Raw genomic sequence first — 72,089 nt, 5'->3', positions numbered from 1 at the left:
GATGTGTATTTTTTTTAGCATAAATGAACTTGAATGAAGGTTTCTACTTAGTGAGGCGTTCGTACAAAAGTATTTCAATAATTAATAAATACAGAAAAGCAAATAATATACATGTATACTACTACTACTACTATCACGTCTTTTTTAGTAGGGGTAGGTAAATAGGTGAGAACTCCACTCTCGTCTGCCCTGACATACACTTATAGCTTCCTTCACATCCATACATCAAGTCATACATCCCCTCGAAGACTTTACAGAACCAGATTTTAGGTTCTGACTGATCTTATTGTGCCAAATCTTTTCTTGGCCATCCTCAGGACGGGACTCCTGACTTTTATATCTATATCCCATGTGGAGTGTATGAAGTCCAAAAACTGCCTCCAGGCTCTTTTATCGGCTGCCAGCTCTCTTGCATCTTCCCAAGTCAATTCGATGTCCAGAAGTTCAGACGAGAACTGTCGATAGATTTTCAGCAGTAGGTATACGTTCTATGGAAGCGGGATCTGATGCCTTGTAAAAGAGGCAAGCTTGATGGCGGCTATCGGGATGTTTGCTCAGTAGGTCCATGGCGTAGTCAACTGAATCGCTTTTTCTTGGCGACAGTTGTGACCCTTTTCCCATGCATTTCTCACCATCTGCAAATACCTTATATTAACGGTGTTTGAAAATGATGCGGGGTGTATCGAAACACACCTCACAATGAATTTTCCGAATTGGTGGTATTTAGGTATCAAGAAAAATTTTAGTTAAATATGGACAGATTACCACAAAAATGACTACCGAATTAATCAATAAAACGAAAACAGTGGAAGACCGAGGAAAACTTAGCATGATCAATTATTTCAAATTCTTGGCCATGCCAAATTCTATTGTAATTTTTATTCATTAAGAACGGTGTGTTGGGATGGATGTGAAACGAATGAGTGAAAAGAAGATTAAAGGAAATTTATTAGACGAATGTAGCTAGAAACAGAACCAGAGAAAGACCGAAGAAAACTTGACAAAATTAAGTATTTTAAATACTTGGGCGTGGTCGGGACAGGAGTCGAAAATATTGGCGGATATTTATGGGGAAATCGTGTTATTATGCATGAATGTCGAAGAGATGAAGATTGGATGAAAATAATTAAAAGAAAAAAATGTATAATAGAGTAAGATTATTTAGTAAGAGCTTAGTAAAGGTTATTATTATATTATTGGTAAATAAAAAGTTTACGAATCTTAAGAAGAAGAAGAAATAAATATATTGTTTCAAAATTCTTTACCATTGTTTTCCATTTTTCCTTTGTTTTCAAACTCCGTCCCTTGACTAACCCCTTCCCCTTACTTTCCCCTCTCCTTATTTATAGAACAATTTTATATTTTATATTTTAGTTACTATACAGACCTGAATGATGGAAGTTTAACTTCTGAAACATGTAGTCTATAATAAAACTCAAGTGGTAAAAACGAAGTGTTTTCTTTAATCATTGTAAGAAGAAATAATGTAACGCAAACAATAACAAGTCTTCTTCCTTGCTCCGTTCCAACTTATCGACTAAGTAGACCTTTAGGATCAGCTCTCCTCGTCCTCAGGTTGTAAATCCTTCTATCATATACAACGTCACCCAGGAATCATGTTATCTTTCTGTAGCATCCATGAAATTTTTGAAGTTACTCTAGATGTCTTTCGAAGAAGATCCACGGCGATCGCCTGGTTTACAATATGTTCAGGTTATCTACGCCCTATGTGCCCATACCGTCTCAATTGTCCTTCCTTACTGTTGATATCAGTCTACCACGAATACGTGAACTCTTATTCTCTTGAACATTATTTTATATTATTTTTGACATCTCACCAAAGATGAAGAAGAATAAGGAAGTCTGGGCATTTACGGGGCTTATGACCGTCATAGGCTGGTTTAAGTGATCACTTTACACACGTGTAACATTCAGTAATTCTACCCATTATTGACAACCACACTACTCAAATTTCTATATATATGAACCAATTTTGAAACATTATTCTTGAATCACTAAGAACTTCACTAGAGACATCTATTTGTGAGATGAAAAGAAGCTTTTTTTTTAGCAAAAACTCTTTTATTGGTATGTGAGGTCCATACCTGGATTATAATCACACACACATGAGAAACGCCAGAAAATATAATTTTCATTTTTATCATTTAAGCTTATAATTTGACCAGATAATTTATTTATTACATTTTGAGTGTGTCCAAATACTTGTTAACAAAATCTGGATTATCTCCAATTACAGGAGTTTTTTTCAAATTATTTTTTGACATCTCTTCAAAGATGAAGAAGAATATGGAAGCCTGGGCATTTACGGGGCTGACGACCATCATAGTCTGGTTTAAGTGATCACTTTACACACTTTGATCTTTATTTTAATCTCTAAGGGATATTCCAGCTTTCCATATAAACATTTGCATTTCAGCAGTTTCTAGTTGCCTAGAGTAGGTGTTTTACCTACATCGTCCAGCTTTTGGAGCCATGTAGACATTTCCCTTAAGCTTGGGTGGCTTTTTTTGGTCACAAAAATGACAAATACTCCCCAATATTCATCACTTTATGACTTCACACAAAACCATGATACGTAAGAAAGAAAAAAGTTCCACCATACCGACTACCCAATATCACCACTTAGCCAACATTTACCCTACGGCCAGTATTAAAAATTCGCTTTTACCCTTAGAAAGTAGCATTAATTACTTTAAGTATGAAAGTGAATGATGGCGCCCTTCACTGATAAGAATTTTTAAATCCAATTGGTTGGAAAGATCATTATTTATTATTATCGTTATATTGCATGACCAAAATGGGCATAATCCCACTACACACGACCAGCACAAACTTACAAACCTTTCTGCTACATTAACATATGGTAACCGTACAAAACGTTATCAAATTACTATGGAAAATGAAAAAAATCGTTGGGAATTCACTTGGTTTGGTTGCTGTATTTTCAGCCTCAATTTATATTATGTTTTAAAGAGAAAAGAGGCGAATTTGTAAAAAGTGTATTATATGGTTTTTATGAACTAAATGAAAGTTACAACAATTTTTATATCGTGGGTAGGTACTTATACTGGCAAAAAACCTTAACTCTAAAATCCTTACTTGAATAATCCCTGTTATTTAAAGCTTTTAGCCTGAATAAAATACCCACTTTACTTTTAAAACCACATAAATATGACATTTCTAACTACTTATAACTACTTATAACTAACTTACTTCTATTGTAACTACGTATTTTTCCACGTTTAAAACTTTATAATACTGCATTATAAGTCAAAATTGCATATTTTCGCGTTAAACCTACTTACTTACCAAACCTAAAAGTACCTAGATACATATCGCTCACTCTTTTCAAGATCGTCATAAATCAAAATACTTGATTTTTCAGGAGAACGTTTTTAAAGTTTAAACATATAATACAATGTATTAAAAATAAATATCAAGCCACTTATTGAACTTTTACTGTGCAACAGATCTTTTTAGGTAAAACCTGAAGGTTTTTTCTCCATTTGAAAAATATTTATTATATTTAAAAAAATAATGAACAATACCTTTTCTTCAAAATGCAAAAACAACACTTTCTGCCCTGTAGCGGGTAAATATTAAGTTAAAAATTAAACCGCTTTTGCTGGGATAAAGTACATTTTCTGGGCATTCCAAAAATATGCAGAGCTGAAAATTGACGAATTTTGATTTATGACGTTCTTGAAAGGAGTGAGCGATATGTTGACCGAGTAAAACTTGTCAGTATTTTAAATACTTTGGTGGTCAAGTCAGGAGTCCGAATAGTCCGCGGGTAGGTATGTATGACGAGATGCATGAATGTCGAAAAGGCGAAGGTTGTTTGCGAAGACTTATTGATGTGGCGTTCCATTCTCTCTGCCTACCCCTGCGGAGAAGCAGCGTTATAGTTAGTAAGTTAGTTAGTTTATGCGATCTCTCAGAAGAATGTGCGACAAAACGATGTATGATAGATAGTGAAATAAGGAAGGAATGCAAAGCTGAGATAAGCATTATCGATAAAATTAAGAAAGGTATGTAGAGATGGTTTGGACATGTGGAACGAATGAGTGAGGAAAGAACGGTAAAACAAATTTATGAGGCGAATGTAATTGGAAAAAGGAGCAGAGGAAGACCGAGAAAAACATGGCACAATCAGGTATGCCAAATACTTGAAAGTGGTCAGGTTAGAAGTCGTAATAATCGGCGGGTATGTATGAGAAGATGCATGAACGTGGAAGAGGCGAAGAACGTTTGCAAAGACAGAGTAGTGTGGCGCTCTATTCTCTCTGCCTACCCCTGCGGGGAAGCGGCGTGATGGTTAGTTAGTTTTTTTTAAAGAATTTTGAAGATTATCAGTTTCATTTCAACAAAATGCCAGCTTTTAAAAGCCATCATTTGCCCGAGGCATTTTTGTCCATTAAGGAAGAAGCTATTTGCGAGGACAATGACATACCAACGTCAAGTGCAACACCATGATGCATATACAATACTGTGTGCATATTCTTATTTATAAATAATGCATTATAATAAATTCATATTACAAACATTATTTATAGGGACCTCTCGATAAAGGCACTTATATTAAATCACTTATATACCTATATAGTACCTTAAAAGGTACCAATACACGTTTATAGGTCATAAATTTATTCGATTTCACTATAGAAGATAGGTGCTATTACATATCGCTCACTCCTTTCAACAAAGTCTTATATATATAAAAAAAAATCGTGAATTTTCAGTTGTGCATGTTTTTAGAATGCTCAGAAAATGTACTGTATCCCAGCAAAGTTTTTTGATTTATGACGTTCTTGAAAGGAGTGAGCGTTATGTATACCTGCATGTTAATCAAAGAAAAAACACAAAAATAAAAAAGAACAATTAAAAATAAATATTATACCATCCACAAATACAACCATAAGCGTAAGTCCCTCTCCAAGCACAAGAGCCTATCCTCTTTATTGGAGAGAACTGCGAAAGATTGTAAAAGAAGAAATGTCTACAAAATGAATTAAAATTATTTAAAAAAAAACTTTTGTAACCATATTTAATAATAAAAAAATAAAAAAAACTAACTAACCATTACGCCGCTTCCCCGCAGGGGTAGGCAGAGAGAATAGAGCGCCACACCACTCTGTCCTTGCAAACATTCTTCGCCTCTTCCACGTTCATGCATCTCCTCATACATACCCGCCGACTCCTAACCTGACCACTTTCAAGTATTTGGCATACCTGATCGCAAAAGAAGGATGAAAGTAGACTGAATGCAGTCGAAATGCGATCTCTCAGAAGAATGTGCGACAAAACGATGTGTGATAGATGTGCGAATAGTGAAATAAGGAAGAAATGCAAAGCTGAGATAAGCATTATCGATAAAATTAAGAAAGGTGTGTTGAGATGGTTTGGACATGTAGAACGAATGAGTGAGGAAAGAACGGTAAAACAAATTTATGAGGCGAATGTTATTGGGAAAAGAAGCAGAGAAAGACCGAGAAAAACATGGCACGATGAAAAATAATAAAAACGATAATATTGTAATTAATTATAACTTCTATATAATAGACCTAATAATACGATAATCGGATGTATTATAAAATATTCCTGCCTCCCAAACCCAAAAAAATCGATGCCATCATCGAGCAACATTTTTCGTGAACAGGTTATATGGCCAAAACGGAAAATTTCACAAAAAAAACTTTTTTTATATCCATGTTGGCGCCTGCGCAGGACATCAAGTTCAGGTAAGGATCCACTGAGTAAGATATTTATGATTGTTTTAAGTTCCTACCTGCTGGCTTGTGAATGAATCCTCGCCTTATCTTACCCATCAGATCTCTACCGATTGGTCTTCATTTGTTTTGGACTTCTTTTTTTTTCTAGTCACCTCAGTGGATTAGTGGCAGTCAACAATTTCAAAATTAACAGAATGTATAAATATTTTGTATTTTAAATGCCTTGTTAACTTTGTGGTATGGTAATATAACACTCTCCTTATCATTCATCGTTCACTGTGTGTAATACCGCTTTGAAAAAACACTATTTCGTGACTACCGGTGTCGGAATAATCATTCCATCATCAGGTCAAATGTACACTGAATTAAAATATTGTAGTTACGGTCTGACATTTATACAAATTTATTTATATTTCCCAATGTGATTCATTTGTCTTCTCTCTCTCTTTCGAATTTTAGTTTCGTATAAATGTCAGACCGTAACAATTCCACTTAAGTCTACATTTGACCTGATGATGGAATGATTAATATATTTATAATATATATATATATATATATATATATATATATATATATATATATATATATATATATATATATATATATATATATATATATATATATATATATATATATATATATATATATATATATATATATATATATATATATATATATATATATATATATATATATATATATATATATATATATATATATATATATATATATATATATATATACATATATATATATATATATATATTATATATATATATATATATATATATATATATATATATATATATATATATATATGAATATATATATATATATATATATATATATATATATATATATATATATATATATATATATATATATATATATATATACATATACATATATATATATATATATATATATATATATATATATATATATATATTATATATATATATATATATATATATATATATATATATATATATATATATATATATATATATATATATATATATATATATATATATTTATAAAAATATATATATATATATATATATTTATAAACCTATATGTATTGGTGATTTGGTTGACGACCCCTGGAATTTAACACATGAATGAAAACTCGGAGTAGTAAAAGTTAATGCTCATAGCGTTGCAGCGGGCCTGTGTAAAGTTTGAACGTAAATATTAAATTCCACGTTTATAGCAAATAGTCAAATAAAAATAAAGGGATGATTCCACTTATACTTTAGATATTAATATCAAATACTGATATTAGTCTTCTAAGTTAGGTATTATATTTTTAAATTCATTTCTTTATTTTTTTAGCATTTTAATGACTTCATTTTTTATATCTGTAGGAAGATTATTATTATTTAATTAGTTCGCCTAGTTGGGACATTATCAAACTTCTGTCCTAAAAAAGCGAATCAATTGTAACGAATTTTTGTTTTTTTTAAATGTTTTTTTCTTATAAAATAAAGAATTTTGTAGATACATATCAGTGTTTGATTTTAATATTTAAAAAAAATATTTCTACAAATTGAACGCCAAATCAATAAATAGTATCTACGTTAAATTTATAAAATAGTGGAAGAAGTTTGTTTGACTGGTGGGTATGTAACTCCGAGTGACCCAGCTGTTACTGCTATTCGCTTATTTGTTTTCTTAATTAAAAGAGTAAAAAATACATACTGATATAAATAGGAAACTAAATGAAAGAAGAGCAGTTATTAATATAAAAACTTACTCAATATCTTTCAAAATTTAGATTTGTATAAATGTCAGATTGTAATAATTTCACTTTAGTCTACATTTGAGCTGATAATGGAATGATTATTCCGAAACCGATAGTCATGGAGTAGTGTTTTTTAAGGATGAATTATAAAGGGAGTGTTATATTACCCTACCACAAAGTTAACAAGGCATTTAATACACAAAATATTTATAAATTTTAAGAAACGTCTGAGACATTACTATTAATCATTAGAATCCTAACTGTTCATCAAACCTCATCCTTTAGTTTTTCCCTCTACCTCCTTCCCTAATCTCCATTTTTCCTTTGCCTTCCTTATTATCATCAATTTGTAATTTATGTTATTTTTAAATGTTAAATTACTATCTATCCTCTAAAAGCAAACAGCTAAATATGGATCAAACGTTTTGACCAATATCACTAGTCTGTTTTTGGTTGGTTGGAAGATATTGCTTTTGAGCAATAAGCTCGCCAATGTAGGTACCTACTTCTTTTCGGTACATGAAGTTTAAATAAATAAATATATCAATTTGAAATTTTTATTTTATTTGCAAACGTTGCTGTTAATAATTTAAGAGATTATTTCATTCATTGGGCGTAGGTTTAAGGTTATTTATATACTAAGTACTGTAACAATACCTGTGTATGTATGTATGTATATATTGTTAAAATAATTATTATGCACGGCTTCGCCAAATAACATTATGTGAAGGAACTACGTTTATAGTTCATTCAACCTATAATGACGTAACGTCTTATAAATTGTATGAAATTTTATGGCTGTTTTATTAACACTTATACAATATACTCCTGAATAAATAAATTACTCAAAATTCAAGATTGTGAATTCCAAAAAAAATTAATTTTATCAACAATTTATCATTATTTATTCTCTTAAGCCCTGGGTGCTAAGAATTATATTTTCTTTCATATAAAAATAACCATAGATGTTTCATATCTGGAGTTTAAACTATAAAAAGAACTATAGATGTTTCATTCCATAGAGTTTTAACTTTAAAAAGAACGTAGTTAGGTGGACGCTCGACTGCGAAACAGGTGTCTTGGGTTCGATCCCCGTCAATTGGAAAATAAATTCAAGAAATGTTAATTTTTAATTGGTCTGGGTGTTTGTTTTGTTACATATTAACTTTCCCTGCAAAAACCTCTAAGATAGATAAATAAGCTTTTCTTTTGAAAAAAAATATTTAAAAAAAAAAAAATTAGAAACGAAACACAATAAATCCCGAGTTGGGACACCTGTATTACTTTTTTCCTTAATTTATTTATTTTATTCATTAACATAGTATATAGACATATTTCAAAAATGTATTTTGGCTCATTTGGCATAGCCTGCCTAGAGCTAAAAAACTTCCGTAACAATTTTAATACAATACCATTTTTTACGAAAAAAATATTTTTATCCGGATAGAATAAAAAATAAAATCTCTTAATAAGAATAAAAGTCGTTCTCTACCCATCTTTAAAAATAGTTTTACTGGTTTTCATAAATAAAAGTAGTTATTTGGTATTTCTAATATTATTGGTCTGTGAGTCCACTTACCCCATAACCGGTTAAATTAGACCAGAAAAAAAAACAAATAAAAATACGTCGCGCACTTTAAAACACAACGAACTATACTTAATAGGCATGCATACCAATCGATCGATACCCTTCGTATTCACAGTCGATAAGGAAATTTTCAGGGGGGGCCTTACAATGTACAAGAAAGTACAGTAAGTCCTCTCCCTCCGCGAATAATTCGTTCCAAAAGTCGAAAAAATATTTTTGTGATTTTTTAAAAATATATCCTTTGTAATAATAAGCGCTAGTTTCAAAGGACATAAGTACAAACGTGACGCCTACTTTCAAAATTCACCAGATCCATTTTTTAAAGATTTTAAAATAAATACTCTATCGGAATGCCAGCTGTGGGTTTTATTGAAAATATTTATACACTTGAAAACACTGCTAAAAAAATACTTAAAAATAGCGTTGTATTTCTAATTCGGCTATATTCATGGAACTTGCTTTCTCATCCGGATCGGTCAATCACATAGTGGGGATAGGTCTAAAATTAAGATGACGTCATTATCGGTTTGTGTCTAGTGCCGTTTCTCTCTTTCTCGTCCCATCAACAAAGTTTTCATTTTAAATCGTGTAAGTACGAATTCACGTAAGTCGAAATCGCGTAACTAAAGAACTTACTGTATGTCAAATCGATAGTGGTAGGCGCAGGTAGGGGTCAGATGAACCGCTACGCTTGTGGCGGAAGAGTGTCGTCTTCGAATAGCGAGGAAAGAGGTTTGTGACATGTGGACATGTCGTATCTCCGCGGGGGGGAGTGGAGGGGGTAATGCATAAAGGGGAAGGGGTGATGTGTGTGAGATAGTGGGGGAACGTGGAATGTCAAACTGTGAGGTGGTAAATTATATTTTTTTTAGTTAAGCACATACTCGTAGCTGCATACTGACTTACTACATATTTAAAAAAAAAAATATATATATATATATATTCAAATTATTACATTTATTAACTAGATTTCTTTATTATTTCTACTTATTAAATATATATTAGTCTAGCATAGCTGAGCCTCTCAAAAAAACAGACTAAGATCTTGTACTTGAAGAGGCACAAACACTGAATATTTATTATTTTTACTAATTAAAAAAGGTGTATTGAGATGGTTTGAAAACGTGGAACGATTGGCTGAAGAAATAATAGTAAATTAAACATAAGAAAATAAATGTGAAGGATGAAAGACTGAATGCAATCAATCTCTCAGACGAATGTATAATAGATGTTCAAATTGTGAAATAAGGTTAATGTAAACATTATCAATAAAATTAAGAAAGCTGTGAAAATGGATTGGACACGTGGATAGAATGATTGAAGAAGGAATGGTAAATCGAATTTAAAAGGCAAATGTAGTTAGAAACCAAACCAGAGGAAAACCGAGACAAACTTTAAATACTTGAAAGTAGTCAGCTGACTAGTCGGAATAATCGGTAGGAATGTATGAGGAGATGCGTGAATGTGGAAGCGGCGAAGATTATGGTCAGGGGTGGGGTTCGAGAATAAAGGAATAATGGAAAGCCAAAGAGAATAATTTTTAAATAATATATTATTTATTAATTTTTTATTGAAAATAATACCTTATACCCTGTACTATGACTATTTATTTTGTATACCCACACACAGGCCACGCCTTTGTGGGATCTTTTTTTGTTTTCATTTTTATATTTTATTAATATTTTTTGCATTTTAATTTATGCTGTGTAATGCAAAAGAATTTAAAATAAAGACAAAAAAATCTTTATAATTAAATAAGCATAACTGTAGTGGTACAAAACGAGTGTTTACCTTTACAATTTTATCATGTCTTACCACAAAGTGAATGCGGAAACAATAAATAAATTGTATTGTAAGTATTCTTTAGTTTTTTTTAGGTATCAGTTTTTAGTAAGGGAATGTAATTAATTATGAGTATTTTAATGTTTTAGAATTTAATAAACCCTCGTGCCGACAAGGTTCTTGTTGAAACCGGTAGGTTAAAGTGTATTAATAATAAAAAAAGTTTCATTAATTGATTCGGCAGTCACTTTGTGGTAAAATCTATCCATTTTTAATTAATGTTTTACTTAGTAAATACGGTGTTTAAAAATGATGCGGAATGCATCGAAACACGTGTCACAGTAGATTTTAAGAAATAGTGGTATTTACTAAGTAAAACATTAATTAAAAACAAAAAAAGTGGTTAAAACAAAGTTGTTTAATTTTATAAAGTTCATAAAATGTGCCACAAAGTATTTTCGAAAAACATTTAAAAAAAGTATTATTTTTTTAAGATAAAATAATGTGGTAAGTTTGAGAATGCTGCGATTAAAAAAGGAATCCTTCAACAAGACGGTGGCGCTAGGCGGCCCCTTTTGTCCCCAGATCATTAGCGGTCTCCAACACTGATCATTCCCCGGTCCTACCCTTTCCACTCACTACCAACCTAATTAATTCGTTATTTAAATCTCGTAAATTTGTAAAACGGCCCGCCACAAAGAAATTTTATTCAAAATCTAAATAAAATAAAAACGTTGCAGAATTTAACGTTTAGGATGAAAAAATCTATGTGTTGTGATTTTTTTTAAATTCATTTAATATATTTACATTTTTATTTATAACATAATACATTTGAATCATTTATACATATGGAGAACATTTATATTTCGATTCGCTGTGCCTCTCCATAAAAGAGACTGTGCTCTTGTGCTTGGAGAGGGACTTACACTCGTGGTTCAATGTTATATAATAAAAGATATAATAGTATTTTTTTTGTATATTTTTTCAAGATTTAAATGTATAGAGCTTTAATTTTTGTTTCATCTATTTTTTATTTCTTAAGGGAGTTTATTGAAATGTTTGATTGCCAAATATTTGAAGTTTTGCTGAAATTGCTTGGTGTTGCATTTTGTAGTAGAAAAATCGTTAGAGAATCTCGATGATAATTTTTTTTTTCAAAATAACTTTAATTATGGTTTTCTGTACTATATCTATAATATATTTTAAATTTATTACTCTCCATACCTTTGGTGTGTTTAGATACCCATAATGAATTTTACTTCATTACTCTCTGAACCTTTTTTAAGTTTAGATACCTATGTTACCTATAATTACTTGATTACTTTCTATACCTATGTGTTCTATACATATGTCTTTGGGTACCTACAATGTAATTTAATAATTACTCTCTTTATACTTTTGGTATGTTTAGATACTTATAATGAAATTTATTTCATTACTCTCTATACCTTTGGTGTATTTGGGTACCCAAAATATAATTCAAAACATTATTATCTATACCTTAAGATTGTACCTATGTATGATTTATATTTTTTTATTACTCTCTATATCTTTTTTCATTACTTTCTATACCTCTGATGTGTTTAAGTATCTATGGTGTAATTTAATTCATTACTCTCTATACTTTTGGTGTGTTTAGATACTTATAATGAAAATTACTACATTACTCTCTATACCTTTGGTACGTTTAGGTACCCATAAGGAAATTTACCTCATTATTTTCTATACCTTTAGTGTGTTTAGGTAGGTACCTATAATGAATTTAAGTCATTATTTTCTATACCTAAGATGTCTTCAACCTTTTACGAATTAAATTCTGTATATGATGGTCGCTCTCATTTTAATATAGAAAACACTTGTATTATATAAAATTAATATTTAAATCATTTGTATAATACGATATGAACAATGTTACGATGTATGAATACTACATATATTACATATATAATAAACTATATGTACATATATGTACAAATTAGAGAACTGATGAAATAAGTAAGGTCTAGAATTATGGACTGTATCCTCACCGATAAATACCTCAATACGAATAACGCAAAGAAAGACCACACATTCTGTATATTTAATACTTTACTCTATATAAAATTGGTATGTTGTGATACCTATAATGTTATTTACATCATTACTTTCTATAACTAAGCTGTGTTCAAGTAGTAACTATAATATAATTACATAAATTTATTAACGTCTTGCCTTTCGTGTGTTTTTGGATCCATTATGCAATTTAATTACTAGCTTTATTTAACTTCGATGTTTTTATGTAACTTTTATACGAGTATAATGTAATTTAATTAATTCATTTTATTTTTAATTAATGTTTTACTTAGTAAATACCACTATTTCTTATAAGAAATAGTGGTATTAACTAAGTAAAACATTAATTAAAATTGGATAGATTTTACCACAAAGTGACTGCCGAATCAATTAATGAAATAATTCATTTTATTTTGTTTGAAAATTTATAATATTTTGTCAAACACTAATTTTTTGAGTCTACTAAATTGTATTTTATTGTTGAAAAAAAAAACAAAAAAGTTTGCTATGGCATTTTCAAAATCAGTGTTTGTTTTTAACATTTAATATAGGGTCCGCCATCTAAAGTTTTTTTTTTCAACTAGTGCTTATTTCGTGAATGGTAACACTTAGCTCATGTCTGATTTGACAGATAATTAGTTTTATCCTTCCGCTGAGCAAATATGGTTGTGTATACGCTTGAACAACGCTGGGAAATATTGCGACATTACTTTGAAAATCATGGTAATGTTGCAGAATGTGTGCGAAAATTGCGTACGGTTTTTGGAAGAAGAGAAGCACCGTCAGCTCCGTATGTTCGTTATCTTGTGAAAAAAGTTAAAGAAACTGGCATCCTCATCGATAAACCAAAGCGTGAAAAGCCAAAAACAGTGCGTACACCCGAGAATATCGATGTTGTGGCAGAAAGTGTGCGTGAAGCGCCATCAACATCAATTCACCGTCGTTCTCAACAATTGAACATTTCGGAGACATCATTGAGACGAATTTTGCATAAAGACCTTGGTATGACGCCATACAAAGTCCAATTGGTTCAGGAGTTGAAGCCAACTGACCATCCAATGCGTTTTCGCTTCGCTGAGTGGGCCTGCGATCGACTTACAGAAGATGCCGATTTTGCCAAAAAAATCATCTTTTCGGATGAAGCTCATTTTGATCTTGGCGGGTATGTAAACAAGCAAAATTGTCGTATTTGGGGCACAGAAAACCCGCACGCATACATTGAAAAGCCGGTACACCCAAAACGAGTCACTGTTTGGTGCGGATTTTGGTCCAGAGGCATAATTGGGCCATTTTTCTTTGAAAATGAGCAAGGAGTGGCCGTTACAGTCAATGGCGATCGTTATCGGGCCACGTTGAACGGATTTTTGTTCACAAAAATTGAAGAGGAGGATATTGGCAACATTTGGTTTCAACAGGACGGCGCTACGTGCCACACAGCCGAAGCTACACTCGATGTTTTGCGCCCTGTTTTTGAAAAAAAAAAGTTATTTGGCGGACCCTTTATATAAAACAAATATACGTGGTTTGGCGTATTTTATAATAACTTTTGTTCATAAATTACTATCAAGCCTTATAAACAATAATAATAACGTATGATTTAACTCAATAAACAATAGTCTACTGGATAATGTAAAATAATGAAAATAAATTAAATAATGTACGCAGATATTAATAATACATTATCGAGGAGCATCGGAAATGGCTTCACAACCAATTATTTATAGTAAGTTATTGAAATGCATTTTTGTTTAATGCCGGTCATAAAGATATGTAAATGGCTATAATATTAGCATTTATGACAGCTACACAAGAACAATTGAATCGTGGGAGGACATTTTTATTATTGTTGCATACCTAAACAAACATACACATATCGCTCACTCCTTTCAAGAACGTCATAAATCAAAAATCGACAATTTTCATTTGTGCATGTTTTCGGAATGCCCAGAAAATGTACCATATCCCAGCAAAAGAGGCATATTTTTAACTTAATATTTACCTACCGGCTACAGGGCAGAAAATGTTGTTTTTGCATTTTAAAGAAAAGGTATTGTTATTTTTTTTTTGTTTACTAATTATTTTTCAAATGGAGAAAAAACCTTAAGGTTTTACCTAAAAATATCTGTAACACAGTATAAATTCAATAAGTGGCTTGATATTTATTTTTAATACATTGTGTTATATTCTTAAACTTTAAAAACGTTCTCCTGACAAATCGAGGTTTTTTGATTTATGACGTTCTTGAAAGGAGTGAGCGATATGTCCAATTACGTGTAATGTTTCTTGAATAGACAGGAACTGTATGACATGTAAGAAAATATTGCAATAATGATTCTTAAGTTGATCCATTTACACTGTAGCGCCCTTGATGTCGTGTTTTACGAAAATAGAGCTTTATATATAATTATTTGTTATTGAATAACATGTTATTTTAAAAATTATTAAAATGTTTTATTAATTGATTCGGCAGTTACTTTGTGGTAATATCAATACATTGTTTTTTTGAATTGTACTTGGAAAATATCACTATTTCTTAGGTCCCTGTATTCACAGCTTAATTTTCTCTAAATCTGAGTAACGTTTTACGTACCTAATTGATTTTTTTCCTAAGTCACCGTTTTGCATTGAAAAAATAACTTTATCTTCTAAAAAATAAATAGGAAACTAAATGAAAGAAGAGCAGTTATTAATATAAAAACTTACTCAATATCTTTCAAAATTTAGATTTGTATAAATGTCAGATTGTAATAATTTCACTTTAGTCTACATTTGAGCTGATAATGGAATGATTATTCCGAAACCGATAGTCATGGAGTAGTGTTTTTTAAGGATGAATTATAAAGGGAGTGTTATATTACCCTACCACAAAGTTAACAAGGCATTTAATACACAAAATATTTATAAATTTTAAGAAACGTCTGAGACATTACTATTAATCATTAGAATCCTAACTGTTCATCAAACCTCATCCTTTAGTTTTTCCCTCTACCTCCTTCCCTAATCTCCATTTTTCCTTTGCCTTCCTTATTATCATCAATTTGTAATTTATGTTATTTTTAAATGTTAAATTACTATCTATCCTCTAAAAGCAAACAGCTAAATATGGATCAAACGTTTTGACCAATATCACTAGTCTGTTTTTGGTTGGTTGGAAGATATTGCTTTTGAGCAATAAGCTCGCCAATGTAGGTACCTACTTCTTTTCGGTACATGAAGTTTAAATAAATAAATATATCAATTTGAAATTTTTATTTTATTTGCAAACGTTGCTGTTAATAATTTAAGAGATTATTTCATTCATTGGGCGTAGGTTTAAGGTTATTTATATACTAAGTACTGTAACAATACCTGTGTATGTATGTATGTATATATTGTTAAAATAATTATTATGCACGGCTTCGCCAAATAACATTATGTGAAGGAACTACGTTTATAGTTCATTCAACCTATAATGACGTAACGTCTTATAAATTGTATGAAATTTTATGGCTGTTTTATTAACACTTATACAATATACTCCTGAATAAATAAATTACTCAAAATTCAAGATTGTGAATTCCAAAAAAAATTAATTTTATCAACAATTTATCATTATTTATTCTCTTAAGCCCTGGGTGCTAAGAATTATATTTTCTTTCATATAAAAATAACCATAGATGTTTCATATCTGGAGTTTAAACTATAAAAAGAACTATAGATGTTTCATTCCATAGAGTTTTAACTTTAAAAAGAACGTAGTTAGGTGGACGCTCGACTGCGAAACAGGTGTCTTGGGTTCGATCCCCGTCAATTGGAAAATAAATTCAAGAAATGTTAATTTTTAATTGGTCTGGGTGTTTGTTTTGTTACATATTAACTTTCCCTGCAAAAACCTCTAAGATAGATAAATAAGCTTTTCTTTTGAAAAAAAATATTTAAAAAAAAAAAAATTAGAAACGAAACACAATAAATCCCGAGTTGGGACACCTGTATTACTTTTTTCCTTAATTTATTTATTTTATTCATTAACATAGTATATAGACATATTTCAAAAATGTATTTTGGCTCATTTGGCATAGCCTGCCTAGAGCTAAAAAACTTCCGTAACAATTTTAATACAATACCATTTTTTACGAAAAAAATATTTTTATCCGGATAGAATAAAAAATAAAATCTCTTAATAAGAATAAAAGTCGTTCTCTACCCATCTTTAAAAATAGTTTTACTGGTTTTCATAAATAAAAGTAGTTATTTGGTATTTCTAATATTATTGGTCTGTGAGTCCACTTACCCCATAACCGGTTAAATTAGACCAGAAAAAAAAACAAATAAAAATACGTCGCGCACTTTAAAACACAACGAACTATACTTAATAGGCATGCATACCAATCGATCGATACCCTTCGTATTCACAGTCGATAAGGAAATTTTCAGGGGGGGCCTTACAATGTACAAGAAAGTACAGTAAGTCCTCTCCCTCCGCGAATAATTCGTTCCAAAAGTCGAAAAAATATTTTTGTGATTTTTTAAAAATATATCCTTTGTAATAATAAGCGCTAGTTTCAAAGGACATAAGTACAAACGTGACGCCTACTTTCAAAATTCACCAGATCCATTTTTTAAAGATTTTAAAATAAATACTCTATCGGAATGCCAGCTGTGGGTTTTATTGAAAATATTTATACACTTGAAAACACTGCTAAAAAAATACTTAAAAATAGCGTTGTATTTCTAATTCGGCTATATTCATGGAACTTGCTTTCTCATCCGGATCGGTCAATCACATAGTGGGGATAGGTCTAAAATTAAGATGACGTCATTATCGGTTTGTGTCTAGTGCCGTTTCTCTCTTTCTCGTCCCATCAACAAAGTTTTCATTTTAAATCGTGTAAGTACGAATTCACGTAAGTCGAAATCGCGTAACTAAAGAACTTACTGTATGTCAAATCGATAGTGGTAGGCGCAGGTAGGGGTCAGATGAACCGCTACGCTTGTGGCGGAAGAGTGTCGTCTTCGAATAGCGAGGAAAGAGGTTTGTGACATGTGGACATGTCGTATCTCCGCGGGGGGGAGTGGAGGGGGTAATGCATAAAGGGGAAGGGGTGATGTGTGTGAGATAGTGGGGGAACGTGGAATGTCAAACTGTGAGGTGGTAAATTATATTTTTTTTAGTTAAGCACATACTCGTAGCTGCATACTGACTTACTACATATTTAAAAAAAAAAATATATATATATATATATTCAAATTATTACATTTATTAACTAGATTTCTTTATTATTTCTACTTATTAAATATATATTAGTCTAGCATAGCTGAGCCTCTCAAAAAAACAGACTAAGATCTTGTACTTGAAGAGGCACAAACACTGAATATTTATTATTTTTACTAATTAAAAAAGGTGTATTGAGATGGTTTGAAAACGTGGAACGATTGGCTGAAGAAATAATAGTAAATTAAACATAAGAAAATAAATGTGAAGGATGAAAGACTGAATGCAATCAATCTCTCAGACGAATGTATAATAGATGTTCAAATTGTGAAATAAGGTTAATGTAAACATTATCAATAAAATTAAGAAAGCTGTGAAAATGGATTGGACACGTGGATAGAATGATTGAAGAAGGAATGGTAAATCGAATTTAAAAGGCAAATGTAGTTAGAAACCAAACCAGAGGAAAACCGAGACAAACTTTAAATACTTGAAAGTAGTCAGCTGACTAGTCGGAATAATCGGTAGGAATGTATGAGGAGATGCGTGAATGTGGAAGCGGCGAAGATTATGGTCAGGGGTGGGGTTCGAGAATAAAGGAATAATGGAAAGCCAAAGAGAATAATTTTTAAATAATATATTATTTATTAATTTTTTATTGAAAATAATACCTTATACCCTGTACTATGACTATTTATTTTGTATACCCACACACAGGCCACGCCTTTGTGGGATCTTTTTTTGTTTTCATTTTTATATTTTATTAATATTTTTTGCATTTTAATTTATGCTGTGTAATGCAAAAGAATTTAAAATAAAGACAAAAAAATCTTTATAATTAAATAAGCATAACTGTAGTGGTACAAAACGAGTGTTTACCTTTACAATTTTATCATGTCTTACCACAAAGTGAATGCGGAAACAATAAATAAATTGTATTGTAAGTATTCTTTAGTTTTTTTTAGGTATCAGTTTTTAGTAAGGGAATGTAATTAATTATGAGTATTTTAATGTTTTAGAATTTAATAAACCCTCGTGCCGACAAGGTTCTTGTTGAAACCGGTAGGTTAAAGTGTATTAATAATAAAAAAAGTTTCATTAATTGATTCGGCAGTCACTTTGTGGTAAAATCTATCCATTTTTAATTAATGTTTTACTTAGTAAATACGGTGTTTAAAAATGATGCGGAATGCATCGAAACACGTGTCACAGTAGATTTTAAGAAATAGTGGTATTTACTAAGTAAAACATTAATTAAAAACAAAAAAAGTGGTTAAAACAAAGTTGTTTAATTTTATAAAGTTCATAAAATGTGCCACAAAGTATTTTCGAAAAACATTTAAAAAAAGTATTATTTTTTTAAGATAAAATAATGTGGTAAGTTTGAGAATGCTGCGATTAAAAAAGGAATCCTTCAACAAGACGGTGGCGCTAGGCGGCCCCTTTTGTCCCCAGATCATTAGCGGTCTCCAACACTGATCATTCCCCGGTCCTACCCTTTCCACTCACTACCAACCTAATTAATTCGTTATTTAAATCTCGTAAATTTGTAAAACGGCCCGCCACAAAGAAATTTTATTCAAAATCTAAATAAAATAAAAACGTTGCAGAATTTAACGTTTAGGATGAAAAAATCTATGTGTTGTGATTTTTTTTAAATTCATTTAATATATTTACATTTTTATTTATAACATAATACATTTGAATCATTTATACATATGGAGAACATTTATATTTCGATTCGCTGTGCCTCTCCATAAAAGAGACTGTGCTCTTGTGCTTGGAGAGGGACTTACACTCGTGGTTCAATGTTATATAATAAAAGATATAATAGTATTTTTTTTGTATATTTTTTCAAGATTTAAATGTATAGAGCTTTAATTTTTGTTTCATCTATTTTTTATTTCTTAAGGGAGTTTATTGAAATGTTTGATTGCCAAATATTTGAAGTTTTGCTGAAATTGCTTGGTGTTGCATTTTGTAGTAGAAAAATCGTTAGAGAATCTCGATGATAATTTTTTTTTTCAAAATAACTTTAATTATGGTTTTCTGTACTATATCTATAATATATTTTAAATTTATTACTCTCCATACCTTTGGTGTGTTTAGATACCCATAATGAATTTTACTTCATTACTCTCTGAACCTTTTTTAAGTTTAGATACCTATGTTACCTATAATTACTTGATTACTTTCTATACCTATGTGTTCTATACATATGTCTTTGGGTACCTACAATGTAATTTAATAATTACTCTCTTTATACTTTTGGTATGTTTAGATACTTATAATGAAATTTATTTCATTACTCTCTATACCTTTGGTGTATTTGGGTACCCAAAATATAATTCAAAACATTATTATCTATACCTTAAGATTGTACCTATGTATGATTTATATTTTTTTATTACTCTCTATATCTTTTTTCATTACTTTCTATACCTCTGATGTGTTTAAGTATCTATGGTGTAATTTAATTCATTACTCTCTATACTTTTGGTGTGTTTAGATACTTATAATGAAAATTACTACATTACTCTCTATACCTTTGGTACGTTTAGGTACCCATAAGGAAATTTACCTCATTATTTTCTATACCTTTAGTGTGTTTAGGTAGGTACCTATAATGAATTTAAGTCATTATTTTCTATACCTAAGATGTCTTCAACCTTTTACGAATTAAATTCTGTATATGATGGTCGCTCTCATTTTAATATAGAAAACACTTGTATTATATAAAATTAATATTTAAATCATTTGTATAATACGATATGAACAATGTTACGATGTATGAATACTACATATATTACATATATAATAAACTATATGTACATATATGTACAAATTAGAGAACTGATGAAATAAGTAAGGTCTAGAATTATGGACTGTATCCTCACCGATAAATACCTCAATACGAATAACGCAAAGAAAGACCACACATTCTGTATATTTAATACTTTACTCTATATAAAATTGGTATGTTGTGATACCTATAATGTTATTTACATCATTACTTTCTATAACTAAGCTGTGTTCAAGTAGTAACTATAATATAATTACATAAATTTATTAACGTCTTGCCTTTCGTGTGTTTTTGGATCCATTATGCAATTTAATTACTAGCTTTATTTAACTTCGATGTTTTTATGTAACTTTTATACGAGTATAATGTAATTTAATTAATTCATTTTATTTTTAATTAATGTTTTACTTAGTAAATACCACTATTTCTTATAAGAAATAGTGGTATTAACTAAGTAAAACATTAATTAAAATTGGATAGATTTTACCACAAAGTGACTGCCGAATCAATTAATGAAATAATTCATTTTATTTTGTTTGAAAATTTATAATATTTTGTCAAACACTAATTTTTTGAGTCTACTAAATTGTATTTTATTGTTGAAAAAAAAAACAAAAAAGTTTGCTATGGCATTTTCAAAATCAGTGTTTGTTTTTAACATTTAATATAGGGTCCGCCATCTAAAGTTTTTTTTTTCAACTAGTGCTTATTTCGTGAATGGTAACACTTAGCTCATGTCTGATTTGACAGATAATTAGTTTTATCCTTCCGCTGAGCAAATATGGTTGTGTATACGCTTGAACAACGCTGGGAAATATTGCGACATTACTTTGAAAATCATGGTAATGTTGCAGAATGTGTGCGAAAATTGCGTACGGTTTTTGGAAGAAGAGAAGCACCGTCAGCTCCGTATGTTCGTTATCTTGTGAAAAAAGTTAAAGAAACTGGCATCCTCATCGATAAACCAAAGCGTGAAAAGCCAAAAACAGTGCGTACACCCGAGAATATCGATGTTGTGGCAGAAAGTGTGCGTGAAGCGCCATCAACATCAATTCACCGTCGTTCTCAACAATTGAACATTTCGGAGACATCATTGAGACGAATTTTGCATAAAGACCTTGGTATGACGCCATACAAAGTCCAATTGGTTCAGGAGTTGAAGCCAACTGACCATCCAATGCGTTTTCGCTTCGCTGAGTGGGCCTGCGATCGACTTACAGAAGATGCCGATTTTGCCAAAAAAATCATCTTTTCGGATGAAGCTCATTTTGATCTTGGCGGGTATGTAAACAAGCAAAATTGTCGTATTTGGGGCACAGAAAACCCGCACGCATACATTGAAAAGCCGGTACACCCAAAACGAGTCACTGTTTGGTGCGGATTTTGGTCCAGAGGCATAATTGGGCCATTTTTCTTTGAAAATGAGCAAGGAGTGGCCGTTACAGTCAATGGCGATCGTTATCGGGCCACGTTGAACGGATTTTTGTTCACAAAAATTGAAGAGGAGGATATTGGCAACATTTGGTTTCAACAGGACGGCGCTACGTGCCACACAGCCGAAGCTACACTCGATGTTTTGCGCCCTGTTTTTGAAAAAAAAAAGTTATTTGGCGGACCCTTTATATAAAACAAATATACGTGGTTTGGCGTATTTTATAATAACTTTTGTTCATAAATTACTATCAAGCCTTATAAACAATAATAATAACGTATGATTTAACTCAATAAACAATAGTCTACTGGATAATGTAAAATAATGAAAATAAATTAAATAATGTACGCAGATATTAATAATACATTATCGAGGAGCATCGGAAATGGCTTCACAACCAATTATTTATAGTAAGTTATTGAAATGCATTTTTGTTTAATGCCGGTCATAAAGATATGTAAATGGCTATAATATTAGCATTTATGACAGCTACACAAGAACAATTGAATCGTGGGAGGACATTTTTATTATTGTTGCATACCTAAACAAACATACACATATCGCTCACTCCTTTCAAGAACGTCATAAATCAAAAATCGACAATTTTCATTTGTGCATGTTTTCGGAATGCCCAGAAAATGTACCATATCCCAGCAAAAGAGGCATATTTTTAACTTAATATTTACCTACCCGCTACAGGGCAGAAAATGTTGTTTTTGCATTTTAAAGAAAAGGTATTGTTATTTTTTTTTTGTTTACTAATTATTTTTCAAATGGAGAAAAAACCTTAAGGTTTTACCTAAAAATATCTGTAACACAGTATAAATTCAATAAGTGGCTTGATATTTATTTTTAATACATTGTGTTATATTCTTAAACTTTAAAAACGTTCTCCTGACAAATCGAGGTTTTTTGATTTATGACGTTCTTGAAAGGAGTGAGCGATATGTCCAATTACGTGTAATGTTTCTTGAATAGACAGGAACTGTATGACATGTAAGAAAATATTGCAATAATGATTCTTAAGTTGATCCATTTACACTGTAGCGCCCTTGATGTCGTGTTTTACGAAAATAGAGCTTTATATATAATTATTTGTTATTGAATAACATGTTATTTTAAAAATTATTAAAATGTTTTATTAATTGATTCGGCAGTTACTTTGTGGTAATATCAATACATTGTTTTTTTGAATTGTACTTGGAAAATATCACTATTTCTTAGGTCCCTGTATTCACAGCTTAATTTTCTCTAAATCTGAGTAACGTTTTACGTACCTAATTGATTTTTTTCCTAAGTCACCGTTTTGCATTGAAAAAATAACTTTATCTTCTAAATAAATATGTGGTATTGAAAAGAAAATAGTTACTGAAAAGAAAGGATTTTTTTTAAAAAATCATAAAAAGGTATTGTAAAAAAATATCCAATAAATGTACATTTAAAAAAAAAATATCAGTCGCGCGCAGACAAGTGATATCTCCGGTGGTCTCCGGTGGAATGAATGTGACTGAACGAATGCTGGGCAATGCATTTTATTTTTCAATCACAATACCCTTATACGCATCGAAACACAATACATTTTAAGAAAAAGTGGTAGGTATTCATCAAATTATATTTAAATTCAAAATCTTAATGATTACCTAAAATAGAAAAATAAGATTCTGGTCCTAGGTATATAGCATACGGTTCAATTTCGCAAACTCGCGCTTAGATTCTACCCTCAATCACACTGAAAGAGTTAAGCCCGAATTATTTCAAGCGGACATGTTTGCCGTTCTATCCTCATCATCAACCCCGACGGAGAGATGTCCGTACTGGAAGTAGTAGATACATATTTGGTTCCCACTCAAAATATTCAAACTTAAAATAAAAGATTAATCAAACCGCTTATGCGGGCAATAAAGGAGATTTATGGTCCGCCTGAGACTTCGGTAAATTAAAATCTCTTTAGCGTTTGATTGCCAAGGTATTCGGTTTATAGATCTCGCGAATAAAGCCAGCGATATATTATTTATTTGCTTTTAGCATCGGAATATCTATATGGTTAAGTATCTTCTGCACTAAACTGGGAAGGGCCTCAATATACAAAATGTGTGGTCTTTCTTTGACGCCTTATTTATCAGTTGAGATACAGTCCACAATTCTAGACTTTGGCTCACTAATTCTCTTATGTGTAAATACATAATACTAGTGTTTTCTGTACTTATTAAACTAAGAGCGAGCACGATATACATGTACAGAATATGTGGTCTTTCTTTGACGCCTTATTTATTAGTTGAGATACAGTCCACAATTCTAGACTTTAGCTCACCAATTCTCTTATTTGTAAATACATAATACTAGTGTTTTTTGTAGATACTTATTAAATTAAGAGCGAGCACGATATACATGTACAGAATATGTGGTCTTTCTTTGACGCCTTATTTGTCAGTTGAGATACAGTCCACAATTCTAGTCTTTAGCTCACCAATTCTCTTATGTGTAAATACATAATACTAGTGTTTTCTGTATATTAAACTAAGAGCGAGCACGATATACATGTACAGAATATGTGGTCTTTCTTTGACGCCTTATTTATCAGTTGAGATACAGTCCACAATTCTAGACTCAATTTTGATGAAATTTAATATTTATACATATTTCATTATAAATATTCAAATTTTATTATTGCAATACTGAGATAAGCATTATCGATAATATTAAGAAAGGTGTATTGAGATGATTTCGGCATGTGAATCGAATGAGCGAAGAAAGAATTTTTAATCAAATTTACTGTCGGTAATAGAAGCAAAGGAACACCGAGGAAAACTTGACAAGATCAAGTATTTCAAATACTTGAAAGTGGTCAGGTCGTCGGAACAATCGTCGGGTATGTATGAGGAGATGCATAAATATGGATGATGTGGAGATTGTTTGCAGTGGTGTGGGGTTGTATTCTCTCTGCCTACCCCTTCGGCGGAAGAGAGAAAGAAGCGGCGTGATGGTTAATTAGTTAGTTCGTTTTTATTTTATTTTATCATATTTATACATGTATATTTTCATCTTATATATAAATATATTATATGTATATTTCGTCCGCCTCCGTAGTTTAATGGTCAGCACGCTCGGCTACCGTTCTGGAGGTCCCGGGTTCGATTCCCAAGGGGGGTAAAATAAATATAAGTGATTTTTTCACTGTCATATTTATTCAATATTACCCTGGACTGGTACCTGAAGCGGAGGGCTGATCACCTTTCCTTCATGTGTAAACGATCAAGATAACACTGCGTTTATATGACGCAGTGCCCTATGCACCATTGGGGTGCAGATAAGGGTTTTATTATTATTATTATGTTTATAAGCCAAGTTAAGTAAAGATATCCGATGTGGTATGGGGACTACTTACGGTTTTTTTCTTAGTTTTTATAGCCATGACCGTTTAGATCACTTTTATTTCTAATGCTGCTATTAAAATGTAACCAACAAGTAACAATAAATGGATTCTTTTACGACGGCGCATCCTTTGAGTTCTTTATTTTACTTATTTCTTTTAAATACAATACCTTGTTGATTCATATATAGCTTCCATTCTATAGTGTGGTTGGATTTTCGTTCCCACAGTGAATTTTGTTAATTTACGAATATTTGAGGTGCATTTAATGATAAAAATTTATATTTAACCATATTATAATTGATAATGTCGTTAAAGAAAAATGCCAAAAGATGGATGAAAGTAGACTGGATGCAGTCGAAATGCGTTCTCTCAGACGAATGTGCGGTAGAACGTTGTATGATAGATGTTCGAATGGTGATGTAAGAAAAGAATGCAAGGCTGAAATAAGCATTATCGATTAAATTAAGAAAGGTGTGTTGAGATGATTTGGACATGTGAAACGAATGAGTGAAGAAAAAATAATTAAACAAATTTTGAGGTGAATTTGGTACTACATTCATGCATCTCCTCATCCATACTCGCCAATTATTCCGACTGTCCTGACCACTTTCAAGTATTTGTCATACTTGATCATGCTAAGTTTTCCTTGGTCTTTCTATACTTATTTCTTGAATGTTTTTCGCAGATACTTTGTGGCACATTTTATAATTTGTATAAAATAAAACAACTTTGTTTTAACCACTTTTTATTGATTCTTTTATTATTACTTTTTACAATAAAAACAACATTTAGGAGTTTTTTAAATCATATTTTCATATTTTGTACGGAGTGCGTGGAAGTTTTTGGTAAGGGAAGGGTAATTAACTATTAGCATTGTAATGTTTTAGAATTTAGTACATAAACCCTGATGATGACAAGGTTCTTGTCGAAACCGGTTGAATAAAGTGTACCAATAAAAAGTAGTTAAAACAAAGTTGCTTTATTTTATAAATTTTCTATACTTAATTTTCGATTTCAAAAATTTGAATGATCTACAAACTGTATGTTTAAAGCCATGTCTATACGTTGTCTCTAAATAAATTTCCACGTATTATATCCTCATAAAATATTTAGCAACATAAAATCACGGACTTTGTAATAATTTCATTCAATTCTCAAAAACTCGGCGTGTTTTGTTTTCTAACCAAAAAGCCTTACCAATACCACCTAATATTAAGATTAAGGCTAACGTATCTTGTCCCAAGTAGGTAGTAGGTAGGTACGTGTGATAATAAAAAGTTTAATATCTTAAACAAACAACCCGCCGGCATGGAGCCTGGCGCCCGAACTTTGTGACCAGATGACGTAAGCCGCTAGGCCGCTACAGGACAACCGAGTCCTAGAGGTGCTCTAGCGAATCATTTTTATTTATTAAGGCCAACTATTCATTAAATCGCTACTTTATTTTCTCCAAATCCAGATAACATTTTACGTCAATGATTTTTTTTAAAACCTCTTTTTTGCATTGAAAAAATAAGTTTTGCTTCGAAATAATTATATAGTTTTGAAAAGAAAAGAGGTATAAAAAAGTAAGGATTTAAAAAAAATATATTTGTTAAATATTTTTTCCATATAAGTAAATTCTAAAAAACAAAAAAGTATCCAATATAAATTCGTTAAAAAAATCGAGTGTAAGAACGCGTCGAAACCTAGGCGCGGCTCTGCGCATTCTAATTTGATCGCTTGAGATCTGGACCTAAATGTATATATTTCAGCATGTATAGTTCCCGTACTGATCATCCAATAATTACACGTGATCCGAAGTGGGGTACCAAAAGACCGCAGTTCATATTTGTATGGAAATCGTAGTACGCGGCTCATAACTCACCGCCATTTTGAGTCACAGATTTCACGTCCTTACCAGCGCGCAGTCGAGCGCCGACTGAGCGAGAGCGAGACAATTAACGAGAGGCCAGAAATCGGATCAAACGAAAACGAAGTAATCTAATTGTCTCCCTCTCTCCTTGTGGTAATATCACATTTATTAGAGTGAAGAAATAACATGTCGTTTGCTGAAAAAATATCATGCTGATTTATTTATTTATTTATGTATTTTAACTTGTTCAGAAAAAAAATATCTAAGCTTATTGCTAAGAAGCAATATCTTCTAACCACCCAAAAACAAGCTAGTGATATTGGTCAAAACGTTTGATACCTTATAAGTATAGATGTTTGCAATGAGAGGGTAGATAGCGCTCGAATATAAAGTATAAATTAGAAAGATTGAAAAATATAGTAGGTACTTAGAACTCGCGGTACTGACTTATTCTGCTTTTTATAAAAAACAATGTTTTGAAATATTTCAATATTTTACATTATAAAAATTAACAAGAGAAAATTTTCTTCAATATTATTTTTGTGTGTCAAAAATATGGAGTAAGTAGCTCTTATAATACTAAAGTTATCGAATTATTGTATGAATTTTATTAAGGGATTTTAATCTGCTATTCTAGCTGACAAGGTTTGAAATAAAATATTATAATAATGTGCCACTGCTCACTAAGTTTAATTTAGTTAGGTAAACACTAAAATATTTTGAATTACATCCTTCTTCTTCTTCTCCGTCTTAATCCTCATTGCTGAGGGCTGTGACCCTTGCAGAAGCAATGACTCTTCTCCAGTTATCCCTTGACTGCGCTGCACGTAGCGCTCCAACCACTGAGGTGCCTGCTGCTGCCTTGATTTGATCGGTCCATCGTGTGGGGGATCTTCCTCTCCCTCTCTTTCCCTCCAGGCTACCGATCACAACTAGTCGTTCCAGGCTATCCTCGTTGCCACGCGCAACGTGTCCAAAGAACTGGAGAATCCGTCCATCCACATTTCTAGAAAAAAAAGTGGTATTTCTTTTATTTTAGATGAATAAAATATATTATAGTATTCAATTCAATCTTAATACCTCTTTTTAACAGGTTGTGGATCTCATTAAAGCTCTCCATATCACAATATATAATTTGAAAGTCAAATCTTTAATCAATTAACATTCCAACAAGTCAAGAATAATCCAAGAGCTTGTAAATATATGAATAACAGCATTTTTCTCCTCCATTTGCAATGTTTTTGTATATATTTTTCTTATCACTTAACCTTTTGAAAATCAATTAATACTAGTGATTACTGAGATATTTGCTTGATTATATTCGGGACTTGCAATGAAGCAACCCGTCAATCTAGATCACAGATTCTCAAACTTTTTTGACCCATGCTCCTCTTTCAGACACCAAATAACACGAAGCCCCCTTGGACATTTACATACTTTTTCTAAATGAAATAAAACGTAGTGAACTTATTTTTTATATTGTCGACCGTTCGTCATAGGCCTCTAGCGGTCGATTCATGAGCATGCGTACCTACGCATATGATTTAAAACATCACAAAAGCATGGATGAGATTAATTTTTAAGGCCAAATAGACGATAAATCTCAACTTAATTTTTTTTACCAGGTAAAATTTAACATACTTAAATTTTTTGCTTAAACACCGTTTTTGTATTGATAAAAATCAGTATTTCCCAGATATAAATATATGTTTAAAAAATAATTATTGAAAGGTAAGGAGTTAAAAAAATGATATAAACATTATTTTCAATATGAATTTGATAAAAAAAAACAAATTCCAATACTTATTCTAATTTTTTGTGGCCGATCGCTTAATGAATTGGATGTTTCCGAGTTCCCTCTTAAGATGATTTTTATAATAAAAAAAAACTTTTCGTATGTACAAAATTCGATACTTATGTACATCGTGTAATAGTTTTAGAAATTCTATAAGGTTATAAAATTTAGCACCTCGTGGCCCCTGTTTGCTTCCCAGGGGTTCCCTACTCTCTTACTGCCAGAATTACGCCATCAGCTCTCTCCAGGGCCCCCTCGGGCGCCAGGGGGCCCACTTTGAGAACCTTTCATCTAGATCGACCCAAAAAGCGATTTTTTACTTATTTTCACAGTAATTAATTTGGTTCACATCAGATTTACATTTTAAATATGTGGATACTTGGTACTTAGCATCGCGCCAAGATAATTACCATAAATTAACTGGAAAAAGTCATAAAGAAACTGTTTTCCGTCTTATGTTAAGGTATGTTTATACAATACATACAGACTACCATTCTAGCTTCGGACATTAATTTTGTAGACATATTAAAATACGTTTGGATGGGCTCGAAGAGGTTTTTAATATTACCATTATTAGATTTTCAAAATGAATAATCATTGTATGTATTACTTGCAGTAGCGTAGTCATCGTAGATTTAAAAATGAAAGTAACATTTTATGGTAAGACATGATGAAATTATTTTTAAAAAAAACACTTGTTTTTACCACTTAACTATTATATTGTTATGACTAGTTTTAAGCTATAGATGCTTCCATCTATGGGTTTAAATATAAACTTTAAAGTTTTTATGTTAATCCATAGATGGAAGTATCTGTAGCTTTCCAAACTAATCATAACAAAATAAAATACTCAAGTGGTAAAATCAACCTTTTAATTTTTACTCATTTGTATTAACCATTTAGTATTTTCATTATATGTGTAATTTCAACTTAATATGTATCTTATAGACTATGAAGGCTATTTTTGAATTTTGATGAAAATATGTATAACACTGTACAAAAAATATTTAAATAAGTTATTCGTTCTCGCATATAAATTTTCAACGTCAATTTTTTTTTCAACAATGAAATATTCGGAAAAAATCGTTCGATTTTGAACTTTATTATGTAGCGCCACTGATTTAGTAGGTACCCATTGTTTTATATAATATCACATAACACCAATATGGCGAATTTTCAAAAAAATGCATTCTTAATTCTTGAAGTTAAAAGTGTTTAAATATTTTTCACATTGTCTATAAATATCTAAAAAAAAACATCATTTCGGATGGTTAATTGAAACATAAAATATTTAACATTTTTGCTCCTTTTTTCATATTGTTGACTTTGTTTGACTTAAGCTTCGGTAAGGTGAAATAAAAATATAAATGGTCGTTTATTCAGAATATTTAAACTCCCAAAGTTACTCACCGATCGCTTCGAAATTTTCACACAACGTAGCATTCGAATTCGCACTTGTTTTCATATTACATTTTCATTATTTTATATTAAATAAACAAAGTCACATCAACACGTGGGCTGGTACAGCTAATATAATACTTAGATTTAAATAAGCCACGATTTCACTTTTAACTTGACGTTTCTTCGTACCGTTGATTTTAAGCTAATTTAATATTTATTTAACAAATAATAAAAAAATGTCCTAATCTATAGCTTTCTTACAAATTAATTCATTACATCATTTAATCTTCTTATTAAAAAAAGACCTAGTTTTTTTTACAATCAATTGATGACTTCATCTTATACTCATATTCCAAAGAAAGACCTAGATCTTTAAGAATAATCCTAATACGGGCACAAACTCAATTTTTTTGGTAAATTCGTCAGTAAAATTTTAGTCGCTACGCACATATACACTTAATAGGCCACTTTACATTTAAGGTCTTTTTAATAGGCTATAAAAAATATTATTCATGATTAGGTTAAATGGATTTTTCCATCTTTGATTTGAACCGATTCAAGTATGACGAAAGAAAACCTATAAAAAATATTATTATAAACCCCGGAAATGCACTGTTTATTGCAGGAAAACTTGCAAACCACGACCATATCAGGCGAACATGATATATGATAAGGTTACGAGACATGCACAAGATATATTTGTACGTTGCTATGTTTAAAACGAGACAAAAAAGTCAATAGTTATGCATATTTTTATTCACTTAGCAAAAAAACTTGCTACTACTACTACTACCATCACACCGTTTCTCCGCGGGGGTAGGCAGAGAGATGGAACGCCACACTCTTCTGTCCTGACATACACTCCTAACTTCCTTCACATCCATAAATCTAGTCATACATGCCCTCCGATAATGCAGACTTTTGATACCACAAGATTTTAATTTCTGTTTGATCTGATCCTGTCAAGTATTTTTCGGCCGTCTTCGTTCTGTTCTCCCGCTCACATTCGCCACATATATTTTCTTAGTCACCCTCTCGTTATCGATTCGCTCCAGATGTCCAAACCACCTTTATGAACTCTTCCTAATCCTATCAACTATCGCTTGCAGCCTTACATTCTTTTCTTATATCTTCGTTTTTAATTCATACAATGCTTGCTTGCAAAAAACTTGCTTCTCTTACGATAATGTGTTTTATCAATCAAACGCTTATGCATATTAATAAATCAATTAGTCGCTTATATTGTTTTTTTTTATTGAATGCACTGCGCCTTGAAAAATATGCAAATTATTGTTCTGTCAAATTGCTGTCCAATTTTTATTTTATCAAAGGTTTTTTTATGATAATATAATATGTAAATTTTATGAAGTCATCTTATTAATATGATTAACTGGTTTTTTCAATTAGTTTTCTTTTTTTAGACGTTGTTGATTTAAAAAAAAATCTATGTATCTTGAATGACAGTTTAAATGCCAACTTTCTCTTCAAACATTTTGCAGAAATTTGTCCATGAATAAAATTGTACTCGTACTGATGTATGATTTCTTCTTGTAGATTGATAGTGAATGAAATCATTTTTTTTATGTTTCAGCATAGATGAATAAAAATATGAAGGTCTGGGTGTTTTTTTAAAAGGCTTAAATAAACACCCAGACTTTCATAAAATAAATAAAAATATTTTTAAAAACGAATTTAAAAGCCTTACGGACTGTCATAGGCTTGTTAAGTGATAATTTCTAAACATTACTCACTACTCAATTTTTCCATGCTATATTTATATATAGCATGGAAAAATGCCCGCCTCCATAGTGTAATGGTCAGCACGCTCGGCTACCGTTCTGGAGGTCCGGGGTTCGATTCCCAAGGGGGTTTAATAAATATAAGTGATTTTTTCACTCTAATATTTATTCAACATTACACTGGACTGGTACCTGAAGCGGAGGGCTGATCACCTTTCCTTCATGTGTAAACGATCAAGATAACACTGCGTTTATATGACGCAGTGCCCTATGCACCATTGGGGTGCGGATAAGGTTTTTATTATTTATTATATTTATATATTCTTACGCATCTTTGTACGTTACGTTAAAAACATTAATTTTTAATTTTAGTTTTACTTGATCAATACCACTATTTATTACAATTGCAGACAGTTGGCCCATTTTAAATTGTTGGGTAATATGTCCGAAATTGAACAAGTGTATTTATTGCATTGAATGATTGATAATATACGACGATGATATACAACAATGCGATTGACACCTTCTTTCATATACGTGTTCTCGACAGCATATATGGTTTAGTAACTAACTAGTAACTAGGCAAAGAGAATAAAACTTCACACCAATATATCTTTGCAAACAATCTTCACCTCGTCCACATTCATGCATATCCGCCGATAATTTTGGCTCTTGACCTGACCACTTTTAAGCATTTCAAATACTTGATTATAACAAGTTTTCCTTCTTAACTCTTACTTAATACATATATCATATAATTCTCACGTTGCTTCGTGTGTGAGTTCGCGGTAATACCTATGGTTGATTTGCGTAAGCGTTTTTAAACATAAACATTATTATATATTTTTTTATACTTTCTTATAACCCTTATCCGCACCCAATGGGCACTGACTGCATCGAATTGACGCAGTGTTATCATGACCATTACTTGCATGAAGGCAAGGTGATCACTCTTGCGCTTCAGGAACCAGTCCAGGGTAATATTAAATAAATATCACAGTTTAAAATCACTAATATTTATTTTTACCCCCCTGGGAATCGAGCCCGGGACCTCCAGCACGGTAGCTAAACACGCTGACATTACACCACGGAGGCGGATATTTTTAATCATGTATATATATATATATATATATATATATATATACATATATATTTATATATATTTATATATATTTATATATGTACATATATAAATCGAATATATATATATATATATATATATATATATATATATATATATATATATATATATATATATATATATATATATATATAATTTGCATGCTTGTGACATGATACGATGAGATGTGAAAATTGAGCAAAAATTCATACAAAAAAATATGTAAATGTACATATTATATTTAAAAGCAGAGCTTCTTTAGAGTCCGGGTCGACTATTGGGACCCCTTTTATTAGTCAAATGGGCCAATTGTCACCTCAACTGGCCCATATTGGCGGCCGTCCGCGTCTGGCGGCCATAAATTTACCTTAATACATTTGGCGACAATTCCACTAATGCAGTATCGACAACTTAACTGACGAATAAAACTTCTCAGTGTCTTTTTTTTTAATTTGGACCCGAGATGGGAGTCCAACCTTCAAATCACATTATTGATACCTATTTTACGATACGAAAATTCGATGAAAGAAAGTATCAAATAAAAAATAAAAATTAAAGTACCTAGTGTATTTTAAGTTTTGTTTTGGTATACATTTCTTGGTGGAACTGCATTTTATAGAATACAACAACAACTAAATATTTTTTCACCGGTCCGATGATGTCGGTAACGACAAAACCCAGTAATTGGTCAAATAAGATATACACGCAGAGACAAATTTTAAATTCTATGTTATATATATACACAACTCTTGCCTTATTGTGTACATAACATATAATTTTGTCTAGCCTCACACCAGTCTGATGATGACGGTAACGACGAAACCCGGTTGCTGGTCAAATAAAATTAATTTGGAAAAAATTACATAGTGGTCATTTTATTCTATTAAGTAGTGTGGTTGTCAATCATGGGTGGAATGATGAACTTTTCATATGTATAAAGTGATTACTTTAAATAGCCTATACCTAACAGGTTGTAATCCCTATAAATACCAAGACTTCCATATTCTCCTTTATCTATGTGGAGTACCACGAGATTTACAAACGTATCTAAAAAATTTTTTGGTTACTGTATTATTTGTGTTTCAGTCTTGTTAATCTATATTCCATGTCCTAAAAAGGGAAATAAAAATTACTCACCGGGAATATTATATATACGACTTATGTATGTAATATGTTTTGAAAAATAAGTAAATATGCTATTATAAGCAAGTTGTGCAATTTCTTACATCTTTTTATCCATTCTTATCCATTATTTTCCACCTGTTCATCCTTTTATACCCATTACATCATTGCTACAACACAACTAACCTTTATCATCCGAACATTACAAATACCTTTCCTTATCGGCGCCATCCGTTCACAATTCATACTTTTTACACAAATTTCCTTTCAATTGGAAATATTTTCGTTGTTTTTTGCAGTGCTAAATACCCAAGTGGGTCGGATAAAAGCGGTCGTAAAGGCGCTATCTGATCCAAAAGGTCTTTTTAGGGGACTTTTATGACACCGGAACTTAGACGACTGTCCAGCTCATTGATGCTAATTTGTCTGGACGGCATTAGTTCGAGTGGACCTAAAAAGGTGCGGCGATCGGTGGTACACCGTCTGCTGAATGTTACCTGGATTTTGTGACGATTCCAGGAAATGTTGACACATTTTCGAGAATTCATAAAGGTTCATTCAAGAACCCGTTTCCTACTACAAATCGAAGGGATACTTTTTTGTATTTATCTTTAATTTCATCTGCTTAAATTCCCTCGCGTCTAAGTCATCCTAAATTCTAGCTACTGCTTATGCAACACTTCTTATATTGAACAACATTACACAACTCATGTATGTTGATTTTTTTTAAATTTCAGTTTTGCATGTATTGACATTTCATCTAGAATCTGCATTTTTTATAATAAAATAACAAAATTATATTTTTTCACCAGTCTGATTACATAACACATTTCTTGAATGTTTTTTTTTTCAGTTTCGTACTAATATTTCTTGATGGGAATGCATTTTATGTAACAAAATAACAAATATATTTTTTTCATCAGTCTGACGGTATCGGTAACGACGACACCCGGTCACTGGGCAAATAAAATATTTGTGGAGAAAACTATGTACATACTTGTTATTGTATTATATTGTATGCATTTAATGAATTTTTCAAGCAAATATACATTTAAATTATCGTATCCATATTAGCGTAAAGGCTCTATAGGAGGGTGTAGCGTCCTAAGGTATTATTAACTCTCCATATACAAGCGTTGTGTCTGCGTTAGTACTTTGGTCAGATTAACTCTGATTCAGTTAGATCTTTTGTTGATTATTTTATTTTACATTTATCAATTTCACGTGTGACAACACTGAACATTTCTTTTAAAAACTCCTCTTAGGAATATTAAAACATTATTATTTTCATATGATGGTTTCTAAGCTCAAAGGTAGAAATTCAGTGGCGAGCTAAGAGCAATATTCCCTACAGGCACAACAACACTGCTTAACATACATTGATAAATTTAAAAAAACAAAAAACAAGTGACCATATCGAATGGTTCACGAATGTTGATTCATACAGTATTTCGGTGATTCAAGGATTCATAGATTCTATGACTAACATAATTAAAAAAAAAAAAAAACAATATACACATTACAATTATTAAAAAAAAAACAAAAACTTGCGTGAAGCTAAATAGAATAGAAATGATATATTGATTTAATATTACTATGGACTGGTAACTGAAGCGGAGGACTGATCACCTTTCCTTCATGTGTTAACGATCAAGTTTTTTAAGATGCATTAGCACCATGCGGATAAGGGTTTGAAAAAGATAAATATATATATATATATATATATATATATATATATATATATATATATATATATATATATATATATATATATATATATATACATATATATATATATATATATATATATATATATATATATATATATATATATATATATATATATATATATATATATACATATATATATATATATATATATATATTATATATATATATATATATATATATATATATATAAATATACATATATATATATATATATATATATATAAATATATATATATATAAATATATATATATATATATATATATATATATATATATATATATATATATATATATATATATATATATATATATATATATATATATACATATATGTATAAATACAAATATTCTAATATATTTACCCTTATCAGAAGTCGGGCCCAGATTTCACAAATTATTACCTAACGTCCTTACCACTACACTGTAGAGGTAAATTAATGAAAAGGAAAGACGTTGAAATTCCTTATACAATTATTTTATGAAACTGGAATATTATGAGAGGTGAAGATAAGGGGAGCGAGAAAATATCAACAGTTATGGGCACCTAATTATTTTAAAGTGATTATTATAAGTCCTCGACGCATGGATCCCATGCGGTGGTGGTAAGTAGAGCAGAAGAGGAGAGACGGAGGAAGAAATGATCAGAGTACATTTTCATGTAACACATTACGCGAGGCGGTGTATGGCAGGGGTCGACAACCCGTTGAAATATTGTATTATTTCAAAACGTGCTGAAAATCGCAGAATTAAAAATAAAAATATTAGAAAGGAACATTCTATAAACCTCATCCGCACCCGATGGTGCATAGGGCACTGCATCATATATACGCAGTGTTATCTTGATCGTTAGCGGACGAAGGAAAGGCGATCAGCCCTCCGCTTCAGGTACCAGTCCAGGGTAATATTGAATAAATATTAGAGTGAAAGAATCACTTATATTTATTTGACCCCCCCCCCTGGGAATCGAACCCGGGAACTCCAGTATGGAAAGGAATATAACTTAAATTATTATATGGAAAGATTAAGAAAAATTCCTTAATATGGTATGGACATGGATAACGAATGAGTGACTAATATATATTTATATAAAAAACAATGATAAAATAAAAGTAAGAATATAACGTAAAAACTATTTGGAGAAATAACAGTATTTTAAAAACAAAAAAAAGTACATGTACATTAAATTGTACAAACATTAAAATTCAATTAAATTGCTAGATATTTCTACTTACAAAATATCATATACTAGTTACGTTGTGTCTCTCCAAAAAAAACTAAGCTCTTGTGCTTGGAGGGGGACTTACACTCAATGTTTAATTGTAGATCCTTTTGATTTTTTATACATTTTTTACAAAATACATATTTAAATAATACAAAATAGTTTTGGTAAATATACAATACATTTCAAATATAACGCTTCTACCTCTCTAATAAAGTAGACACTTCGCTCACTCCTTTCAAGAACGTCATAAATCAAAAATCGACAATTTTCAGTTGTGCATGTTTTCGGAATGTCCATAAAATGTATTATATCCCGGAGAAAGCGGCATATTTTTAACTTAATATTTACCCGCTATAGGGCAGAAAGCGTTGTTTTTGCATTTTGATGAAAAGGTGTTGTTTAATTATTTTTTTAAAAATATTAAATATTTTTCAAATGGAGAAAAAACCTTCATGTTTTACCTAAAATATGTGTTGCACAGTAAAAAGTTCAATAAGTGGCTTGATATTTATTTTTAATACATTGTGTTATATTTTTAAACTTTAAAAACGTTCTCCTGAAAAATCAAGTTTTTTGATTTATGACGTTCTTGAAAGGAATGAGCGACTTGTGTTTATAGAGGGAGTTCGTTTCACAATATTTTTTTGAACAAAGTAAATTAAAATTAAATTTTATTAGGCATATAAAAGCATTTTTTCTTCATTGCATTTTTTGTGTTCTTTTCATGTTTTTCTTTTTCTAAGTACGTATTTAAATATCTTCTATATTTATATCCGTAGGGATGTTATTTAAATATTTTATTCCTAAATTTTAGAATGCCATTTCAGTTTTATTTTCATAAAGTAACATGATTTTTTTTTAATAAAAAAAATGTTGCCTACCCCTTCCGCTGTTTATTAATCACCCATTGATCCCTAAATGGTTGTTAACCCATTCCGGTCCGGCGGCCTCAGGAGTGGAACCAAAGACCCGTAGTGGAACGTCTCCATCGCGGCGCCGACCGACACGGGATTAAGGACGAAACAAAAAAAACAATCACTAATAAGATACTAAAAAGAAAACAAAAAAACGCAATCAGGAATGAGGTGCCCGGACCTAATGTGTCAACGCGTTGATTTACAAAAGGAGCTAAGTGCTTTTTTGCATTTTCCTCTTAAATATTATGGTATTTTTATTAATATTAAATTTCTTCCTCCGTAGTGTTAAATTAATGTATTATTTTAAAACGTGCAAAAATAAAAAAAAATATATAATAATGTTTTACAAATAAATAGTGTCGGGTTGTGGTCCCGTGGTTAGTGCCGCGAACTCTTGAGTCAGAGTTTCTGGGTTCGAACCCACTGTACCACAATTTGATACCTGTTTCTAATAATGAGCCGCTTAGGCTCACAGAAATAGAATGAAATTGAATAATTTTTGTAAATAATAAAAACATTAATATTTCTCTACTTTAATTTTTTTTAATTAATAAAACATATTAAACTGCATTTTTTTAGACGAATGTGTGTAAAATCGTCGAGCGACAGAATTTTAATATCTATTTTATAGTTTGGCTACCAAGCTGGAGGCCCAGGTTCGATTCCAAAGAGGGTCAAAATTAATTTAAGTGTTTTGCTCTCTTAAATTTATTTAATATTACCCTGGACTGGTATCTGTAGCGCAGGACTGATTATATAACTGTCGATCAACTTGATGTAGTGCCCTATGCACCATTGGGTGGGAATAATAGAATATGGTTTCTATAGAATTATACACATTAGAATTGTCCGAGTGATTCAAGATAGTGCGAGTACGGATATGCAACCTTAAGCACCCTACCCATTGCTGCTATTCTTCTTTTCTTACCTACTTAATTTATTTTTTCCCATTTTCTTTCAATATAGCAGTAAGATCTGAATTATGTTAATCTGTATCTATCCCTTTTGATAAATTTATTTATTCTCTCATATCTGGAATGCGGGATGGATGATGTTATTTTCATGTTATAAGCCATCGAATCAACACAGCGTTGATCCGACGCAGTACTCTATGCACCAATTGGGTGAGGATAGTGATCAAAGAAGAATAATAAACATTTTCAAACAACGCATGAATGATGCGTAATGCGTCGAAACAAATAGATTTCAAGAAATAGTGATATTTACAAATATCACTAACTAACTAACTAACTAACCATCACGCCGCTTCCCCGCAGGGGTAGGCAGAGAGAATCGAACGCCACACCACTCTGTCTTTGCAAACATTCTTTGCCTCTTCTACATTCATGCATCTTCTCATACATACCCGACGATTATTACGACTCCTGACCCGGCCGCTTTCAAGTATTTGACATACCTGATTGTGCCAAGTTTTCCTCGGTCGTCCTCTGTTTCTTTTTCCAACTACATTCGACCCATAAATTTGTTTAACCGTTCTTTCTTCACTCATACGTTCCACATGTCCAAACCATCTCAACACACCTTTCTTAATTTTATCGAAAATGCTTATCTCAGCCTTACATTCTTTCCTTATTTCATCATTCGAACATCTATCAAACATCGTTTTGCCACACATTCGCCTGAGGGATCGCATTTCGACTGCATTCAGTCTGCTTTCATCCTTCTTTTGCCAACTCCATGCTTCGCTTCCATACAAATATCACTATTTCTCAAAATCTATGAAGAATAACATGAATAACATGAAGAAATACTTGACAAAACATGATAGAATTATGAATATAACTCGATATGTTAATTATTCTATACAAATAAATTAGTTCTGTTATAAATCTGGGATCACCTTATGAAAATATATCATTTTTTTTACGTATTACTTGGTAAATACCACAATTTGTTACTATCTATTATGATAACGTGTTTCGATGTATTACGCGTCATTTTCAAACACCATTTTCAAACAAACATTTTCACGGTATTTGAAAATGATGCGGAATGGATCGAAACATGTACCTACCACAATAGGTATTAAGAAAAAGTGGTATTTAATAATTAAAACTTAAATTCAAAATAAATATGTAAGTACAAAAAGTTACTGCCAAATCAATTAATGAAATGAGAAAACCTCTTCTACTTCACTAATAAGACACCCAGAAGTATCGATTCTTGATCGATAAAAAAGCACTTTTCCCATTTTACCCGGCCATCAATAAGGTTTGGTCGGGGGATAAAAAGGGTAAAGTCACCAATGCAATAATGTGTTAATCCATTACGGTGACACAGACACCGGTACGTTGTCTGGCTCGCGATCCTCCGTCGCGGGTTCGGTCCCCAGACGGATCAAGCAACAGCGAGATGCTTTCAGACTAGGCGCCGCTCTTAGTGCCAGGGGTGAAGAACCCAGGTCTGCAAGATCAAATGAAACTAAATGTTTTTTTTTCTATAATTAAAATGTAACTTTGTTTTAAAATCACTATAAATATTTTATTATAACTTAATTAATAAAGAACAAGACTTAATAAACAAGACTTGATAAAGAAGCCTTGATAAGTATTAATATCAAGTCTTTATAAAGAAGGGGTTAGCTTCGACACCGGTAGACATTATAATTAAGTAATAATTTATAATATAAAACAAAGTTACATTTTAATTATAAAATTGAAAATCACCAAGTTATTGCTTGAAATATAAATTAGTTTTTTTTCTCCCCATTTTTGCACCCTGCTCATAAATACAAGGTCATGTCACGGGTAAGAAATTCTTACATATTTGCTGAAGTGCTTTCAAATATACATTATGTGGGAGAAAAAAAAATACGGTATCTTAAACTAAATGTTGAAGGTTTCTTTTAGTTTTTTCTTTAAAAAAATAACTCGCAAAGCGTCCATTTTAAATGCTTGTCTGCAGGTAGGATAGTAACAACACCCATACCAATTGAAAATAAATCTTTCCTGTATTCATAGCCATAGGTCACTTTATATAAGTGTAACTGGTATATAACCCTTGACTGACACGTTCTTTCACATGTAAGCTCTCAGTGCCAACTATGGTTGAGTTAAGTAAACTATTATTTAGCAGCGACTTTCGTGAAATGTATGCAAAAAAAATACTTTTTATTTTAATTTTAATGAATAATTCAAACTATGCTCTCAATACACTTAATTTTAATACTTGATATAATCATAAAAAATAAAAAATTAGGAATATTTAGTTCAGATTTCACAAAAATGTTTATATTTCAAACTTTTTTTATGCGTGTTGGAAATTTCATAATAAAGTCGCAACTAAAATAATAATAATAAATTTGGATAATTTTAGCGCCATTTTTATAAATTACTACGTCAAGGGCGTTTACACAAACGATACATCGCTCACTCCTTTCAACAACATCATATATTAAAAATCGTCAATTTTCAGTTGCGCATGTTTTCGGAATGCCCTGAAAATAGTACTATATCCCATCAAAAGCGGCATATTTTAAACTTAATATTTCCCGCTGCGGGGCAGAAAGTGTTGTTTTTGCATTTAGAAGAAAAGGTATTGTTAAATTTATTTTTTTTAACATCCAAATATTTTTCAAATGGAGAAAAAATATTCAGGTTTTACCTAAAAAGATCTGTTACACAGTAATAAGTTCTTGATATTTATTTTTAATAAATTTTATTACATTTTTAAACTTTCAAAACGATCTCCTGAAAAATAAAGCTTTTTGATTTATGATGTGTTGAAAGGAATGAACGATATATTAAGTACGGGTGTATCCAAGATAGGGCTGCGGACCTTCAGTTTGGAACCTCTGTCAGAATGCTTTTTCTGATGTAGGATCCAGAGCGACCTATTTACATGTCTCGTGTCAGGTGACTTTGTCTTTCCACCTCTTCGAACCGGAGACACGCCGCGTTGTTACGGCAATATTACCACTAATCCACGAGAAAGTCAGTAGTCGCGTATCAGTTAGAAACAACCACAGTAGGTATCAAATTTTCAAGCAAATCATTACTTTAACGGTTAAAGTGTTGATAATCGATATATCGACTTTGATATATTAAGCCAAAAGGGCTATCCGTCGATATACCGACGATGTATTATATTTTTACAACATTTGAACATCATTATTTAACTAACTAACCATCACGCCGCTTCTCCGTAGGGGTAGGCAGAGAGAATAGAGCGCCACACCACTCTGTCCTTGCAAACATTCTTCGCCTCTTCCACGTTCATCCATCTCCTCATACATACCCGCCGATTGTTACGACTCCTAACCTGACCACTTTCAAGTATTTGGGATACCTGATCGTGCCATGTTTTTCTCGGTCTTCCTCTGCTTCTTTTTCCACTAACATTCGCCTCATAAATTTGTTTAACCGTTCTTTCCTCACTCATTCGTTCTACATGTCCAAACCATCTCAACACACCTTTCTTAATTTTATCAATAATGCTTATCTCAGCTTTGCATTCCTTCCTTATTTTACTATTCGCACATCTATCATACATCGTTTTGTCGCACAATCTTCTGAGAGATCGCATTTCGACTGCATTCAATCTACTTTCATCCTTCGTTTGCCAACTCCATGTTTCACTTCCATACATTAGAGTTGGAACCAGGACTCCGTTGTGCACTGCCAGTTTAGCTTCCGCTGATAGGTTTTTATTTGCCATAACTGATTTCAGTGCACCATTCATTTTTTAACTAGATCTTATATTAACAATAAATGTTATTATATAGATCTAGCCAAATAATGAAAAGTGTACTATTTCACAATAGAATTCTCGGCATTTAAAAGGCTTATAACCTGTCATAGGCTGGTTAAATGATTACTTTACACACGTGCAACATTCACCGTTCTACATATGTTCGACAACCACAGTACTTTGAGTATCATTCATTAGATTCATATGCTCAAACCATCTCAACATACCTTTTTTAATTTTATACAAAACCATTCTTTTTATGGTGTTCTATCTCTCTGCCTACCCCTGCGGCGTAATGGTTAGTTGGAAGTTAGGTAGTTATTATTATTTTGTACGTAGGTACATACTCACCTCTTAATGAAAACAACAAAACGTATTGCAGGAAAACATTATTTTCAAACCTTCTTATTTTAATATATTTTCATTAACTTATACACGAAAGCGATATATTTTACTATGATATGTTTAAAAATCCAACTCTTTGATCATTTTTTTGGAACATGGAATTAGTTCCACTTGAGACGAAGAATGGCGCCTAGAGTTCCACTTGAAACGAACAGTCTACATGAAAATTATAAGATGCACGATTCTTCTACAGTGATACGTATTCCTAAAATCGATAATTCTTTCTATTTTACTATTTCCATATTTTTAACCGAACATAATTCTAAATAATCTAAATTGTATTGGGTTGTGGTCCCGTGGTTAGAGTCGCGGACTCTTAAGTCAGAGTTTCTCGGTTCGAATCCACTCTACCACAACTTGATACCTGTTTCTAATAATGAGCCGCCCAGGCTCACAGAGATAGCATGAAATATTTGTGTAAATAATAAAAACACCAATATTTCTCTTTTTTTTAATAAATTACAATAATATCTATGAATTTTAAATACGTATATATGTATATATATATATATATATATATATATATATATATATATATATATATATATATATACATATATTTATATATATATATATATATATATATATATATATATATATATATATATATATATATATATATAAATGTATATATATATATATATATATATACATATATATATATATATATATATATATATATATATATATATATATATATATATATATATATATATATATATATATATATATTATATATATATATACGTATTTAAAATTCATAGATATTATTATTTATTAAAAAAAAGAGAAATATTGGGTCACTGCCAATCTAAATAAATATAAGTTTGTAAAACCACCACCTAATTTTCTAGAAGTACCCCGATGTAGGTAGGCAGTGAAAGGGATTAGTAGTTAGTTAAGTAATTGAATAACTATCTGGATAAATATAAAACCAGTTTTGTTTAAAATTAAGAAAAGTGTGTTGAAATAGTTTGGGCATATTAATCTAATAAGTGACAAAAGAACAGTAAAACGAAATGATGTGGCGAATTTAATCAAAAATAGAAGCAGAGAAAGACCTGGCACGATTAAGTATTTCATGTCCTTGAATGTGGCAAAGAATATCTCATTAATCTGTCTTTGCAAAAATCTGCGCCTCTTCCACGTTCATGCATCTCCTCATAAATACCCGCCGCTTATTCCGGCTCCTATATACATATATATTCATATATGATTTTTTAAATCAAACACAGAGTTTTTTAGTCAACTAAAGTATTAAATTGTTAAAAACACATATAAAAAAAATATATTGTGACTTTTGTTTCGCCTAGTTATGGCATTTTCAAACGAATGTGAAGATTAAATGAAATGACGGTCCCTTAATAGCCATACAATTAGATACTTAAGTAATAGTTTCAACATGTGCAGTAATAAAAATAATGTCTTAATAATGGCTTTATATATATATATATATATATATATATATATATATATATATATATATATATATATATATATATATATATATATATATATATATATATATATATATATATATATATATATATATATATATATATATATATATATATTAATTCACTGCTGTAAATGTAATTCAGTATGCGATAAACAGCCAAGACGCCCTTCACGTAAAGCTCTATGAATTGAGTAAATATTTTTATTACATTTTGATTCAAATTATGGCGATATTTAATATTTATTTGTACGATTCGTGAGATTGAGACGATAAATAAATTTCTTTAATGTGTTTCAGTAGTCGAGATAAGCAATCTTTTCAAGTGTTTATTATTTGTTTGAATGGTTTTGAGCATTTCTTTAAAGGTTATTTTTGTTCGTGAAAACGACTCAACTGCTCTTATAATATGTTATGAGTACGTAAATAATCCTTCTTGCGTGAAAATAATTTATATATTCGGAACCGTATTTCTTCGGTTGACCTTATTTTTATGAAATTGCTTCATAATTTAATACGTAGAAATTAAATAGTTTTTTTTGCTCTGCAGATACTTTTCAAAGGCTTTTATATTTATTATTCATTTACTGTATATATTTATTTAAAAGAAAAATTATAAACATATTTAAAATATTTTTTGTAGAGACCAATTACCCACCTTGTGTGTCTTGTCGGTGGAGTTATTTTTATATAGGTTTTTTTTTATTGTTTTTATCTATTTTAACCTAATATTCACACAAAAAAAGAGAGAAAAAATGAAAAATAAAAACTATTTTATAAAATTAACCCTTGATCAATATTAATATTATTTATTAAATCAAACCTCTTTGCCTTTTGTCTACCTCCGTGGTGTATTGGTTAGCGTGTTTAGCTACCGTGCTTAAGGTCCCGGGTTCGATTCCCAGGGGGGTGGGGGTGATAATAAATATTAGCGATTTTACAAACTTTGATTCGAGAAAAAATAAGTAATATCTTTACCATTCTACCCATGATTGACAACCACACTACTATTTTTTTATCTCCTACACATCACATTAATCTCATGACACGGTACATGTGAGTTCATTGTAGCCATATATAGTTGGATTGGGAAAGCTTTTATTTAGCAGATTTTTATTTTATTTAGATGCATGGAAGTCCTAATCGGATTATTTTACTTATATTTTTGACAATACTATTTTATTCTCAACGTTTTAAATGTGTCCAAATACTTGTTCACAAATCTGGGTTTCTCCACTTGGGAGCTATTTTTTGATACTGCACGTGTGTAAATAACCAGAATTCGATATTCTTGTTCGTCTATGTTGAGATGTAAAAAATATAAAAAATAAATCCTATGTTGAGAAACACAGATTTTTGAATAAGCATTTGGACACACTCAGAATGCTGTGATTACCTTTCCAATCCAGTCAGTTAGAAAAAAAGTAACGATTTTTTCGTTAGGCACATCGCTATGTTGAAAAGAGGATCGAATTTTTAATCGCATCCATGCGACTATACAGAGATAAATTTTATATCTCGTGTATTTGCTCATCAATTATTGCATAACCCGTATTGGCTTCAAGACCGCGAAACTACTCGATATTGTAAAAAAAGGCGTCGAGTTTTTTAGGAGGAAATTGACTGTCGGTATCTTTAGGTGTAAGAATGGGAGACGGTTAATGTATTCAGGTATTTAGTATGGAGAACGGACCGGTCTGAAGTTGGTAACATGTTCCGATGTCACTGGCGCCGATGAGATCGATTACCCATTAATTAAATACATCTTTCTGTGAATCCGGACTCTCTTTGATGTTTGACGCTTCACTCCGACTGGTTTTGGTGTTTGGGCACTCAGCGATACTACGGAGAGATGTTATACCATGGAAGTGATATCATCCTCAAAAAAATGATTTTAATTAAAGACTTTGTACATCTCCTTCTTCCTTGCTACATCCCAACTTTTCGTCTTTGTAGACTGCTGGGGTCAGCTCGGCTGTCCAGACTCAAAACACAGTAAGGGACATTTTTTGTAGTACGTTTTATTTGCATTATTGGACTTAGTAGATTCTATTTACTTAGTCCAAAAACGCAAAAAAACGTACTACAAAAAAATGTCCCTTACTGTGTTTTAAGTTTGGACAGCCGAGCTCTCCTCGTCCTCAGGTCGTAGGTCCTTCTGTCATGGACAACGTCACCTAGGCCATGTCTTCGAACCATGTTTTCTCTTTGCAGCATCCATGAATTTTTTCGTCTTCCTCTAGATATCTTTGATGTCCTTCAAGAAAAGTCTGAAATTTTGCTATTTATCCTTCGAATCTTAACCAAGGAATTTTCAAAGGCAACTAATACATTTACGAAAATTTAAAAAAACATTTGCTCAATGTATTTTTTTACCGATCTAACCTCAATCATTCGTTCCACACATCCAAACCATCTCAACACACTATTTTTAATATTAACGATAATTCACAACATTTTGAGTATGTCCAAATACTTGTTCACAAAATCTGGATTATCTCCAATTACAGGAGTTAAAATAATATGAAAATAACTCCTGCAATTGGAGATAATCCAGATTTTGTGAACAAGTATTTGGACATACTCAAAATGCTGTGAATAAATTATCTGGTCAAATTATAAGCTTAAATAATAAAAATGAAAATGGTATTTTCTGGCGTTTCTCATGTATGTGCTTATAATCCAGGATTCGGACCTCACATACTAATAAAAGAGTTTCTGCTCAATAAAAAGCTTCTTTTCATCTCACCAATAGATGTCTCTAGTAAAATTCTAGTGATTCAAAAAAAATGTTTCAAAATTGGTTCATACATATATATATAGAACGTAGAAGAAATTGAGTAGTGTGGTTGTCAATAATGGGTATCATTGGTGAATGTTACACGTGTGTAAAGTGATCACTTAAACCAGCCTACGATGGTCGTCAGTCCCGTAAATGCCCAGACTTCCATATTCTTCTTCATCTTTGATGAGATGTCAAAAAATAATATTACCGAAAATGCTTATTCAAAGGAATGAGGTTATCATTGCAAATATTGTCTGATAACCTTATTTAAAAATATCCAAACATAAACCTACTATCCATTCTTTTCCCTTCTGTTTACACTCCAGCGAGAGCTAGATTGCCATCGAAACACAATTTGTGACGGTGTAGTCTGTAGGTAAGCGAGGCTGTGATCGCGGCCATATTGATTGAGCCATCGATCAATATCTAATCTCGCATCTGACCGATCGATCTTAATGTTGTTCTTGTAATCTTTAATCTGTGGTCGGTATTGAAGGTGTGATTTTTACCGACTGTACTCACTTCCATCGGCTGTGAAAATAATAAATTATTTAAACACATTATAAAAGGTCTGATGACGTAAGTCAACGGCTTTTTTAAACGTCATTTCTTTAAAAAAAAAGCGTGCATGGATTCAGAGGGCAAAGAAAAATAATTATTTTTAAGGAACGTAATTTTTCTAAACCTGTGGTATTTTTCAAAAAAAGTATCAGAAGTTCAACAAATTCTTGCTGAAACGTGTTGTATGGATTCTTGTAACCCTTATCCGCACCCAATGGTGCTTAGGGCACTACATAGTATAGAATCAGTGTTATCTAGATCGTTAAATACACGAAAGAAAAATTATCAGCCCTGTGCTACAGGTACCAGTCCAGGGTAATATCAGATAATTTTTTGAGTGAAAACTCACTAATATTCATTTTGAACCTTCTGGGAATCGAACTTAGTGCCTCCAGCACAGTAGCCTAATGCACTAACTATAATACTACATTATGGAGGTGAATATAAAGTTGTATAGATACATGACATTTAAAAAAAGATTTTTTAGTACAAACATTGAGAATTATTTTAATATTATAATACATATCTTCATCAATTGATTCGGCAGTCACTTAATGGGAATATCTATCCATTTTAAATTTAAGTTTTACTTATTAATTACCACTATTTCTTAAAATCTATTGTGGCACATGTTTCGATGTATTCCGCATCATTTTCAAACACCGTGAAAATGTTTATTTGAAAATGATGCATAAAGCATCGTAACACGTGTAACAATGGATTTTTAAAAAAAGTGGCATATACCAAGTAATACTAAAACAAAAAGTGATATATCTTCATAAAGTGATCATAGATTTATAACCGAAATAATTTATTTATATACATTTATGTATAATAATTAACATATCAAGTCATATTCAAAGTAGAAATTCTATCATGTTTTGTCAAGTATTTTTTCATGTTATTATTATTTTGCCAACTCTACTTCACTTCCATACATTAGGGTTGAAACCAGGACTCCGTATAATACTCTGTTTTATACATATATCAATGAAATACGTATAAGTGAAAAATATAAACTTAAAAATAACATCGCAATAACTAAATTAACAATATTGGTGATATATCTTCATAAAGCGATGATAGATTTAAAACCGAAATAATTTATTTATATATATGTATAACTAATTAACATATCAAGTCATATTCAAAGTAGAAATTCTATCATGTTTTGTCAAGTATTTTTTCATGTTATTATTATTTTGCCAACTCTACTTCACTTCCATACATTAGGGTTGAAACCAGGATTCCGTATAATACTTTGTTTTATATGTACATATATCAATTATTTACGTATAATTGAAAAATATAAACTTAAAAATAACATCGTTATATCTAAAATAACAATATTGGTCAAAAGATTTATTAAATGAGATTTCTGATAATTCACCCATTTTCTTATCGTATTTTCAACGAAAAAACTGAAATATCATTTTTCAATGTCTCACGTAGTAATAACACATTTACGCTTCAGCGAAAATTGCTCAAACACATTGCATAGCGCTAAATACTTGTATCTACGACCATCATGCCGCTTATACATAATTTTTCGTCATAATAATGATTTATAATTTCATTAAAATGCGAATTAAATATCAAAACCATTGTATTTGTATTCTGATACAGTAATTACTTATTACCGACAGCCATTCAAAGCTAATTAGATATGATTTTAATTGCTTTTCGATAAAATTTACGTGTGAAATGGCACTAATTTGGCTCATGTGAAATATGCATTATACGAGGTTTTGCAATTCGTTATACTTTTGTTTGCCTATTAAATGCCTCCGCCTCCGTGGTGTAATGGTTAGCTTGTTTAGCTACCGTACTGAGTCCAAGTCCTGGGTCCAAGTCCTGAGTCTAAGTCCTGGGTTCGATTCCTTGAGGATGGGGGTGAAAATAAATCGAGCAACATGTTTCGAATTTCTACAATTCAGATATCTAGAAGTTCCATGGATAAAATTGGTGAATGTTACACGTGTGTAAAGTGATAACTCAAACTTGCCTATGACGGTCGTAAGTCCCGTAAATACCCAGGCTTCTATACTCTTCTTCATCTAAGTATGTCAAGATGTCAAAAGGTAATATAAGAAATAATAGATGGTATTAATTAAGAAAACCATACCACTTCTCGTACCAACTTATGTTTAACTAAGGTATAGCTAATGTCGCTCACTCCTTTCAAGAACGTCATAAATAAAAAAACTTGATTTTTCAGTAGAACGTTTTTAAAGTTAAAACAATATAATACAATGTATTTAAAATAAATACCACGCCACTTATTGAACTTTTTACTGTGCAACAGATCTTTTTAGGTAAAACCTGAAGGTTTTTTTCTCCATTTGAAAAATATTAAGTAAATTTTTAAAAATAATTAAACCATACCTTTTCTTCAAAACGTAAAAACAACACTTTCTGCCCTGTAGTGGGTAAATTTTAAGTTAAAAATATGCCACTTTTGCTGGGATATAGTACATTTTCTGGACATTCCAAAAACATGCACCACTGAAAATTGACGATTTTTGATTTATGACGTTCTTGAAAGGAGTGAGCGATGTGTGTGAGTTTCTCGATGTGTGTTTTATTGAAAGTTGATATTATTTTCCTTTCCAAACAAACAATTATAATAAACACCATATGCCTTTTTGACCTTACCGTCCAACCAACCTTAGTTGAATTTCTCTTAAAAGCGAAACTTGTTTAAAAAATAGTAGCTATCAAAATCTTGACTCCAGACGACGTTCTTTGTGGACAGATGTATTGACAAGATGCATGGCTTTGAAGCTTTAACAAATATTTTCAGATGCTTTAACAATACGAACCAAACAAAACAGCTGGTTACTTCTTATCGATGAAAATGTTTAATTTAAAAACTAAAAAGAATAAATTAAATTATGTGAATGTATTTTTTTAGTTTGTTATTATTATAAATTCGTATAATCTATTATTTTTTGACATCTCATCAAAGATGAAGAAGAATATGAAGGTCTGGGCATTTACGGGGCTGACGACCGTCATAGGCTGGTTTAAGTGATCACTTTACACACGTGTAACATTCACCAATTCTACCCATTATTGACAACCACACTACTCAAATTCTTGGAAGTTCTATATATATATATATCAACCAATTTAGAAACCTTGTTCTTGAATCACTAGAAATTCACTAGAGACATCTATTGGTGAGATGTAAAGAAGCTTTTTACCAAGCAGAAACTCTTATATTAGTATGTGAGGTCCGAATCCTGGATTATAACCACACACATGAGAAACGCCAGAAAATACCATTTTCATTTTTTATTATTTAAGCTTATAATTTGACCAGAAAATTTATTTACAACATTTTGAGTGTACACTCAAAATGTTGTATATACGTATAATCTATTTTTAAAATAGTTTTCTATTTATTTATGGTCTTTGTTATAAAATATTAACTTTTATTTAATACGTGAATTTGACTCAGAATAGGTACTGCTCTAGTTAGTCAGGCAATGCAGTAGAAAAATATATTTATCGATAAAAAAATTGTTTAAAAGAAAAACAAATACTAAGACAAAATCAAAAACAAAAAGAAAAACCAAAGCATAAACAAAAACAATAAAAAAACTTATACCAAAATTAAAACCAAAACTAAAACTAAAACATAAACTAAAACTTAAACCAAAACAAAAACCAAATAAAAAAAAACTTTCACCAAAACTAATATGTAGGTACCTACTTAAATTATAACTAAAACAAAATCAAAATCACAAACCAAAACCAAAACGAAAACTTAATGAAAACAAACATGTAGGTACCTACTCAGAATTATAAGAAATAAACTCTTATATATAATTTGATATATTTTACTATAACATAAAATAAGTAAATAAACCATCTGGCATATTTTTTTTTGACGAATCTCATCGAATGTGTCAGATATTTTAAACACTTTCCTTGGAGAATGACGTGTGCTGCTAAACGCGAAAAGCTTAATTCCTGAGAAAAAATACAAGAAATAATTTACACTAACGATTTTTATAACCAAGTCTACAAATACATATTTTTGGGGTGGTATTCGTATTTTACGAAAACCACCCTATTTAAATTGACCAAAATCATTATTGATATTATTATTAACCCTCTTCTAGGTGTCCCTATAACTCCATTTTAGGAATTTAAAAACAAAAACAAAAATATTTTTTTAACATATCAATCTCTGACAAGGTGTCCAGTAATGGACGCCATAAGTACTAATGGGCCTAAGTGGTTCTTAATGGCCGATGGAGGGACACTATGTATTTTCCCGTCTTTTTTATTTACAAGGTATTATGATTATTCATTGCTATGCCATTTTTAAAATGGAAGTATTAAAATAAACATTTATTGGATTTTTTAGTAAAAAAAATTGGATAAGCAAAACCTCTGTTAAATAAATGGGTTCTTTTATCCCATATTAAACATATTACAGAAAATATTGTAGAATACTTCTTCTTCTTCTTCTGCTTGGTGTAGGCCTTGTGGCCTGTATTTAAGTGGGATAAGCCTCCTGCGATGTCGATTCCCAGCTGTTGATCCATCTCTTTGGTGGTCTGCCCGGGAGTCGTCTACCTTGGGCTTAGTCGTACAGTTCTAATGTATCGAAATGTAATTTAGAAGATTTTTTTCTAGAAATGCAACGATTGATAAATATACAGAAAGGAGAGAGAATACAGTCTTGGTTCCATCTCTAATGTATGGAAGTGAAACATGGAGTTGGCAAGAGAAGGATGAAAGTAGACTGAATGCAGTCGAAATGCGATCTCTCAGAATAATGTGGGTCAAAACGATGTATAATAGATGTTCGAATAGTGAAATAAGGAAGGAATGCAAAGTTGAGATAAGAATTATCGATAAAATTAAGTAAGGTGTGTTGAGATTGTTTGGACATGTAGAATGAATGAGTGAGGAAAGAACGGTAAAACAAATTTATGAGGCGAATGTAATTGGAAAAAAGAGCAGGGGAAGACCCAGAAAAACATGGCACGATCAGGTATGCCAAATACTTTAAAGTGTCAGGTCAGGAGTCGTAATAATCGGCGGGTATGTATGAGGAAATGCATGAACGTGGCGAATAATGTTTGCAAAAGCAGAGTGGTGTGGCGTTCTATTCTCTCTGCCTACCCCTGCGGGGAAGCGGTGTGATGGTTAGTTAGTTAGTTAGAAATAAGGAAGGGTTGTAAAGTTCAGTTAAGCATAATGCATCAAATTAAGAAAGGTGTGTAGAAATGGTTTGGGCATGTGATTCGATTGTGTGAAGAAAGAACGACATAGATGAAGAAGAATATGGAAGTCTGGGTATTTACAGGGCTTATGTCCTGTCATAGGCTGGTCAAGTGATCACTTTACACACGTTCGCCATTCTACCCATGATTGACATCCACAATACTAAAAATTTTAAAACTCCTGGATAAATTTATGATAAATCTCATGAAAGTAAATTTTAGTTCACAATAGCCATCTATGTTGGATTAAGAAAGCTTTTATTTAAAAGAGACCCTTTTGTTTGGATGTACGCAAGATCCGAACCATGGATTATTTTTACATACATGGAAACGCCTGAAAACAGGATTTTTATTTTTTATGCAGTTTAAAATTTGACCAGTTATTTTTATTAACAACAATCCGAGCATATCCAAATGCTTGTTCACAAATCAAGATTTTGTCCACTTAATAGTTATTTATACTTTTGTTGACATCTCAACATAGACGAAGAAAAATATGCTGGTTAACCAGCCTATGACAGGTCATGAGTCCTGTAAATACCCTGACTACCATATTCTTCTTCATCCATGTTGAGATGAAAAAAAAAGAAAAATAATTCTTAAGTGAAGAAAACCCAGATTTGTGATCAAGGGGTCCGCCATCTAAAGTTTTTTTTTTCAACTAGTGCTTATTTCGTGAATGGTAACATTTAGCTCATGTCTGATTTGACAGATAATTAGTTTTACCCTTCCGCTGAGCGAATATGGTTGTGTATACGCTTGAACAACGCTGGAAAATATTGCGACATTACTTTGAAAATCATGGTAATGTTGCAGAATGTGTGCGAAAATTGCGTACGGTTTTTGGAAGAAGAGAAGCACCGTCAGCTCCGTATGTTCGTTATCTTGTGAAAAAAGTGAAAGAAACTGGCATCCTCATCGATAAACCAAAGCGTGAAAAGCCAAAAACAGTGCGTACACCCGAGAATATCGATGTTGTGGCAGAAAGTGTGCGTGAAGCGCCATCAACATCAATTCACCGTCGTTCTCAACAATTGAACATTTCGGAGACATCATTGAGACGAATTTTGCATAAAGACCTTGGTATGACGCCATACAAAGTCCAATTGGTTCAGGAGTTGAAGCCAACTGACCATCCAATGCGTTTTCGCTTCGCTGAGTGGGCCTGCGATCGACTTACAGAAGATGCCGATTTTGCCAAAAAAATCATCTTTTCGGATGAAGCTCATTTTGATCTTGGCGGGTATGTAAACAAGCAAAATTGTCGTATTTGGGGCACAGAAAACCCGCACGCATACATTGAAAAGCCGGTACACCCAAAACGAGTCACTGTTTGGTGCGGATTTTGGTCCAGAGGCATAATTGGGCCATTTTTCTTTGAAAATGAGCAAGGAGTGGCCGTTACAGTCAATGGCGATCGTTATCGGGCCATGTTGAACGGATTTTTGTTCACAAAAATTGAAGAGGAGGATATTGGCAACATTTGGTTTCAACAGGACGGCGCTACGTGCCACACAGCCGAAGCTAGTTAGTTTTTTTTTTATAGCATTTTCAAAAAAAAAAGTTATTTGGCGGACCCTTTATTTGGACACACTCAAAATGTTGTGAATTACAAGTGATTATTTAATTTTGCCGGATTTTGCTAACAGAAATTAAACGGAAGGTTATTTTGATAAATTCATTACGATAATTAATATTAAAATGTACTAACGTTTTTAATTGTTCATAATCATAATATTTTATCTGTACGTAGTACAGTATAACTATTGCAATAAATATTTAACGCTTTATTATCATTATTTTAACGATTACATTACATCCAGTTATATTATGACGCGTAAGGCGTAAAAATCACATATTTCAACAGGACTATTGTTGAAATGCGCCTTTGAAATGCATTCCCTCAAACAAATGTGTGGAAAATCATTATATTACAGAATTAAAAACGAATATATTATAAAGTAATGTAAAGCTGCCTCCGTATAGTAATAGTCAGCACGCTCGACAAACGCACTGGAGGTTCCTGGCTCGATTCCCAGGAGGCTCAAATAAATATAAGTGATATTTTCACTCTAATATTTATTCAATATTGACCTGAAGCGGAGGGCTGATCACCTATCGTTCATTTGTCAACGATCAAGACAACACTGCGTTTATGTGATGCAGTATCCTATGCACCATTAAGAGTAAGATAAGAGTTTGAAGGAAGAATATAAAGCTGAACCAGGGATAATTGAAAAGATTAAGAAGACTTCTTTAAGATGGTGTGGACATGTGGAGCGTATGGATAACGAGAGAATGTCTAAGAAAGTATATTAGGCAAATGTGAGCGGGAGAAAAGAAAGAGGACGGCCGAAAAAGTAGGCACGATCAGATCAATCAGAATGTAAAATTTGGTAGTGTCAAAATTCTGCGCAATCGGAGGGCATGTATAACAAGATAATAATAATAATAATTTGCATAATTTGTAAAGCGCCATTTTCGCAAAATACTAACTACGTCAAAGGCGCTTATAAAAACGTAGATAATAATAATAATAATAAAAGTATGGTAATGATAATGATACACAAAATAATAAATGTAATATTCTAATTTCTTATTTTTTTATTTTTTATTTTTTATTTATAACCCGCAGTCTTTATTTTAAAGGCTTCTCTGCAGGTAGGATAGTAAGGATAGGGAAGGCTAATGTGAAAAGATTGATAAACACCCAGACAAATTGAAAATAAATATTTCTTTAATTCATTTTGCAATTGGCGGGAATCGAACCCGTGAAGTATTATTGTTATTCAAATATGAAATTCAAATTTCATTATTTGAGCACGAGGCTAGAATTAAAACTAAGCACGGTACTAATTTACAGTTAACCCACGAACTTATTATATGATCGTAAATAATACCCACATTTGACTTAAAACGTTTTGTCGAGCGATCTTTACTTGTTTTCCAGCCCCATCTGCCCTGTGAAATTTCTCCTTTTTTGCAATCATGCCACCCAGCCTTTAGCCACATGGCTAATAGCTCAAAAAACGGGTAACACTCGAGAAAATATATTACCACTAACTAATGTGCAGACTTGCTTCAAACGTCATGTTTTAAATATGGGGTCTTTACCCCTAAAATAAGTATAGCAACCTCTTTTCATTATGGCTATAATATCATGCAGCCATTTAAAAAATATTGTATGTATTATAGACAGGATTATTCCTGGAAAAAATATTATGTGCAAATATCTACTTATTTTAAAGAACGTCGGTACTTCTCACTTAGTTACTTATATTCAACTTTTGACATCTCAACTTACACGAAGAAGAAGAATATTGAAGTCTGTGCATTAACAGAGCTTACAAACAGTCATAGGCTGGTTTAGTAATCACTTTACACACGTGTAACATTCATCAATTCTACCCATGATTGACAACCACACTACTCAAAATTTTAGAACTCTTAGAAATATTGATCGATCTCGTGATACAGTATATTTAAGTTCACAACAGCCATCTATGTTTGAATGAGGAAAGCTTTTATTAAGGAGAGGCTCTTTTTATTTGTATGCATGGTTCTAATCCTGGATTATATTCACGTACTTAAAAGACCCACCAAATTTTAAATATGAAAAACGTGATTTATTTTTTTTTATAAGCTTATTATCTTACAAGTGTGTCGAGTGATCACTTAAACAGCATGAAGATTTAATATATTTAACAAACAAACCCTTTAATATGAAACCCTTTATATCAATTTATCGTTTTTTACTTTTTTTTTTACTTTTTTTACTAAGTTTTTTACTTACTATCATCAAAAACTATTAATGCGACAGTGCGTTTATTTATAAGAGTTTATACTTAAAGTCTCATATATACATAATATTAAGATATGGTTAATATCACTTGTATATCAATAAAAAAATAGTGTTTCCACTTTTTTTTGCCAAATATTGAACGTAGAATTATGGGTGGAATTTTACTGACAAAAGTTGGACATTGCACGAATGACGAGTCGTGCGAATATAGAGGCGATGAATGAAGGAAATCCACTCTACTTGTGAGTGGAATGTACATATACTAATATACAATTTTGTATGAGCATCTATCATCATGTCATACATTATCTTCCTACACATTACTCACTGTGATTTAGTCAATTCCGATGAACATAAATTCCGTATTTGAACTGATATCTTGGACAATAAAACACATCACGATACATTTATCATATTATATAATACATTACATTTCAATATTTTGCGTAGGTACGTAGATATATCTACATGTTGACTGAATGATTTCGATATTAATGTTTTATGTCCCAAATACAGTGTGTCCCACATTCGTAGGATTATATCTAGAATGGAAAAACTTCTTCTTTGAAAAAAAAATAGGGTGTTGTTATTTTAACGATTTTTTTCAAAACCCTGTATACATACCCATCTTCAAATAGTAAAGCAGTGACATATACGCTTCCGCAGTTTAGTGATCAGCGCGTTCGGCTACCACGTAAGTATGTATATATATATATATATATATATATATATATATATATATATATATATATATATATATATATATATATATATATATATATATATATATATATATATATATAAATATATATATATATATATATATATATATATATATATATATATATATATATATATATATATATATATATATATATATATATATATATATATATATATATATATATATATATATATATATATATATATATATATATACATAAATATATATACATATATAAATATTTATATAAATGGATATATATATACAATATATACATTACTTATACATTAGTTTTTTAAATGAATTAAAAACAATAACGAAATTAATTGGTAAATGTTAAACTTTTTTATACAGGTACCTAGTAATTAATAAAATGTTTATTTTAATTTTAAATCCTCTGAATGTAAAGTATTCTACTATAAAAATACTTTGGACAATTTACCAGCCGGCAATTAAAAAAAGGAAAATATCCATTTAGGTGTCTGCGAGGAATAAAAATTTTCTCACACTCTTGTTACATGTTATACATAATTTTGCGTACATTGTTTTCAGTTCTCACACACAATATGACCAAAAGCTTTGAATCACACCTTTTGAACGCGATTATGGAATGAAAAATATGGAAACAATACCCAAAAACCGCCATTCAAACGATTATCCTAAGGTCACGATCCTGTTAAATACGTTTAAAGCTGAGGTTTTTTGACGCAAAATTCAACGTTTATAACTTACCGAAAGATCTCAAACGCGTTGGTGTTGAAAAAGCTTAAATGATTCCTTACTATGATAATAATTACCTAGAAATAAAAATTCAAATACATATAATTATTAACTATTTTATTTTCCACGCGTTCTCAAAAGGCGACAGCCAAAAAATACTTTTCATGAATTCTTTCATTAACTTTTTGATAATATATATAATTTTTTTAATCTAAGTTTCACTAGTAAAATACCACCATGTCTTAATTTAAAATATAAATATATTGTGATACGTATTGCAGTGTATTCCGTATAATTTTTAAACAGCAAAAATGATGTATTGAAACACGTGTCATAATAGATTTTAAGAAATAGTGATATTTACCAAGTAAACCTTTAATTAATTTTATTTTACAATAAAACAAAAATGATAATTTATAATAATTGCAATGTATTTAAGATCTACACACTTCCATTGTCTATTTATGAATACATCTTTTTTACTTACTTTGGTTATTTAATGACTTTATGGATAGTGGGAGCAGGTTGAACAAATTTATTGCATATTAATCAAAGTTCTTTTAAATAAAAGAGGTATGTGTATGGGTTTGGTTTGATGTGTTTCTGTGTTTTGAATTTTGTGTTTTTCTTACTATTTTATCAAAATCCTCAATTACGAGAATCTTTTTCCAAAATATATGAGTATGCAATAGAAGTCTAATAGTAAAGAGGGGTCACTTGCGCCGCCTGGTCATTTGTATTATTTGATAACAGAGAAAGTTGTGGATATTGTTTAATTGTTGAAGTGGTGTCACATATAAATTTGTTTGAGAAACATTGCATTACACTTACACCATAGGGTGTCTCATTCGACCTCATACGTAGGGTCAGAACAATTTAGTATTCTTCTACAGCAATTTGAATACGTTTTCATGTTTGATTTGTTCATTTTATACCTAAATAATACGACTATTCGATCGATATTCAGTGTAGTGTTTTTACCTTGAATTTTCACTCATTTCACATTATTTTGGGGGTATACCATGTTGAAATAGATAAAAAAGAACTCCACCGACAAGACACATAAGGTGGCTAGGTGGGCCCATGCAAAAAAAACATGTTAGTTATATTTATGATTTTTTAAATGAATGTATATATGCATGACATTTAATATGTTTTACACATATGTATGTAAATGAAAAAAAAATACACGAAATTATAGTATCTAACATTAAACATAAAGAGTAAATCCATTATTAACAAGTAAGTATAGGCTATAAATCTATAAAGTTTAAACCTAAGTAGGGTCATGATAAGTGGTATTGCATAAGCCGTAGCAAGATTTCAGAGTGACTTAGACGTTAGGTAATTTGAACAACGAAAAATACTCTACGTGCATTTATAATCAATTTTAGCTCACAATGGTTTTTTAAATATTTTTTTTAACTAATGTAGCCAATTTTTACAGAATTTATTGTAAAGTTAAAATAAAGGTACAGTACAACTTATATGGTAAGAATAGTTAATTAATATAAATAAACGTAGTTGGGGTAATTATAATAAAAACAGTAGGTAAATAAACGAGATATAAAGTTGAAACAGTGAATCATTACAAAAGTGTAAGACAAATGAAATGTCTAGGTTTTATTTTACCTCTAGTTATGTTGGCTAACTAAATATAAATCAGAGGTAAAATACATATGAACGGACAGTACATATTACAATATGGTGTACCTACACATAGTCACATTTCGTATATTATGTACTTTATCATAAAATAATAATAAATAAATTGAGTTTTTTTAATCAATAATTTTGACAAAATCTCGCTCGAGTCACCCCGCTCTACCCTACTTAGTTACTTATTTAAAGCGTATAAGGACTTTTATCCACAACAGTGGGTACCTGGTAATTTATTATACTCTACCGGTTTGTCGGGAAGGGTGTGGGGGGAACGGGGATCAAGGAAGGGAGGAGTTAATGCCCGAAGAAGGGGAGTGAACCACGCCCCGAAACGCCCACTGAATTAATATCTACCGAAATAAAGGTAGGTGGCACATACCTGAATTCCTTTGCCGGTAGATTCACCGAATAATACGCGGTTCATTCCTTTTCGTCAGATAAGTATGGTCAGATACATTTGTATAATATATATAGTTATTATTATTTAAGTGATTTTGGGTTAGTCTGTAGGTTGGAAAGATACCTATGTATGGTATAATAGGTAGCCAGGGGCGAATTCACCAAGGAAATATTAAATCAAATTTATAATAAAAATATTTATTATTTATATTTATAGTATTTACTTTATTCAATTCTTCTTCTTCTTTATGTAGATCCTAGGGATCTGTTTGCGCCTCCGCATGTCGCTCTTGGGATGTCGACTCCCAGCTGTCTTTCCATCTTTTCGGAGGTCTGCCTGGGGGTCTGCGTCCTTCAGGGTTGCCTTGGAGGGCGATACGTGGAAGTCTGTCTTCTGACATTCTGTTTATATGTTCCTTCCAGTATCGCCTTCGTTGTCGTCCCCACCTCACGATATCCTCCGTCTTACACATGCTTCGAATGTTGGTTGGTTTATTCAATTCAATTCAATTTATTTATTTCAATTCATATACTTATACATTACAAACTATAAAAAAATTAAATCGTATACATTAAAATAGTATATATGAAAGAACTATTGCTAAAGGTGTAGAAGAATCCCGCTTCGGAAAACTCCTTCAGGCACATGGAACAGATCAATATCCAATGAGATATTGTTCAACATAGCGGTAGCTCTTCCTAAGGCATAACCATCGGCAGGTTGGTCCTGTGTATAGGAATGTGAAACAATCTATGCCGACGCTGTCTTAGGTAGGTAGATAACTATCGGGAACATATTTTATAAATATGGTTGGTCATTTTTATTATTCATACATTTTTTACAACTTTTTTTTCGGATTTCATAATAAATTATAATTACAAATACAAAAAACATTATAATACAAAAAAAACATAGCGGGTATACATTTTATTTTAAGTTGTACTAAATGGCACTGGAAAGAATACAATAGATATCGGAAATATAAAAGATTAAAAGTGCTAATACAAACTACAAATATTTGATTTTAACAGAAAAAAAATATCAAAAAGATAAAAAAGAAAAAAGTTAACAATTAAGTATTCGCTAAATCAGTTATAAGTTTAACAGAAGAAGCTACTTAGATCAGTTTTTTATTAAATAATTGAGGGATGTTAATATACTAATTATTTTTTGACATCTCATCAAAGATGAAGAAGAATATGGAAGTCTGGGCATTTACGGAAATGACGACCGTCATAGGCTGGTTTAAGTGATCACTTTACACACGTGTAACATTTACCAATTCTACCCATTATTGACATCTGCACTACTCAAATTCTTGGAAGTTCAGCCCCGTAAATGCCCAGACTTCCATATTCTTCTTCATCTTTGATGAGATGTCAAAAAATAATATGAAAATTCCTGTTACTCCTGTAATTGGAGATAATCCAGATTTTGTGAACAAGTATGTGGACACACTCAAAATGTTGTTAATATACTAACATATAATGTATAACGACTCACCCAGATTTTCGTTTACCGGTTTCGAGACGTACCCGTTTCTTCGTCAGGATAATCACTACACTACTATCCAAACAATACTACACCTTTACAACATTTTGAGTGTATCCAAATACCAAACTACAAAAATAAAATAACTCTGATATAAAAATGAAAATTCTTTATTCCCTTGATATTCATGACATTCAGTTTTAGCACATGTGTAATCTTATCTCACTGTGTTCACTCACTATCTCCCCATAAAATTCATTACTGTTTTGTACCGACTTATACTCTACCCGCATGAACACATATGGGAAGTTCCCGTTCTTATCATCGTTTTATTTTTTGTAACTATAATTAAATTATTTAAATATTAGACATTAAATGCTTAAATAATAATAATGATCAATTAAAAAAAAGTCACTTTGTGAAATCCATCCATTTTTAATTTAAGTTTTATTTAGTAAATACCTACGAATATTTCTTAAAATGCATCGAAACACGTGACGCAATATTTTTTTTAGAAATAGTGGTATTTACCTACTGAGTAAAACATAAAGTAAGTATTCATTATTTTTCATGTTTATTTGTAAAATTTTAAAAATAACTCCTCAGATGAGATATTCCTGATTTGTTAAAAAGTATTTGGACATACTCCAAATGTTGAAAATAAAATAACTGTTCAAAGTATAAAATATGAAAATCATGTTTTCAGGCGGGTCTTAAGTTTGTAAATATAATCCATGGTATTCTCTATATATAATCTATGATTCCAACCTTGCAAACAATTTTTTTTTTAAGTTTTCTAATTCGAAAATAAATGGCTGTTGTGAACTCATACGTACTGTGTCACGAGATTGATCAATATATCTAGGAGTTCAAGGTAACACTGCGTTTATATGATGCAGAGCCCTATGCACCACTGGGGTGCGGATAAGGGTTTTAATGAAATCATCCGCCTATATGTGAAGAAGTCCATTTCCACGACATTATCAAATCGACAAAATTCACATTGAATTGAATTCAAATCTCAAAATAAAACGAGGTTTGTTGGATTGAATTCTACATTTATTTTTGTACATTTTAATACGTGACGCGTTTCGTCTTCTTAGGACACTATCAAACATCTAACAAACCTTGTTTTATTTTGTATATATTACTTAACAATTCAATATGGAATTCTACCAACTGTCTGCAGTTACAATAAAATTCACATAGCCAAAAAATCCCGTTAGTCTCAAACGAGTAGCATTTTGGTCTCTTAACCCATTTCTTCCAAATTCGTTAGTTTTCTTATTCCTGAAATCGAACTCGTGATCTCATACTTTGACTGCACACTTGACTACTAAGCCATTAGTCGTTCAGCTAATTTCGGTAACCCCTTATCGCTCGTTCTTGTCTCGTCTGTCTGGATAAAGTAGATCTGTGTTCAGACAAGTTATTGCGGTATCAATATGAAGTGGAACTATTCTCGGATAATGAAACAAAACCAGACGGGGTCAAGTGTTCCGATCTCTGTGTGGAACGTTCGGGATCTTAAGGGATCTTCCATTAACAGATGCCAGACAAGATCAAAACCAATTGCAGACATACTTTTAGGGTATAATAATAATTTACCACATTTCGAGTGTGTCCAAATACTTGTTCACAAAATCTGGATTATCTACACACTCAAAATGTTGTAAATAAATTATCTGGTCAAATTAAAGGCTTAAATAATAAAAATGAAAATGGTATTTTCTGGCGTTTCTCATGTGTGTGATTATAATCCAGGATTCGGACCTCACATACTAATATAAGAGTTTCTGTTCAGTAAAAAGCTTCTTTACATCTCACCAATAGAAGAATTTGAGTAGTGTGGTTGTCAATAATGGGTAGAATTGGTGAATGTTACACGTGTGTATATATATATATATATATATATATATATATATATATATATATATATATATATATATATATATATATATATATATATATATATATATATATATATATATATATATATATATATATATATATATATATATATATATATATATATATATATATATATATATATGTATTTATATATATAAATATATATATATATATATATATATATATATATATATATATATATTCCAAGAATTTGAGTAGTTTGGTTGTCAATAATGGGTAGAATTGGTGAATGTTACACGTGTGTGATCATTTAAACCAGCCAATGACGGTCGTCAGCCCCGTAAATGCCCAGACTTCCATATTCTACTTCATCTTTGATGAGATGTCAAAAAATAATATAATGAGGGAAAAATGATGAAAAACGTCGTCAATCGGCTGAGTCTGAAGGCAGTAAAGTGGATATATAAATATATATATATATATATATATATATATATATATATATATATATATATATATATATGTATTTATATATATAAATATATATATATATATATATATATATATATATATATATATATATATATATATATATATATATATATATATATATATATATATATATATATATATATATATATATATATATATATATATATATATATATATATATATTCCAAGAATTTGAGTAGTTTGGTTGTCAATAATGGGTAGAATTGGTGAATGTTACACGTGTGTGATCATTTAAACCAGCCAATGACGGTCGTCAGCCCCGTAAATGCCCAGACTTCCATATTCTACTTCATCTTTGATGAGATGTCAAAAAATAATATAATGAGGGAAAAATGATGAAAAACGTCGTCAATCGGCTGAGTCTGAAGGCAGTAAAGTGGATCCGCCGTATTGTTGCGCTTTCTTCTCGGTTTTCTTGGGCTGGAGCATGGCCAAGATGTTGGGCAGGACGCCTCACTGTGTAATGGTAATGCCGGAGAACAGCTTGTTAAAGTCTCGTTGTTTAAAGCTTTTTAAAGGTATATATCTCGTCCATATATTTTAGGTGTCTCGAATGAAAAGAACCGTCTATTATTTTGTATTTAAAGAAAGAGAGAAGTCTGCGCATTACAGGTATTATGGCCTGGTATTTGGCTGGCTTAAGTCATTGCTTTATATATTTGTATAAAGTTCGCCATTTTCCCTGACGAGTATCCCATATTGCATTATTTTAACTCTTACCACTCTGTAGGCCGGACATTCTGGCCCGTATGATTCTAGTAGGCAGCTCCGTGGGCCACAATGTCTGGCCCGGCGCCGGTATAACATTAATTACTGATTTCTCTATCACCCAATTATATTCTACCAAAAAATATTCCAGATAAATACAGTTCATCTTAATCAACACGGTCATATGAATTGCCAGACAGAGTGTCCCAAAATTAGGGAACCAAAATATTTATTTTAATGGTAGAAAAACGTCGCATTTTTTGATCAGAGTTAATAATCAGTTCTGAGAAAAAATGGTCAGAGTTGAAAGGGTTAAAGATGTTTCAATCATCTAAGCAGTGTTGTTGGATTTCTTTCGTATGTTGGTTATAATTGTGATCTTACCAGTTTACTAAATTCGGCGAACGTGCTTTTGCTGCTGAGGGCATGAAATGTTCTTTCTTAATAGTTATATTATATCAATAGTTAGATCAACACTTTTCTAACACCCTGTAAATATCCAAACTTTGATATCCCCACTTGACGAGACTTCTTCATCTATATAAAGATATCAATAAATATTTTAAAAAAACAACTTCAAAGTGAAGTAAATTCATTATTTGTAAAGAAATATAATAAAAATATTATGTAAAAAATATACTGGTAGTTGAATAATATTTAAAAATGTCATCTACGACAATTTATCAGAAGAGCGACTATATAACATGGTACAAAAGAGAAATGTCTTCGAAGCGAGTGTTTTTGCCTAGAATTTTCACTCATGAATTACATGAAATTATGAGTAAATCCACTCACGAGTAGGCATATGTTATGAAACTTAAAAAGTTGAAGCCTGAGTAGGGTCATGATAAGAGATGTTGCATAAGCCGTAGCGAGATTTCAGAGTCACTTGGACGTTAGGTAAACATATCTTCGAATTTTGATAATTGTATTTTACAATTATAAAATATTAAATCATTTTGATAAAAAACATAATGTTTAACCATATAAATTAATATGAGTTTTTCAAAAAAACAAGTCAATGAACACACTCTAAAAAACGCACATATGGTTCGATGTTCATTCCTAAAAAATACTCAATTAGTTCCAGATCTGTCTCATGTTATGAACCCTTTCAGATGTTCCACCGAACCAATTTGTCAAGAAGAGCATTCGACAAAAATGCTACAAGTGCATTTAAAAAATAGGGTGCAGTTGCCGATACGAGCATAGTTTTTTTTAACCCTTTGGTTACTAGGACTTTTAGGGATACTATGCCAGAAAAACCACGATTTAAACATTTAAAAAAAATCAAAAGTAAAATGTGTTAAATAAACACTCTATTGTTTGTGCCATTGTTTTATTATCCGAAAAAAAACATAACATAAAAATAAATTTTATTTGAAATTATTAATTTTTTTATAAATATAGTGAGTACCTACCCACCTGTTTGGTATTATTATTTCTTTTTACAGAAATGTTCGTAATATTAGTACATAAGCACCCTTGAGGTAGTATTGTACAAAAATGGCGGTATATATACTGTCCAAATTACTTATCTATTATTATTATATTCCCTGACCGAAATTTTTGTCTACCCGTCTCTTCGTCAGGACAATCATTGCACCAACATGCAAACGATACTACACGTCACTATCATAGCGCAGTATTGTTTGCATGTTTTTATATTAATTATCCTGATGAAGAGACGGGTACGTTTCGAAACCTGTAGACAAAAATTTCGGTAGGAATTAAAAATGAGTAACTATAAAAAAATTATAAAAATAATAATAATATTGATTAGATAAATTATTTAAATCGATTAGAATTAATAATAGCTACATATTTTTATATTATATTACGAAAGTTTCACATTTTTATATGTAGGTATATTTGTACACATATCGCTCACTCCTTTCAAGAACGTCATAAATCAAAAAACTTGATTTTTCAGGAGAACGTTTTTAAATTTTAAAAATATAATACAATATATTAAAAATAAATATCAAGCCACGTATTGAACTTTTTACTGTGCAACAGATCTTTTAACGTAAAACCTGAAGGTTATTTGTCCATTTGAAAAATATTTAGTATATCAAAAAAAATAATTAAACAATACCTTTTCTTCAAAATGCAAAAACAACGCTTTCTGCCCTGTAGCGGGTAAATATTAAGTGAAAAATATGAATCTTTTGCTGGGATATAGTACGTTTTTTGGGCATTCCGAAAACATGCACAACTGAAAATTGACGATTTTTGATTTATGACGTTCTTGAAAGGAGTGAGCGATATGTTTGTATCCTTTATTGTCGTTATGTAGGTACACGTGTTTTCTAAACAGCTTCTGTTCCGTGAGATGCGCGCGCACGCCATTCCAGGAATTGAATTACCGGTTTATTTTTAAAGTCAAATATTCGAACCGTAATAATCCCTTCCCGAAACCGGTCATTAGCAATAAATCATCCTCGGCAAGGCAGATTCCTGAAATACCGACGACAAACGCACGGTAATGAGCGCGGATCGAACCCCGAGCCGTCTGAGGCGACACGCGAACGCATTCCACCGACGAAGGGTGGCTTCTTCAAATGTGTGGAACTCGTTCTACGTCATAATAATGTAGTAAAATATTTATATTTTTTAAATGGTAAAATTGGAGAATCAAAAAAAAGATTACAATTTTTTTCCGCCTCCATAGTGTAGTGATAAGAACGCTAGGCTACCATGCTGGAGGTCCCGGGTTCAATTCCATTCAATTCCGGAGTCAACACAAATATTTTTAATTTTTTCAGTCTAATATTTATTTAATATGACCCTAGACTGGTACCTGAAGCAGAAGGCTGCTTTCCTTCGTGTATTTAACGATCAAGATAACACTGCTGCTATACGATGCAGTGCCCCGTGCACCATTGGGTTGTAGAGTTGCAAGGGTTTTAAAAAAATATGAAACTTGAAAACTTAAGAAATGCCTTCGAGACGGACTCCCACACAGAGCTTAGCTTTATGCTAAAACTACATATACATTTAATTTACAACAATTTGAGTGTGTCCAAATACTTTTTCGAAAATCTGGATTATCTCTGCTTAAGGAGATGGAGAGAAGAGATCTCTCAACATAGATGAAGAAGAATATGTAAGTCTGGGCATTTACAGGGCTCACTACCTTCACTACAGGCTTGGTCAAATGATCATTTTACACACGTGTAACATTAACCAATTCTCCCCATGATTGACAACCACACTACTCAAATTTTTGATATGTAGCAAATTAAAATATCTTTTTACTATCAATAAAATCATTTAGGCAATGGAAATATTAAGAAACATATTTGAAAGCAAGACATGGATAATGTTAGTTTTAACTTACATGCCCGCTGACAGTGATAGGGGCATTGAAAGCATTAGTAATCATTTTTATCTTTGATCGCGAAAGATGACATCTGAGAAATAAATTAAAATTTTACTGCACACGTAACAACTTTGTTTTATTAATTATTTTGAGTAGGTACCTAGAATTGTATGGCTATAATGGACCGTCAGTCCATTTAATCTTCACATTCGTTTGAAAATGCCATAACAAGGCGAAACGACTGTCACAATTAAATAAAATACAATTTAGTAGACTCTAAAAATCAGTTTTTGATTTTAATATTTAATATATAAATCGAAAAATACCCCTTCCTTTAAAATAAATATAAAAAATTGACAATACAACAGACTAGTTTTTCTACAGTTATTCTACGACATTCAAGCATAACCATTTTTTACGCAAAATCTCAGGAGAGAAAAAAAAAATTTTTTCTTTCAAAAGAATGAGTAATAAGACTTGAAGATTTATCCTCCCTTCTCATGTTCCCACTTCCCCAAACACATTCGTTACCCCACCTACTAATTTATCCACACATTTGACATCATCCCCTGACGACATATCCTATTCGCCTTTCACCCTAAATCTTCTCTCATTACCGACACCAAAACATACCAAATTCATTACGGGGTGAGTTTTGTGCGGCAAAACGATGAATGATAGATGTTCGGATAGTGAAATAATGAATGAAGTTGAGAGAGGAATCATCGATAAAATTAAGAAAGGTGAATTGAGATGGTTCGGACATATCGCTCACTCCTTTCAACAACGTCATATATCAAAAATATCAATTTTCAGTTGTGCATGTTTTCGGAATGCCCAGAAAATGTCCCAGCAAAAGCGGCATATTTTTAACTTAACATTTACCCGCTACAGGGCAGAAAGTGTTGTTTTTGCATTTTGAAGAAAAGGTATTGCTTAAATATTTTTTTTAAATATTCTAAATATTTTTCAAATGGAGAAAAAACATTCAGGTTTCTCTCCAATAAAGAGACAAAGCTCTTGAGCTCGGAGAGGGACTTACACTTATTATTAATTGTTTATATTTTTGGGTGATATATTTTATTTTTATGTTTTTCTTTTCTTCGATTAACGTGAATATAAGTCATTACTTTCATTATAACCATTTTAATGTCGTCAATTTTTTTTTATACATGTAGGAAGGTTATTGAAGTACTCGGTTCCCGTGTATGTATTTAGGGTTCTGTTGGAATTGTTTGGTATTGCATTTTGGTATCTCGAAGATGAACTTTTCTTTAGATTCAAGTATATTTTGCCCTTAAATAGTTGAAAAATGACTTCATTGGTTGTTCTCTGAACTGTTTTGATGGGGTTCAAGGGGTTCTTATAAATTCCCACCCCATTAAACAATATACATATATTGGCATATAACTCATAGAGCGAATAATACAGTTTCTGATTATGACATGAAGATTTGACCATTGGATGTGGTTTCGAAAGGGAATATTTTCGTTCGTATTTGGATTCGTTTGCATTTGCCTAATTCCCAACAAAGCTATCAGCTGCTCAGTAATCGGGTGAAACAATTCTCGTATCGTTCGTTAGTCATCCAGGATAAGTTGACGGCTGATAACGCGTTTATGACATGATGTTTCGACTGAAAATACTTGTTTCCTTATCAGCCTACTGTCAGGGGCACCGTGAATGCGGGTGCAATCAGCTCGGCGATTGGCTCTACCAGATGCGGCTAACTCGACGACTAGACGGGTTGCTGACTTACAGCCCATTGAAAATATCAATAAACCTTCTTCTCTGCTTCTTCGTTAGACAGGACTATATCCTGTTACTCCCGGAGTCAGTCCGTTCCTGGGAGGTGGAAGACCAGTTGTCTCTCCATAGTTTAAACGGTCTTCTTGGGGGTCTGTTACCTCTTATATCTGCTGCTATCCTCACCACTGGATCCAAACTTGGTCTTCCCACACGATTTCTCCAGAAACATCTTCTTACTGTTCCCCATCGCGCAACATCTTCGACATCGCATATTCTTCTTATGTTAGAGTTTTTAACTCTGTCGCGAAGTGTTGGGTCATAGAGTCTTCATTTCGATGGTTCTTAGAAGGCTTTTCGTTCTCGTGGTATCAGCTCTTGTTTCTATGCCGTATGTCATGATCGGTCTTACGCAGGTCTTATAGATTATCACCTTACTTTCTTTCAGCATGTGTTTATTTCTCCATGCAGCATTTTTCAAGCATCCAGCCACAGCGCCGGACTTATTTGCTTGCCCTGTTACTTCATAATAGAGTTTATTGCTGCTAGATACTTTTTTCAACTATGTTATGTTATCTAAATATTTTTTCTTATTTTTTGTATTTAATTTTTATTCGGTAAATACCACTATTTTTTAAACTTTATTGTGCCTGTTTCAATACATTCCGCATCATTTTCAAATACCGTATGTTTTTTTTTTAAATAAAAAGTGACAATTAAATAAAAAATAATATATGTTACCACGAAGTGACTGCCGAAACAATTGATCAAATTATATATTTTTAAACAAAGCCATTAGTTTGGTAGCACATGGCGACATTATCTCTTGGAAATTCTAACTATTATATTGCTCGTATCAGTCAGCAGTTTGCTGATAATGAGCATAAATAATGGATAAGTTAAAAAAAAGAAAACAAATTTAACAAAATTTAAATAACGCTCACTGATAACAACTCGTGTTATTTCCGTAGGGTTCGGCAAAGCTTTTATTGCAAAATACAGTAATATAATACTAGTATTATAAATAAGGTAATAAAATTTGATTATTAAAAGTACAGTATTATTATTCTTAGTACAGTAATACAATATTATTTATATTTTTATCAAAAAGTATCAAAAAATTGTAATTAACTCATTCGATACTTAGTTCTTTCCGTAGGGTTCGTCAAAGCTTATATTGCAAAATACAGTAGTAGGTGTAATATTATCGTCATAAATACAGTATTATAAAATTATTATTAAAAATATAGTAAGTACCTAATACAAAATTTTATTTTATGTACAGTAATACATAATTATTAGTATTTTTTTAAGTATCGAAAAGTTGTAATTAACTTGTTAGTTAG

Source organism: Brachycentrus maculatus, unplaced genomic scaffold (assembly GCF_059751285.1).
Source record: "Brachycentrus maculatus isolate JH-2025_06_01 unplaced genomic scaffold, ASM5975128v1 h1tg000642l, whole genome shotgun sequence".
NCBI classification, from domain to species: domain Eukaryota; kingdom Metazoa; phylum Arthropoda; class Insecta; order Trichoptera; family Brachycentridae; genus Brachycentrus; species Brachycentrus maculatus.
The sequence above is the reverse complement of the archived record's forward strand: the minus strand, read 5'-3'. Positions refer to the sequence as shown.